The sequence below is a fragment of the Ceratotherium simum genome, chromosome 17 (genome assembly GCF_057802395.1).
Source record: "Ceratotherium simum simum isolate JZ-2026a chromosome 17, ASM5780239v1, whole genome shotgun sequence".
Lineage (NCBI taxonomy): Eukaryota > Metazoa > Chordata > Mammalia > Perissodactyla > Rhinocerotidae > Ceratotherium > Ceratotherium simum.
In genome coordinates, this window is record NC_141916.1 from 16917381 (window position 1) to 16986107 (window position 68727).

At 52.7% G+C, this 68727-nt stretch overlaps 4 protein-coding genes across 4 annotated transcripts; all 4 read left to right on the top strand.

The window, feature by feature from the left end:
- The first annotated feature begins 1496 nt into the window (after positions 1 to 1496).
- LOC101400788 (keratin, type II cytoskeletal 75) lies at positions 1497 to 10977 on the top strand. The gene is made up of 9 exons (XM_004429069.3): positions 1497 to 1994; positions 2548 to 2762; positions 3712 to 3772; positions 4124 to 4219; positions 4882 to 5046; positions 6950 to 7075; positions 7211 to 7431; positions 8660 to 8694; positions 10739 to 10977. Exons 1-9 carry the CDS (start codon positions 1497 to 1499, stop codon positions 10975 to 10977), a joined length of 1656 nt encoding a protein of 551 aa, XP_004429126.2.
- A 2177-nt stretch (positions 10978 to 13154) lies between these two features.
- On the top strand, positions 13155 to 26614 carry LOC101400251 (keratin, type II cytoskeletal 75). Its single transcript, XM_014786492.2, has 9 exons — positions 13155 to 13628; positions 15459 to 15667; positions 17784 to 17844; positions 18643 to 18738; positions 20807 to 20971; positions 21772 to 21897; positions 22645 to 22865; positions 23439 to 23473; positions 24806 to 26614. The coding sequence occupies exons 1-9, from the start codon at positions 13155 to 13157 to the stop codon at positions 24979 to 24981; spliced, it is 1563 nt and encodes a 520-aa protein (XP_014641978.2). The 3' UTR covers positions 24982 to 26614.
- Positions 26615 to 28534: 1920 nt separating this feature from the next.
- On the top strand, positions 28535 to 41722 carry KRT82 (keratin 82). The gene is made up of 9 exons (XM_014786498.2): positions 28535 to 29042; positions 30838 to 31046; positions 33665 to 33725; positions 34481 to 34576; positions 34951 to 35115; positions 37690 to 37815; positions 39344 to 39564; positions 39784 to 39815; positions 40368 to 41722. The coding sequence occupies exons 1-9, from the start codon at positions 28638 to 28640 to the stop codon at positions 40595 to 40597; spliced, it is 1545 nt and encodes a 514-aa protein (XP_014641984.1). The 5' UTR covers positions 28535 to 28637; the 3' UTR covers positions 40598 to 41722.
- An 8068-nt stretch (positions 41723 to 49790) lies between these two features.
- On the top strand, positions 49791 to 57356 carry KRT84 (keratin 84). Its single transcript, XM_014786489.2, has 9 exons — positions 49791 to 50312; positions 51518 to 51726; positions 52339 to 52399; positions 52890 to 52985; positions 53901 to 54065; positions 54227 to 54352; positions 54857 to 55077; positions 55546 to 55577; positions 57018 to 57356. Exons 1-9 carry the CDS (start codon positions 49791 to 49793, stop codon positions 57338 to 57340), a joined length of 1755 nt encoding a protein of 584 aa, XP_014641975.2. The 3' UTR covers positions 57341 to 57356.
- The last annotated feature ends 11371 nt before the right edge of the window (positions 57357 to 68727 follow it).

Below are 68727 nucleotides of genomic sequence, written 5' to 3' on the forward strand. Positions count from 1 at the left end.
CGCCATCCTTCAAAACCACTGCAAGGAGCAAGAAGTCAGCAAGATAAAAGAAGATCTAAGAATTTCTCTGTCTGGCTTCCCGCATGGTAGAGGCGGGAGATGAGATGCAGAAAAAGGAGACGAGGAGGCTTGTAGACTCCTTGTCAGTTGTAGACTGATGGGGGATATAGAGCACAGTCAACAAGACTAACAGGGAAAAGAAGAAAAAGTCCTCTACTCTGTGCAACCACTGGAGTTCTTTTGATGAAGGAGTAAACGGTGGGGATCCCTGGCCCTCAGCAGGAGGGGTGGCCAGTCTGGGAGACTTCTGGGGTACGGCAGCCTCCAACAGGGTGGTGAGGTAGTGCTTTATTGTATACCACCTTTCCATAAGTTACGTAACAGGCTTTAGTCCTGTCTTCCCAAGAGGACCATGAGCCCATTATTAAAGAAAAAGAACATGTATTGTGCTTCTTTCAAATCCTCACGGGACTTGTCACGGGGTGGACACACCACTGGCCCCTCATTCATACTCGCTTGATGGTATCAGGAGAGAAGACGCAACAAACATTTACTCGGCACTTGCGTGTCCCGGGCATTGCGAAAGTCGTTTTCCCACATGAATACTCATCAGCAACCCCACTTTAGAGACACCCAAATTGAGGCTCAGAGAAGTTTCAAGATTGGCCCCAGGTGTCACACGGCAGGGCTGGGATCCAGACGCAAATCTTCCCACTCGCACAGCTTCTCTCCACAGACAGCGGGCCTGTCATGAGAGTCACATGAGATTGGAGGAGACAGGACATACGTGCACACGCACCCACATGCACACACGCTCCTGCTCCAGAAAATCGTGTGTGACCTACAGCGTGGAGACGGAAGCTTAAGAGTCAAATAAAGGGGCAACAAAAAGTGGCTGGATTCCTAAGGGAGATGAGTGTAAAGCAGGATTTTCAAGATCTGGAGGGACAGCTTGCAGGGCAGAGGGGCTGGACAATCACTGCTGAGAACGTGCTCAGGAATAGGAAGCTCACCTAAGGAGCAGGAAGGACCAGGAAACAGTGAATCGTAGTCACTTATGTTGACACAAGATGTTTGCACAGGAGGGAATCGGTCCCAGGCCTAAGAAAGCGGTGTAGAAATGAGGCAGTGTTTTTGGATTCCATTATAAGATGCATGATTAGGACATGACTGAAAGCAATTTACGTGCTTCTCATTCGTCTGATGATCAAGTTGCGACTAGAAATGTGTTTCCACGTTGCGGGGGTGGGGGGCACGGGAGGGGATACCAGGGAACCAACCAGCGGCTTTTACACCATTTCCAGAGGGGAGGTGAGTGTGACCTCAGGGTTGGCGAATGCCTGGTGGATGCCATCAGAGGCCTCCATTAGCAATGCCCACCCCTCCCCGAGGCCCATAAAAGCCAAGGGGCCTGGGGCTCCCCAGACCTGTCTTCTCTATCCCCCTTCACACGCACCCACCTCAGGAGCTCTTCTCGCCAGCCTGTCTCAGCCGCCATGTCCAGGCAGTCCGCCATCACTTTCCAGACTGGCGGTCGCAGGGGCTTCAGCACGGCCTCAGCCACCACCGCAGCCACCGGACACTCCCGCTTCAGCTCCGTCTCTGTAACCCGCTCCACAGGAGGCAGCGGAGGGCTGGGAAGGATCAGTGGTGCTGGGGCCGGCTTTGGAAGCCGCAGCCTCTACAACCTGGGGGGGACCAAATGGGTCTCCATCAGTGGGTGTGGCAGCAACTTCCGAAGCGGCTTTGGTGGCAGGGCTAGCAGCGGGTTTGGAGTCAGCAGTGGTTTTGGCTACGGGGGTGGGCTCAGAGGGGGTTATGGGGGCTCTGGCTTCCCGGTCTGCCCCTCTGGGGGCATCCAGGAGGTCACCGTCAACCAGACTCTCCTGACTCCCCTCAACCTGCAAATCGACCCCACCGTCCAGCGGGTGCGGAAAGAGGAGCGGGAGCAGATCAAGACGCTCAACAACAAGTTCGCCTCCTTCATTGACAAGGTGAGCCGGGAGCTGCATCTCTTCCATTGGGTTGGGGTGGCATGAGCTCTGGGAGAGGCCCCGGCCCAGAGGGGGAGCCGTAATGCATCAGCATCCCTGTGCGAAAGCGCATCCACTCAACAAGTACCTCCCAGGCGGCTGAGATATTTTCCAGCTTGTTCCACAGGACCTTGTGGAAATTTCCCCTCACCCTCCTTGGGAGCCATGGGGGCTGGTTCAGTCAACACTGAGGGAAGAGTTAAGTTGTTCTCCACAGGAGTTTCCACTGAGCAAACTAACCTAACCCAGAGCAAACATTGTTGAGACACTCAACCCAACAGTAGAGGCTCCCCAGAGAGGCCTCCAAGACCCACCACTCTAGCTCTACAGAAGCCCCAGAGAATTCTGCGGTAGCTTCAAAGGCTTTCTCATTTTGAGTTAGAGATGTCAATTCTATAGCTGACAGATGGGTGTCAGGTGAAAAGTACATTTTTCTTCTCTCCCTTACTAATTGGAGTGTCTGGCTCTGTCTCCCCAGTTTCTCAAGATTTCATTCTCTTCTTCCCCCCTCCAGGTGCGCTTCCTGGAGCAGCAGAACAAGGTCCTGGAGACGAAGTGGAACCTCCTACAGGAGCAGGGCTCCAAGACAGTGAGGCAGAACCTGGAGCCCTTATTTGACGCCTACACCAATGACCTCCGCCGGCAGCTGGACAGCGCCACCTCCGAGAGGGGGAGGCTGGACGCTGAGCTGAGGACCATGCAGGACGTCGTGGAAGATTTCAAAGTCAGGTGAGTGGGAGACGGGCAAACACATAGTCAGGTCACACAGGGTCATTCCCGGGCTCCTTTTCACAAGGACCAGAGAGGTGCAAAGGAGCAAATGCAGAGTCATTGGGAGGTTCGGAACCTGCAGTCATTATCCCATAAGACAAAGACAGCGTGGTGTGGGTAACAAAGGGACCCTCAGCTCATGCCTCACCATTAACAAGAAGCCTGTTCTTATCTGTCTACATAACTGAAAAGGGATGTCTGTATCATCTAACAAAACATTGCTACTCTGGGAGGTATAATATTATTTCACAGTCAGCACGTTCTTTAACTCCTCTGGACATGGGCTGTGTCACTGAGACGGCTTGCATTTCCAGGACACACACTAGAGTATAAACATGGCAGTCTGACCCTCTTTGAGGAGGCAAGCTTTAACTGTACATCATCCGGGCTGCAGAGATGAGATACCCAATGGAAACCCCTTAGCTGGCTGACCCTTGGTTTCTGCATTTGAGCAACACCTAGTTGCAAAAAGTGCACTGCTCAATGGTCACACTGAGGTTCAGTGAAAACATATGAAAATCTACTGGGAACAGGGTCCTGAACAGATAGTTTACCCCACAGTTCCAGCAGGCACTTGAGGCAGTAAAATTTTTTAAAGATTGGAATTGTGCATCTCTGAGAAGATGGAGCTGCGTAAGTATTTCTATTCCCATAAGTTCCACGCTTACCTTCTAGTCTTACAAAAGAAAGAAGAAAAAATCTTTTGGCAGAAGAAATGATCCCCCTTTTATAGAGGGAGAAATAGAGGTTAAGTGAATCACCCAAAGACACACGCAGGTCAGGGAAGAGCTGGAAAGAGTCTGAGGTCTCTTAACTCTTGCTGTAGTCCAGTCCAGTCCTCCTCAGCCTGGGAAGAGTTCAGTTGAACGCTTGCTCAACAGCCCGCCCCCCTCCTCTGTGCTTACAGGTATGAGGATGAAATTAACAAGCGCACGGCTGCTGAGAATGAGTTTGTGGCCCTGAAGAAGGTGGGTGGAAACGTCTTTCAAAGGAGAAGGTTCCAAACTGAATCTTGGAGTGTTGGGTGACCCTGGGGCCACCCAAGAAATGTGACGTCAACCTTGAAAATATCTGGAGAGCTGAAACCTGCCAAAATGCTTGCTCTGTGTTTATGGCCCCACGGACCCTGCTTGGGTTTCTGTTAGTCCAGGAAACTCAAGCCCCAGTCCCCAGCAATCGTCCACTCCCAGCTCCAAACCCCAGATACAGAGTTTGCTGAAATTCAACCTAGAAGGGCCAGGGAGGAGTCTTCCCAGCTCCTTTTGGACTCGCTGCTTGGGGTCAGGGTCTCAGAGGAGCATTCTGTGCTGTCATTCCAGGACGTGGACGCCACCCACATGAACAAGGTGGAGCTGGAGGCCAAGGTCAACTCTCTGACTGACGAGATCAACTTCTTCCAGACGCTCTTTGAGACAGTAAGAGCCTGCAAATGTCCCTCCTAGGTCTGGAGCCTGGAAAGGAAAGGATGCTGCAGGAGGTGCCATCCTTGCGGTGCCTCACTCAGCATCATGTCCCAAATACTCCCAGCTGGGGCTTGGGGGGTCGAGGGGACCTGGAAGAACTGCTTGAAATCTTGCCACACTAAACCTACCCCAGCTCTGAGGCTTCTCCTCCACCCCATGGCCTAGCAAGGAGGTGATTCCCAAATTCCACGTCCCTGGGTAACATTCCCAAGGAATCAAGACCCACTTCTCCCTTGCCCCTCCCAGAAAAGTTCAAAAAGGCAAGCAGCTCCTCAGCTCGTTGGTCAGGGTGCTTCATGCCCTCTGAAGATGCCTCATTCTGGGCACTGCCACTCTGAAGGCAGAGACCTGGGTTTGTGGAAAGGGAGAGAGAGGGAGGGAGTGACGGAGTCATGCCATGCAGCGACACACGCCCATCACATTGATCTATGGCCCAGAAATTTCTCAGGGATTGGCATGAGACCCCCTAAATGCCTGGAAGTGCCCAGGGAAGAGTTGGAAGAATCCTTGCCAGGGATGCCAAAGGGATTCCTGACCTAGATGTGTAGTCAACTGCGTGATTTCAAGATCCCTTTTTTTATGCCTCGGTGACGCTGAGTTTACTGGCTCTGCAGGAGCTGTCCCAGATGCAGACCCGCATCTCAGACACGTCTGTTATCCTCTCCATGGACAACAACCGCAGACTGGACCTGGACAGCATCATCGCCGAGGTCAAGGCCCAGTATGAGGAGATCGCAAACCGCAGCCGGGCAGAGGCCGAGTCCTGGTACCAGACCAAGGTGAGTGTGGGCACTTCCCTGACAGGTTCCAGGGTTAGTGCTCTCTGAAGCCCCAAATCACCATTTAACTATTAGCTACAAGCCTCAGGAAACATGCGAGTATTTCCATTTCCTGTGACTTGGCAGAAGCGTCTTTGGTGCTATGAAAACTTAGCTTGAAATGCGTGTGGAAATCCAACCATACACACTAATAGGTGGTCAAGCGATGTAGGGTGCTCAGGACAGCCACAGTGCCCATGGCATTTACGATCTTGTTGGGGGTTGAGTGAGACTCCAAAACAACCAAGAAACAGTCACGAAGCTGCTTCTAAATGGCTTATCTATTCAATACATCTTTACGGAGCTCCTGCTGTATGCCAAGCAGGGTTACAGAGTTGTAAATAGATAACTGCAAACAGAGAACCCAAGGTCTGGGAGGCCATGAAGTAAATGAATCATCACGGAAGGGAAAAAGACAACATTACTAAAAAGCTTCCAAGAAGAGGTGGGTTTTCAGTCCATTTTGGAAGCAGCAGGGGACAAAAGATTGCCAAGGAGCGGGGAGGTGTTTAAGGCAGAGCAGGCAGCCCTCTGGGGCTGGAAGGCAGAAATGAGCACTTTGCCAAGCAAGAGAGTTTGTGTCAGGAAGAGGGAGGTTGGGATGACCATAGAGAGCACCTGTCCAAATGTGCAGATGGCCAGAAGGTTTTGTTCTGGAGCGGTGTGGTAGACTGGATAGTGCAACCCATGAGATCAGCTCCCTGCCAAATCCAGACCCCTTTTGGGGCAGCTGCTCCCCTTCAAGCCGGCTCCTAGCCCTTGCCCTGCTCCGTGCGCTGCCTTAGTCCCCACCACTGCAACGTGGCAGAAAGCAGGAAGGTGTCAGGTGCCGGGGGTGCACGATGCAGAGGCAGCCCCTTGACGGTGAGTGGGGGTGGGAGCCCTCAACCCCCAGGTGGAGTGACTAAAATTTATAGCGAATGATTCCTTTTGTTCCCTCTAACTGTGTGTATCTAGAAACAGAAGACCTGAGCTATTCTGCACTTTCAAAACCGGACAGATCCTCACTCATGCAGGGGCTCTGCTTCTGTTGGGAAAGGTGTGGGTTTACTCCAGTCTGCTGGAGGAGACAGGGCGCATTTATTTCTCCTAAATGAGTGTGTCCTGGGTGTGTGCCATTAGACAAAGAGCTACCTGAGGCGGAGGATTCTGTCACAAAATCTTCAGAGCTGTGCCCTCTTCAGCCTCGGCTCCATCCAGCACCGTTTTCCTTCATCTCCTCTCCATTTCCCCGGCCCTGGGGTCTGCAGGGCTACCAAAGTTCACGGTCACAATTGGTCTGGAGGTATGCCTGGTGACCAGGAACTCCTCAGGGACAGTGAGGAGTCACCTCTCACTCCTAGAACTCACCATGTCCTTCCTGCCCCAGGGCCTTCACACAGGCTGTTTCCTCTGTCTGGAATGTTCTCCCCACAAGCCAGTCACTGAGGTCTCTCCTTCCCACCCTTCAGAGCACAGCTCAAGCATCTCCATCTCTGGAAGGACCTCCCTGACCCTCCCCCTCCCTCCATATCTAGGTCAGATTCCCTTATTACACTCTCATGGGACCCTGTTCATTTCCTAAGAGGCGCTATCTCGGTTTGGAACTATAAATTCGATAATATGCTGATTTGATTAATGTCTATCTCCTTCCAATAAACTGTAAACAGGAGTCTGATTACGCTCTTTGTGATTTTCCCAGAGCTTAGTACATGCCTGGCAAGTAGATGTACTCAAGAACTGTCTCCGAATAAATGAGCAAGGGAATGTGTGAATGATCAGTGAGTGGAGGGGCCTGCTGTGGCACCGAGGGCCAGGCTGTGTGCACAGGGAATGCCCAGGCCAGGCATTTGATGAGGGACTGGGTCTCCTCTGGTTCTCTCAGTACGAGGAGCTGCAGGTCACGGCGGGCAGACATGGCGATGATCTCCGAAACACAAAACAAGAGATCTCCGAGATGAACCGGGTGATCCAGAGGCTGAGAGTCGAGATTGACAGCGTCAAGAAGCAGGTAAAGCTCTGGCAGGGCCAAGAGCTCCTCACACACTCATGTCTTCCGGGTCATTCTGCCATGCTTACGGGACCCAAGAAGCACCACACCTCCAAGGGCTGCCCGGAGGCTCAGGGCTTCCTCCTTCCCTTACAGGGCTCCAGCCTGCAGACAGCCATCGCCGACGCAGAGCAGCGCGGGGAACTGGCCCTCAAGGATGCACGGGCCAAGCTGGCTGAGCTGGAGGACGCCCTGCAGCAGGCCAAGCAGGACATGGCCCGGCTGCTGCGCGAGTACCAGGAGCTGATGAACGTCAAGCTGGCCCTGGACGTGGAGATCGCCACCTACAGGAAGCTGCTGGAGGGCGAGGAGTGCAGGTGAGGGCAGAGGCACTGACTCCATCGCAGCTGCCTGGGCACACCTAGGGATTCAGGTTGCTGCATCCACCTCCTCGCCTGGAAAAGGGAGCAAGATGCAGGTGGAACTGGGCTATGACAAAGAATACAGGTGCAATTTCTTTCCAGGCTAATAAATCATTATCAGATTCCCAAATTTGAGGTACAACTACTTTTAGCACCCCATGGAAGTCTAGGACCTGATCAGGTCTAAGTAATCAAATTCTATCAAACGAGATATTTGGTTACGTGGCGGGGCTGGAAATGTGGTATGAAAGGCTCTGGGTTGAAAATAAACAGTCCTAGACTAACCAGCTATGTCACCTTAGGAAAGTGAACATCTCCTCTCTGGCCCAAATAGGCATGAGCATAGTTTCTCTCTCACACGTTTTTAAGAGGGTTAAAATAAGGGAATACACACGAAGCTCTTAAAATAATGCAGGGTACCCAAGTGCTCATCAAATGTTAGCTATCATTCAGTTTAGTGGCCAAAGACATGGGCTTTGGACCCAAAAGAATCTGGTTTTAAAGCCAGCTTTGTTATCATGGGCAAGTTAATTAACCTCTCTGAGATTCAATTTACCCCAAAACTGAGATAATAATACCTACCTAATGGGGTTGGTGAGAGAATTAAGTGGCATAACGCAGGGAACAGGTCCTTAATAAATGTTAGCCCTTATTATGTTCTAGGTATGTGTCTATGAATGAATGCCATCTCTGTCCTCAAGATGCTAAAACAGAATTACTCTAGTTGCTACCACACGAATAGACTGATTATTGGTATTGTTATATTTGTGACTCAGACTGCTCTCCACACCTGTAATAACTCAGCACTGCCCAGTGCATGACAACATGTCCATTGTTGAGAGAGACCTCTTCTTGTTCTAGGACAAGCCCTGCCTTTCCAACTGACACCAGTGTATGATTAGCTTTAATTTTCTCAAGCTGTCTACCTAGTTTAAACCAAAAATATGTTTCTGAGCTTACAGGTTTTACTCCTGTGAACCTCAAACTCCACATTACTTCAGTCATTAGATTATTATTTTTAATACTACTAGTATTTAAATGATTTCAACCTCCACTACTTCTGCAATAAAAATAATAAAGCGTTTTTAAATGAATTTAAAACAGTTACAAAAATGTCATTTCAAATGCCTGCAAGCTGCTAGACACAACAGTAACCTTCCTTCTCCCCCCTCCTCCCAATCAGGCTGAATGGAGAAGGTGTTTCTCCAGTTAACATCTGTGAGTATGACATCCCCTCGTGCCATTTGGATTGTATGTGGTTGGGGGGATGAGGAGGTGGTGGGCAAGCCAGAGGGTGGAGGGCACGCATGGGGCATTGGAGGGGATCCCACCGGTAGGGTTCGTTTTGAGAAGGGTTGAGGTTTTGAATTCATTAAAAAGAGAGCCATATTAAGAGAGTGCCTTTAATGTCACAATTGTGACCTCTTCGCAAGAGAGAGAGAGCACCACAGAGGGGTCATGGGAGGTTTGCTGTAATCCTTCTGCCCGGGGTTTAGAAGACCTACGGGCCACACCTCCCACATCCCAGGATTCCACACCTTTCTTGCTGGGGCTGCAAGTCCGGTTCAGAGATGAGCGTTCAGTGTTGACAGAATTTATGAACACTCCTGGTCTGACGTCAGTGTTTGGAGGGAGCCTTCACAACAACGTCAGTGTTGTGTTGGCAACACAAGCGCATTGCCAACGGGCCAGCCCCGTCCTAGGACAGTCTGGGGAGAAGCCCACTGCTTGGTTAACTCCCAGAGTACAACTGCAGAAAGTCACCAAGGGCTTCCAAGGCAGCGAGGACGCCATAGACATGGCAGTTGGGGGCAGCTACTTGGAAACAGGCAAGGCGTCAGCAAGACAGCACAGCCCCGTGCCAGTAAGGGCAGAAGTCATCACTCAGAGCTCAGTGCTGGCATTGTGAGGCCAACAGAAATAGCTTTACAACTTATGCCCTACCAGTGAGTTTGGTTTTCTTGATGCAGGATTCATAATAGCGATTGATATATTAACCAATAATTCCAGAAGGCAGAGGCCTCTGAACCACCCAGGTGTCCTCCTTCCCTGATGCCCCTGTCTAGTGGCTCCAGAGACCCTCAAAGCTAATTTTGGGAATGGATGGCATAACCTCCAAAGTTTCCTCTCTCTTGAAAGCACCTGAAAGTCTATACTCGTTTCCCAGGGCTGCTGCAACAAAGAGCCACACACACACACAAAAAAAATGGGTGGCTCAACACAACAGAAACGTATTGTCTCACAGTTCTGGAGGATAGAAATCCAAAATCCAGGTGTCAGCAGGGCCATGCTCCCTCTGAAACCTGTAGGGGAGAATCCTTCCTTGCCTCTTCCTGGCTTCTGGTGGCAGCCGCCAGTCCTCAGGTCCCTTGCCTTCCATCACTGCAGTCTCTGCTCTGTGATCACACAGTCATTTCCCTGTGCATCTGTCTTCACACGGATGTCTGCCCTATTCCTATAAGGCGCTTGTCACACTGGATTAGGACTCACCCTAATGATTTTATCTTAACTTGATTGCATCTGCAAGATCCTATTTCCAAATAAGGTCGCACTCACAGGTGTTGGGGGTTAGGACTTCAACATACTTTTTGGAGGACACAAGTCATCTCATAACAGCGGCCATTTTTCATTTCAATCTTCCTTCTGAGAAGCCCATCTACGGTACTAGATGTTTAAGGTGACGGGTGGCTATAAAAGTTAGGAAACGAGCAGTTTAGGAGGAGAAAAGGGGCTGAGCCAGCTGGCCAATGGGTCAGCTGTCACTTGGTCTATCAAGAATATTCCAGCCTCCCTCTGGGATTCAGAGTGTGGAGGCTGGGGGACACCAAAGGAAGTGCATAGGTGCCCCCTTCAAGCTTCCAGAAGGAAGAGAGACACCAGAGCCAGGCCACGGAGGGAGATGAGATGGGGACAGAGCAGCAGGGGAGAGTGTGACAGGATCAAAGGGGAAGGCAGGTGGACTGGAATAGCTTCCCAGAGGAGAGAAGTCCCCAGTAAGTTCTGGAAGGAAAGCAGAGGCACCCAGTAGCAGGAGGAGGCAGGAAGCCGTTCCAGGCTGGGAGAATGCCCAGCGCTGCAGAGCAGGGAAAACCAGGCTGGGACATAGTGACCTCACTATGTGGGCGGGCAAATTGCAGAGGCAAACAGCTGCCTGACCAGACCAGCCCGTCCCCACCCCACGGACATCGGGGCACAGGCCCTGACACCCCAGGTGTCTTCTCTCCTGCCCTAGATTCTGACCATGTCTCCTCTCTTCTGGCAGCTGTGGTCACCTCCACCGTTTCCAGTGGCTACGGCGGTGGCAGCGGCATTGGAGGTGGAAGCCTGGGTCTCGGTGGGGGCAGCGGCTACTCCTTCACCACCAGCGGTGGGCACAGCCTGGGGACGGGCCTGAGGGGCTCCGGCTTCAGTGCTGCTAGCAATCGGGGCCTCGGGGGCAGTGGCTCCAGCATCAAGTTTGTCTCCACCACGTCCTCCAGCCGGAAGAGCTACAAGCGCTGAGTACAGCCACCTGCTCCCTCACCCCTGCCCTGAAGCCAGCTCTGCCCGCTGACCTGGCCTGTCTGCATTGCCCCTGGACACCTGGGTCCATCTCTTTCTTCTCCCTCCACAAGGCCCACCCGTGCTGCTGTGAAGCCTGGCATCCTAGCTAAACCCCATTCCCTGGCCTAAACCAGCCTCTGCCCTCCTGACAGCTCCCGATACCCTCTCTGTGCCAAAGCCCACACTCTCTCAAGATTCACATTCAGCCCGTCTTGTGGAGACTCTCCCCTCAGCTCCTCCTTCCTCCTCCCTCCCTCCAGATGCAGAGATGGGTAGTCTGTGTCTCCCAGGCCATCTCAAGGCCAGGTTGTCAGCCCGTCTGTCTCACGGTGCTTATAAGCTTTCTGCTGGGAGTGAGGCTCCTCTCTCCCCTCCCTGGAATGTGTCTATTAAACGCATGTGTAATGTGTTTGGTGTCCAGCCCTCTGTTTGGAATGGTGATGGAGCACAGAGCAATTCTCCTCCAGGCCTCCTCCCAGCCCAGGGCCCCACACAAGGAGAGCTCAGAGCACATCAGACCTCTCCCCATCCCGTCCCTCAGAGCTAAGAAGGCTGGATTGGGAGATGGGAGAGACGGGAGTGCAGACCGCCAGCCATACTCCCCCCCAGAGATTCTGCCCGCTTCCCCCTACCTCTCTTTAGGATGCCTTCTTTGAGAAGCCCAAGCCCCTGGGCAGAAGCTCTGCCCCCCCGCGCCCCCCACTCCCCCACTCTGTATGTCATGCAGGGCGATGCCGTCCCCTCCCAAAATCAGACCATGTTCCCAGGACACTGACTCAGGGTGGGCGGCCCAGCCCTCCACCAGCAAAGGGGCCGATTGTTCCCTGACAGCTTCAAACTTGCAGACCTGAGCGGAGAAATAACAGGCCAGGAGAGGAGTTAAAAGTCAGCCCTGGGGGCAATGCTTTCACCAAGCAGAGGAGCCATTTAGGCCCGTAATTGCAGGCAGCAGAGAGACACCCAGGAAGTTCCCACATTCCTGGACACCTCCTGTCAGGCCTGAGCCCCCGAGCGTCTCCCATGTGGGCTTGAAGGGAGTGGGTTCAGTTCTCAGGACCACGTTCAGAACTGGTGGGAGCCATGAACCGGGGATCTGAACCACAATTGTCCAAGGTGAAGGAGCAGGAAGTTAAGTGGCAGGGAAGGGACAGGCCATGAACCAGGACAAGAGAAGATGAGGGTAAAGCCAGGAGCTAAAACTTGGAAGGGTTGGGAGGGAGAGGATGGCAAGAAGGAGAGAGATGACACTGAGGACAACTATTAAATGTCCCTGGTCCCCAGGGACGAGAGGAATAGAGGGGACAGGAATTTGGAGTGACATCTTGGGTCTGCCACCCTTGGACAAGCCTCTTGTCCTCCATCATGTGAGGGGCAGAGATCTGAAGGGGTGACCTGTGGTCAGACCATGGGGCTCCACCGTCAGCCCGGCACTTACTGCAAGGGACCTCCACCAGGTTTTATCTACCCTGTGCCTCGACAGCTTCTTGTGCAAAACAAGAATAATAATAATAACCACCCTTGGTGCTGCACACAGATTAAATGAGAAGACAGGTATAAAGCAGTTGCCTGTAGTAGTTGCTCAGTAAATGTTGGCAATTGTCATTACACATGTCATCGCCCCCACACATGAAGTTATTATGAGAATCAACTGATATAATGCCTGCAACTGACCTGCCACATGGTCTGGCACGGACTGGACCTCAATAAAGAGGGTTTCTTTTCTTTGTTAGTGACCATGCCAGGGAGAGCATAATCAAGTGCTTGGGTTCAGAGCCCAAGATGTGGGAATCAAGAAGAGAGGAGCAGATGGGAAGCAGTGGGAGTGTCTGCAGTGTGAGGCTGAGAACCTAGGTGGGCGGGGGGCTCAGGACCCAGGCCTGCCCCAGGCCCGAATCCCCAGGCCTGGTCCTGCCCTGGGTAGGGTGTTCCCCATCATGATTAGCGGGGCAGGAAGATGGGCCGTGGCCAGACATGCCATTGGGATGAACTCAACAGAGTGGCCTTTGATCTTCTCCGGACAAGCCCAGTTCTTGAAAGGGATAAAAGTCCAGGAGAGTTTGGGAGAGCTAGACTGCAAAGGCTCCTCATCCCTTTGACATCTTCGCTCCTCTGAGTCTCTGGCACCAGCTCCTACCATGACCCAACGGTCCTCTGTCACCATCAAGTCAGGGGGCACTCGAAACTTCAGTGCTTCCTCAGCAAGCCTCCTCCCGGGTTGCCGTCCCAGCTTTAGCTCTTTCTCCGTGTCCCAGGGCGGGAAGAGCTTTGGGGGCGGCTTTGGAGGCGGCTTCGGCACCAGGAGCCTCCACAGCCTTGGGGGTAGCAAGAGAATCTCCGTCAGTGGGAGCTACCGCTCCAGCCGGGCCGGCTTTGGAGGTGCTGGCTATGGGCTAGGGGGTATGGGGTACAGAGCGGGGGGAGGCTGCAGTGCGTTCGGATTTGGAGGTGGGATGATGTCTGGTGCTGGGGGCATCCAGGAGGTCACCATCAACCAGAGCCTCCTGACCCCCCTCCACTTGGAGATCGACCCCTCCCTCCAGCGGGTGCGGAAGGAGGAGCGGGAGCAGATCAAGACCCTCAACAACAAGTTCGCCTCCTTCATCGACAAGGTGAGAGGCAAGTGGGGTCCCCACCAGGAGAGCAGCTGGTGCCCAGGGGGATCTCTGCTTTCCGTGCTTTTCTGAGGTCAACTGTGACTTGCCCAGGACCTGCGATCCTGGGGACGTGGAAGACTGCTAATGGGGGGGGGGGGGCGGGTTCCCACCTTGCTGAGGTGGGAGCAGAAAAATGTCCATCTCCAGCTGTCTGACCCATTGCAAGGACATTGCTATTTTGATGGATACTGATTGTGCACTGGGCTTAAAATTAGACAGTGAAAGGGATCAGTGTGGAGGGAAGGGGATAAAGGAATGAGAGGTCACAAGTTCAGTTAATAGGAATAGGCTGGGGTCACTTTTTCCCTACCCAGTTAATAGGGGCAAGTCTTCCCGTGGCAACTTCCCTAGTGAGTTGGGTGTCTGGGAAGCTGGGTGGTTGGCAAGGGGTGGGCTCAAAGTGATTCACACTTTTCTTTTATTGAGAGGAAAGCTGTGACTTCAGCCCTGAGTCCCCCAAGCTGTGTGGCTTGGAGTCCTAGGGATTTCCCCAGTTCTGGAGAAAGAAGATTCTATTTTGTACCACCACCGGTGCACACCTGAGCTGGTTGATTTTGGCTGGGAAGAACCAATTCAAGGATCTGGACCACTCAGCCTCCATACCTGGGATCTGGAGGAAAGATGCTACCCTAAGAGGCCACCAGCCAGGGTTCCATCTTTGGCTCTACCGCTAGGAGAATCCCTAACTGCTCGGGCCTCGGTTGGGTTGGACAGATGGACTCTAGGGTCCCTTTGCAGGTCTGACAGGCTACAAAATGCCTCATCACATGGACCCAACTCCTTGAATCTGTAAACCTAACCAAAGACTGCCGAGGCAGTGGTTCTTCAACTTTATCCCCCATGTCACCCAACTTGGTCTGGTGTTTGCACTAACAGATGTGAGATTTCCAGGAGCCTGGCTCTGAGGAGAAGGACATGGGCCCTGCTTTTCCTTGGTTCATCTGGAGGGGATGTGGGGAATGAGGGGATGTGTCTAAAGAGGGACTTGGAGCCAGGACTGCCTTCCTCTGACAACCGAAGAGAAGCTGGGGTGGGGGGTGTTCGTTAAGACCCTCTGTAGGCACTCTGCCATCCCCAAAGTCCTGGAGGCTCTGTTCCTTCATTCTCTGTTCTCTGAGGCTGTGTCATCCAGCTACTCCCAACGGCAGGACTTTGTTAGGGAGAAAGGTTTTGCATATTCCCAAGGCTGCTTCCCAGACTGAGGGGCAGATGAGTGCAATTCAAGGAAAGTAGCACATGACCACAAAGGACCTGAGAGAGCAGAGAAAAGAAGGGGCTTGCTCAAGACCACACAGCTAGTGAGGGACATGGCTGGGATTGTGCCCAGGTCCCCTCAGTGTGAATCCAGAGTGACCTACCAGGCATTCCTGGAGTGTGTGGGCAACTGAGTCCGGATTCTAGATCTAGAGAAATCATGTTGGAAAGAAAATACCCTTTTAATGGGAATCAAAATCTCACTTGGTAATGTGATAGCAGAATGTTCTTTTCTTCAGCTGCCACGCATCAGCATAGTTAGGTGTATACGGATGGTTTCCAGCCTCTGTGTCCCTCCTTGCTTCTCCCACCTCCAGATCAAGCCATCGCCTATCTCCCAAGCCCATTGCACCAATATTTGCTTGGCTCTCTACATTCTAGGCTCCCTCCAGGCCGAGGAGGAGGAGCCTGCCAGCTGGACTCTGAGGCCTTGCAGCGCCCCCTGCACTACTGGGTGGTCCTATAGCCCAGAGCCCTCCGGGAGGCTGCTGCACAGAAGCCCTCACGGTCTCTCACCTCTGGCTGGGGCAGGTGCGGTTCCTGGAGCAGCAGAACAAGGTCCTGGAGACCAAATGGAGCCTCCTGCAGGAGCATAAAACCACCAGGGCCAACATCGAGCCCATGTTCGAGGCCTACATCAGCAACCTGAAGCGGCAGCTGGAAGGGCTGGGCGGAGAGCGGGGGAGGCTGGAGACGGAGCTGAAGAGCATGCAGGACGTGGTGGAGGACTTCAAGAACAAGTGAGTGGACACCCAGCCAGCTCCCTGGAGGGCCTGCCCTGAGGCTCCTGGAGAGGCTTTGCTCTCCGGAAGTGCCCGGTCCAGTGAGGCAATAGGCACACACTTAGGGCACAGAAGTGGAATCAGAAAAAGCACTGGGACCCTGCGGTCAAGAATGTGGAGGCTTTGGGGTGGGGCTGCGTTCTAGGTGCTGATAACCCCCGTGGGCACAAAAAGCATACACGACGAACTGGTAAACTCTGCAGATGAGGAAAGTAAGGTCTGAGACAGGAACCCACTCATCCAAGGTTACACAGCGGCAATATGTGAGTTAGGATAGAATCTCACTCTCACATTTGTTCAGCTCAGTCTCGTTGCTGATCTACACAATGTTCACGTACCCACCCCGACCTTGGCCAAGGGGCTGGGGAACAGACGAAAAAGAGACATATTTGCTGCCTTCTCCCTCGAACCACACACACAACACACACACCACTAATCATACGATTATGCTTGTGCCTATAGACATGAGTAACTTCTTATTTTTATTGTTCTAATTTATTTCTCATTGTCTTGGTCCAAACAAAATAAGCGACTTGATAAGGAGTGTTGGTTACTGTGCATATAATATAGTGAGAGTTCAGGTCTTAGAGCTGCACTAACAGGTAGTCTCTAGCCACATACGGCTATTTAAATTTAAACTGATTAAAATTAAATGAAATTTAAAATTCAGCTCCTCAGTCACACTAGCCACCTTTCAAGTGCTCAGTCGCCACGTGTGGCTAATGGATCCCCTAGTGGACGCAGAAATAGAGCATTTCCATCATCACAGAAAGTTCTAGACTAGAGTCAGTGGCTTTAGAATCCTGGCTCAACCACTTACTAGCTGAATGACCTAAAGAAAACTAACCTCTTTAAGCCCCAGTCCTTTGTCTGTTAGAGGGGATATGAATAGTAACCACCTCATAGAGGGGTTAGGAATGTTAAACCAAAACTTGCATATAAAATACTTGGTAGGGTGTCCAGCACCAGGCAAGCAGTAAATTATTAATGTGTCAGCTATTTTTATTTTATTGATAATTAGGTATATGTGTGTAGTGATGCAGACACAGACAGAAGAAGCAAGCGCAGATGGGTAATTTATAATATACATGCAAACGTGGAGTAACAGAGTTTCAGTCCAAGAAAGCTTCCTGGAAGAGGTGATGAAAGCTCAAAGTTGAGAAAGAAAGAGGCACAGGGAGGACTACGGGGGGTCTGTTGCAGAGTGTGCTCCTGGTGAACGGACAGTGATGTTCCTGTGGCAGGCGTGTAAGAGGCCTGTGCATGTGATGCTCACCCTCTGGCAGAGGGACCGTGAGCTGGGGACACAGGAGATGACGACAGTTGCACGGGATCAGGTGAAGAAAAGATGGTCAGATTTAATAGAAAGGCAACATGAAGAAACAGTAAGGAAAACCACATCAGTTTTCCCAGAGAACATGGGAGAACTTCCCAGGGCTGAAGATGCAGTGGCAGGAAAGAGACTTTCTCAGATCCTACTGGACAATAGAGCAATGTGAAGGCAGGAGGGATTCTGGCTGTGCACATCATGTGGGGCAGTACATGGTGGTTTTAAAAGAACAATGACAGGCCATTTCACAGGTGGAGCAGAGCATTTGAGGTTAAGGGACCGCCCGGGTCACCCAGCTGGTAGGTGCGAAGCCTGAACCACAGCTGTCCCGAGCAGCTGAGGGGTGGGGATGCGTGGACACGCAGGAGGGTTGGGTGGGAAACGGGTCACCTGGAGCAGAAGTGAAACTTCCTTCCCAGGATGGGTGAGCAGGGGCACCTCCATGTGCTGCTGGGAGAGCGGGGGGCGTGGGGTTTCTAAGGACCTTCGCACTCTAAGGAGCACAGCTGTGAGAAAAGCAGCCTCAGAAAGAATGAGGGGTGGATCTGCGCCATTGTTGTTTGGGGTTTGGTACTTGTCTGATTGATTTGGGATTGGGGGGCGGGCACAGGTATAACAGGAGAGCTGTTTTCCAAGTCTGCTCTGGAGACCCACCATTGCCTGCCCACCTACAGCCCCCGCTGTCTGATCTGACTCCCAGAACCCTGTTCCTCACACCAGTCCCCTTCTTGATCCCTCTCGCAGGTACGAAGAAGAAATCAACAGGCGCACGGCAGCTGAGAACGAGTTTGTGGTGCTCAAGAAGGTGAGGGGACGGGGCAAGGATGCTCCCTCCTGACTCCTAGGCCCAGGTAGCCCCTTCCGGGAGCGAGAGATGCCACTTCAGCCAGTGGCCTTGCATACAGGCTTTATTTAATTTCTGCAACCAACCTTGGAGGCAAGTTTTACCTTAGAAGTGAGAAAACTCAGGCTCAGGGAGGTTAAGCAAGTTGCCCGAGGTTACCCAGATAATCAGGAGGGAGTCAGGATCCACGACCCTGAGGTCTGAGCTGGAAATCACAACACCAGCCCCCACGCCACCTGGAGTCCAGCACGGCGAGAGGGAAGCAAAACAGGCCTCTTGTGGAGCTTGTCTCAGGAGGACAGAGGAGGGCAGGACAGAAATCAGCTCCATAGGCTGTGGACCTTCCTGCTTAGTGGGGGCCGGCCAAGGGACAGGGAGAATCAACCCTGGAGCTAAGCTGGAGGAGGAAGGATGGAGCAGCGCTGTGTGACGGGGAGGTGGGGCAGAGTGTGAGGAGGAGGGGAGTCCACAGCTGGGAGAGGCCAGAGGCAGCGGAGGCCCAAGCGCCCAGGCTGGGGTTGTCCTCATCACGTGGAGAGGACAGAGGAGATCTTTCCACCTGGCACCAGCTGGTGAGCAGGTGGTGTTCCCTGAGAGCCCTAGTCCTCACACATGTGGACCCCCTGCAAGTGCCATCCCAGAGCCTAGAACAGAGAAATGCTCTCATCCCCGAAAGCTTAAGTTCCCGCACCTCCCACAAACAGAGGGGCTGGTTAACCGGGAAGAAGGGGACTCAGTGACAGCTTGTTCTGTGCCCAGGACGTGGATGCCGCCTACATGAACAAGGTGGAGCTGGAGGCCAAGGTGGACGCCCTAATGGACGAGATCAACTTCCTGAGAACTTTCTATGAAGCGGTAAGCAGTGCCAAGTGCTCCCCCTCAGGAGGGCTGCAGGCAGGGGGCCTCGGCTGGGCACAGAGGCTGTGGCTCCTTCCCTGGTCTCCCCTCTGCTCCTTGCCCCATCCCTGAGTTGGAATTCACGGAGCAGATGCTGCTTCCCCTGCCAAAGGGCAAAATGAGGGTCCCTAGGGCAGCTGGTGGGTCAGGCAAGGGGAGAGACTCAACCTTGACCACCTAGACCAGGCATGCTCTGTTGGCCAGACAGAAGAACTGCCTGAATTATGAAGTATAATTGTTGAATTATGCATGGTTTCCATAGAACTATCTGAGCAACCTGGCTCACCCAGCCCAGCTCAAATTTACCTGCCACTCTCCCTGGAGCAGCTGCAGGATGATGCAATTATGCAAATCGAGGCAATTAGCGAGCCCTCAGGTCCTTGTAGAAGCACACAACACAAATGCCCGGCTCTCCGAAGACACGCTTTGTTGTGTGCCTTTGTACACCAGACACTGCTCTCCGTGCTGCAGGAGCAGCGCTGAGCGAATGCAGTCAAGCCCCTAAGATCTTCGAGCTTCCATGACAGTGGGGGATACAGCCCACATAGAGAGATTCAAATAACTACATCATTTCAGGCGCAGTAGGGGCGATGGAGAAAAATTACAACGGGGGCCAGATGGTGGGTTAGATGTGAAGAGGAACCTGAGGGAAGTGAGGATCCAGGAATCCAGGAGGAGGCCGCGGTGGCTGGAGTAGAGTGAGTGGTGGAGATGGGATCAGATGTTGAGACTGGGGCCTAGGATGCACTGTGCATCTCCAGGTGGGCCTGGTAAGGACGGGTGACATGCCCAGGGCGTTACATATGTTTGGCACCCAACAGAAACTGGTGGTGTTCCGGGAGCAGGAGGATGGGCTTTGTGTCTTCAAACAGGTTCAATGACCATCCCGCAGCCCACCTCGGGGGGAAGGCATCGTTTCCTCTGCTTATTCACTTCAATGGTGACAACCAGTGCAGTGCTGGCTCCTAATTCCGAACAGCAAATCTATGGGCTGAGACCCCCAAGCTAGGTCAACTACCAGGAAAAACTATTTGGGGAAAAACAAATTGCAGTACAACAACAACAAAATAATTTCCGGAAGCAGGAAATGCATGAACCAATTGCAAATAAAGAAAGGAAAATGATATTTTTACTTAGATGTGTGCTTTGGACCAGTGATTCTCAAATTTTACGGCTCATCAGAATCTTCTAGAGGTCTTGTTAGAACATCAGTTCTGATTTAGTAAGTCTGGGTGGGGCCCAAAACGTTGCATTTCAATCAAGTTCCCGGGTGATGCTGATGCTGCTGGTCTGAGCATCACATTTTGGGAACCATCGTCTTAGGTGATTCTGAAGAGCGATCATTAACAAATTAATGGTGGGTTTTCCGTCTCCACAACCATCTTATAGCGACATGAATTTATTTGATCCTCACAGAAAGCATATGACTTTAGCGCTATGACTAGCCCCCCGAGACTCAGCAATGCTGTTGAACCTGCTTGGCAGATCCAAGACTTGAATTTTTCAGTCTGGTGCCCTTTCTGCTGTTTCCAGCTAATTTCCATTTCCCACGCCCGAGGAGCGGGGCGGAGCGCAGTTGGGAAACAGGACTGGGACGCAGCAGAGCTTTCTGGCTCCTTCTGACTTACTTTTCTTTCATAAGATGACTTCTCTATTTGGTGTGAAAGTCTGTGTTTTCTCAGAACACGAGACATCACGGCTCTGACAGGTCACGGCGGGTGCATTCCCTCCACCATGGGAGTGAGCTCTGGAGAATTCTGATAGAGTCACCTGTGCTGCTGCTCCCTCTGTGCAGATGAGGTGACGATAAAGAACGGGCGTAAACTCAGTGACCTCTCTGACATCCTTCCCAGCCCTTTCAGACCTAAGCAGAATGCTCCACCCCAGCAGTGCAAGTGAGGCCCTCCACGCCAGGGTCTGTTCCGGAGGCCTGGTCACAGTCTCCTAACACACATGCACACACACATGTACACACATGCACACACACACGCCCTACTTCAGCTCTCCTCTCTGGGCCCCACCACAGGAGCTGGCTCAGCTTCAGGCCCAGATCTCCGAGACCTCCGTGGTCCTCTCCATGGACAACAACCGCAAGCTGGACCTGGACAGCATCATCGCCGAGGTCAAGGCCCAGTACGAGGACATCGCCAACCGCAGCCGGGCCGAGGCTGAGTCCTGGTACCAGATCAAGGTGGGGTGTCATGGTCAAGTTCATGAAACAATCGTAGAGAACTGGAATTTCAAAGGCAAAGTAGATAAGAGCCTTGTCCTCTCAGACGTCCCAGTCTGATGGGTTCTAAGGGATCTGAGTTCAGCTTCGGGCTCACCCTGTTCTGAGCTCTCTTTGGGGAATAACCAGAGGAAGGCGGGAGGTGGCCAATCCTTCTGCCATTGGAGAGGACGGACACACCTCCAATGTCCTGTAGAGGAGACACGAGGGACAGCTGGACAGTCCCAGCCATCAGTGCCAGCAGGAGCGAGAGAGAGAGAACGTGGGAACAAGAGGAAGGGTTAGCCTCCTGGATCCAGAGAAGACAGGTGGAACCGGCTGGGGGCTGGGGGCTGGGGGCAAAGGCTCCACATGGGGCACACGGTGAGATTTTCCAGGTTAGAGCAGATACTCTGAGCTGCGGAGTCACTGGGGATATGAGATGTGGTGCCACAGAAAACAAATACGAAAGAGCTTTAAAACCAGAGAGTGACAGGCACCCCGGCGTAACGCTGAGTTTGTGACGGTGAGCTTCCTGGTCTCGAGGATGAGAGAACAAAGACCAGATCCAGGAAGAAGAGTCTCGGCTGTGGGTGGAGCCTGAGGATAGGGAGACAGAGAGGCGGAGCCAAGAGACAAGGAGGAGGGATTTGATGCACAGTAGTGCGGCCAACGGAAGGGCTCCTCAAGCAGCGCTATGGAAAGCTGTCGGGCCCCCGGAAGCCGCCACCTTCTCTTCTCTGGCCTGACCATGCCTGCCTCCCGCTCCTCCTTCCCCCCAGTACGAGGAGCTGCAGCGGTCTGCTGGTCGGCACGGGGACGATCTCCGCACCACCAAGATGGAGATCTCCGAGCTGAACCGGATGATGCAGAGGCTGCGCTCTGAGATCGACAACCTGAAGAAGCAGGTAGGGCTGAGCTCCCGGTGCCTCCCATCCACACCCCCGCCCCCGGCAGACCTGGCCTGGGCCTAACTCAGCCCTTGCAGAGAGAGGCCTCTTCAGGTGAGTGACCATCCCGGAGTGTAAACGCGCCGTCTCCCACCTCACCAAGGCGGTGCGGACCTTCTTTCTGAGACCCATCCAGCATCAGTTCCTCTAGAAAAGGTTCTGGCCTTGGGAGGCGTACATGGCACAACTGTGAACGGCTTTGCTTACCCACTATCCAGAGAAGTTCAGCATTGAAAAAGACCCCCAAAATCCTTTTCCCCCACCTGGCTACATCTCAGATTATCCAAGGGGAACAGAGATTAATTTTATTTTATTTTTGTGTGTGGGAGGGGAAGATTAGCCCTGAGCTAACATCCAATGCCAATCCTCTTTTTGCTGAGGAAGATTGGCCCTGGGCTAACTTCCATGCCCATCTTTCTCTACTTGATATGGGACGCTGCCACAGCAGGGCTTGACTAGTGGTGCATCGGTCCGCGCTGGGGATCCGGGCCTGTGAATCCCAAGCCCCGGAAGCGGAGCGCGCGCGCTTAACCACTGCGCCACCTGGACGGCCCCGAGATTAATCTTATTTTTGAAGATGATGAAGCTCCAACCTCCTTTGCATGAGATCCATTTCAGGAAATTCTTCCACATTTTTAACCTGAAGCCCACATCTTACTGCCTTCCCCGTGGACGATTTCACAAACTCCCGTGTCCTCCCGGCAGTGTGCCACGCTCCAGGCCGCCATCGCAGATGCTGAGCAGCATGGGGAGCTGGCCCTCAAGGACGCCAAGCACAAACTGACCGAGCTGGAGGACGCCCTGCAGAAGGCCAAGCAGGACATGGCGCGGCAGCTGCGCGAGTACCAGGAGCTCATGAACGTCAAGCTGGCCCTGGACATCGAGATCGCCACCTACCGCAAGCTGCTGGAGGGCGAGGAGTGCCGGTGAGCACCTTCTCCTCCTAGCATGGCTCAGTCGGTCGCCTCCAGAGCACTACAGCAATGCCACAGAGGCGGAGCCCCACAGTGTCAGGCCCCAGGTGGAAACTCCAAGGGCAGAAACCGTGTTAAAACGCAGCTGCTCCCTAGAGGCGTCCAGTGGTCGCAGACACTCCCGTAGCTCCTGTTGGACCCAGGGCAGGGGGCAGGAGGAGAGGTGTCAGGGAGAGGCAGCCCATGACCACCTGGAAGATCATAAGCAAGGCCTTTCTGCCAAGACCCTATGACAAAGGAGGCCACACTCGGGATGAGCCTTAGTGGCTCCTGTTTACCCAGAGATGCCTGTCATCTGATTATCCCTGTCCACCTAGTGAGCACGGTCCCTCTCCCCATTTCTCTATATATCTTGACCTGATCTCTCTGCTAGATGTCCCCTCGCGGATTCACATTAGCTTCCTAAAGCTAACGAGATGAATGAAAACCTTGTTAAGCACAGAGCCCGCACACAGCACTCTGTGCTGGTAACTTCAAATACTTCTCAGCAAATGAAATGTCTCTTTCTCTCCCCACCTGCCACAGACTCACTGGAGAAGGTGTCGGACCCGTGAACATCTGTGAGTAAATGTCTTGGGATAATAGAAAAGCGGGAGACAAAGTGGAAGCTAATAGCATTACTAACAAGGATGATAATGAACAAACCGGGCAGGGAGGTCCTTAGGACCTTCTCAGGTCCCCACAGGACCACTCTCTTCCTTGGCCCTTCTTCCCAGTGGGGTCAAGAGAGATGAGTGGTGATCCCTCACTCCCAGGGCTGGTCCCAGTGGGGTCACATGACCACAGAAATGACTCCACCCTGGCCCCAGAGGACCCCAGTTCAGGCACAGGACTACCAGCAGGGCAGTGGGTCCCCAGCCTGAATGCCTGATTTCTCAGCTAGTTCTGGCAGGAATCTAAACTCACATAACTAACAGGAGGCTATTAAACAGTTTAAAGGTGAAGACTCGTATATAGAATTGATGCAAATTAGTTGAACAAGTAGAGCAGCAACTGACCTGGCTTGGCCTCAGCTCACAGGAGGGAGGCGGGGAGGGATCATCTCACAGAATGACCCAGCACAGCTCAGGTGGCGTCTGTGGGGCCCTGAGTCCTGGGCACGGGAAGTAGAGTCCCCTTGGGCCCCATGTGGGTCAGATCACATTAGCAAGGCTGGAAAACCAGGGTAGAGGGGAGCTTGAAACCAATTAATAAAACGAACAAGAATGCCTCCCCTGGAGAAATGGACACTGAGAGGGGAGGTCAAAGGGGCATCTCCAAACGTTTGACAGGCTGTGGAGAGCTGCAGCCTGAGGTCGTGAGCTCCCTGTCACTGAAAGTATTTGAGCAGAAGCTAAGTGATTGCCTCTCAGTGATGCAGTAGAGGCGATTCCAGTCCTGGGGGAGGATCATCTGGACGGCCTTTGTGCCTCTACCAGTATGGGAGTCTATGATCCCCACAGAGATATGAGGCCTCATGTTCCATCCAATATGAGAGCCCCTGGTATAGATGTGGAATGAACACAGCAGAAGGGCCTAAAGCCTTGGTTTCTGGCAGGTGTGACCCAGGACATGTCACTTGCTGTCTTTGCATGTCCATTTTTTCCCCTATAAAATGGGGGCAATCGTAGTTATGGTGTCCTCTTGGGCCTGTTGAGATCCATGTGGTCCCAGCTGTGAAAGTGCTTTGAAAGTTGTGATGTCCTGTGCGCGCGATGCCCACGCTGAGGCCATGTGTGATGGGGATGGCGAGTCCCTGCCACCCTCTCTGACTCTGGCCCCCGGGGACCGAGGAGATGCCTGTTCCCCGGGGAAGCACCATGGAAGGGAGCAGCCCGGGCAGGAGATCTGGGGAGGGTGGGTCTTGGGACACTGGAGGAGCCTGCAGTGTGCCCTGTGCCTTCTCTCCACAGCCGTGGTCTCCTCCTCCGGGGGCTCAGGCTACAGTGGGGGCGGCTACAGCAGTGGCTTCAGCTACGGCGGCAGCAGTGGGGGCTTCAGCTCCACCAGCGGCCGCAGCGTGGGCGGCACCTCCAGCGTGCGCATCATCTCCAAGACTTCATCCACCAAGAAGAGTTACAGGAGCTAACGGGCCCCGCCTGCCTCCGCTGCCTCCCCGCAAGCCCCAATTCCCAGCCCTAAGGCCTGCCGCTTTGCTGACACCCCATGCACAAATCAGTAGCAGGAGGCACGGGAGCGGGTAGGTGGCCTGTGAGTTCTAAGGTCACCTTGTCCATCCATCTGCCTCCAGACAGGTCCCCACAAAGGTACCCCACTCGTTCCTCATCCCAGGCTCTCCAGGGTCCACCGGCATCCATTCCAACTAATGCTGACTCAGCTGCTCTGTGCCAAGGCGTGGGTAGGACTGTGCCCTTCCAGAGCAAGGGTCTTCCTCCTCCTGTCCGACTCCGATCCACTGCAACCACAGTGCTTCACAGGGGGCGCTTAGAATTGACCTGGTGCCCCTAAAGAAGTTGATGCAGTCTAGGCCACAGTCCCCACGTGTGTGGTTTCCCGCTGCAGACAGAACACTTTCCTGCAGGCCCCTCAGGCCAGGGAATCTTGCAAGCCCTGCCCACATATTGCCTCCTTACCAACCTCCTTGTGCCCGCCCAGGCCCCCAGCCGCTTCCCCTGACAACTCCCACCAGCAGAATATTTGAGTGAGAAATCAGCACCCTTCAAAATATTACCAACTCGATTGTTCAAACTAGAAGGGAATAATTTTATCAAGAACCCAAAGTTCTCCACGGCCTGGGGCTATATTAGATGATAGTTCATAGCCAAATTCCTTCCAAATCTGCCTCTTTTATGCCAATATTAGAATTACCATCCCAAACTGAAATCCTGATGAGGAGGAGGGGGAGGCAGGCCCACGTGAGGGTGTGGGGAAGGCAGCTCAGCACCAGACGCCTGCAATAGACGCACCAGGAAAAGAACCCCAATTAGCCTGTGTTAGGACTGCCCTGGGAGAGTCCTCCTGCAAAATAACCCTCTAGGCTCAGGACTTGCTCTCTTTCCTCTGTGCCAGCCACATCTCCCTTCTGGAAAGTTTTCTCTCCTCTCTACCTTCTCGTCCACCCTCCCTCCTTCTTCTCTTCATCCTCCACCACCCCGTCTCCTCTCTTAATCCCTCTCCTCACCTTTATCTCTCCCTTTTCTTCCTCTCCCACTCATCCGTTTGGCAATATTATTTCCTGCTCTCTCTCCTGACTTTTCTTTCTCCATCTCCCTGTCTCTAAAATGTCTACAATGTGGATTTGCCCGTCCCCAGCCCTAGCCAGAACCGAAACTCTTGAAGGCAGTCCACCAGACTCCCTGCCCCACGGGGAAGGCTCAAGAGAGCCAACTCGGAAGAGGGGGCGCTGTCCATTCCTCGCGCTGAGGGGGCGCGTTACTCAGCCCCTTGAAGGAAGCAGAGGTGGGAGGGTGTTGGACTAGAGAGTGGGTTAGGCAGGAGATCTTTTGGAGGCTGGCCTTCACGGGGTGGTTTCCCTACTTAGTTTGAAGGATTGTAAACCCTCAAGACACCTGCCAGGCATTCAAGACCAGAATGCATTCCCAAGGCAAGTAGAGACTGGCTGCTGTGCTTCAGACAGGAAGTTCACTGCTCCAGAAAAATGTCACTACCCCTCTGATCCTTTCAAACCCTTCTGAACTGCCCGCTCCCTGTGCCTGCCTGTTTCCTGACATAGCTTCAATAAAATGTCACCGAGCTCTCTAGGTCTTGACTGAGTCTGTGTCCCGTTTCACACTCAGAGGGCAACCTTGGAACTGGTGTTCTCTGGAGCAAGTGCTTTCTGCCCACAACGAATCCACTGAACCATCCTACCTCTGCTCCCGAGCGCTGGTCTTGGGCTGCGGGGAGCCCGACACAGTCACCGAGACTGTCACCAGCCTGGATGTGGCAGAGGAGGCTCTCCTGTGTCCACACTGCTCCTGTGAACCCTGCCTCACGGTTCTGCCCGATGTCTCATTTGTTCCCTCTGGCGGAGTCTGCTCTCTGGTCTGGCTTCTTTGGGTCACCGTCACCATTAACACATCTCCTGGGCCCACCTCTGTGACGCTTACTACAGGGCAGAGTAAGAATCCCCTTCCCCTGACACCTTCCAGCAGGACCCCACCCCACCCCATCTCTGCCTCCCCCACTGCCCATGGTCTCATGTTACACCCCTCACCTCTCCAAGCCCCGATCTTCCCTCCCAGCACTCTAGGACCCAAAGTCAAGACTGTGTAAAAGGGGACAATATGAAATGTCACAAGTAGACTGAGAATTTCCAAGCACAAGAAACTTCTGAGTTCCAGTCTCCTAATCTACAGTGGGGAAGCCAAGGAACAGAGTTGACATAATGCATTTGGTAGCAGACCCCCAAATCCTAATCCAGCTTCTCTCCACCAGAGCAGCAGAGCTCGGTGGCATCAGAAAGAATGAGATTGGATCCCAGCCTATCACGGACAAGCTGTGTGGCTTGGGGAGTTACAGCCACTCGCTTATCTGTAAAATAGAAACTACATCATGGTGTCGTCATAAGAATTAAATGAGATAATGGGTGGAGACCTCACGGTGGTCCCAGCACATAGTAAGCAGCCAGTAAATGTTACTATTATTATTGTTGACTTGATTTTGACCTGGAACAAAGTCACAGTATGAAAGGGAAAGACCAGGCAGCCACAGCAGTGGTTACACTGATGAGATTGATGGAAACGGGGCTGGAGGAGAAGGGGGTGGTTTCAAGCATCTCCAAAGAGATACGACCTGGGTGCTGGGGAGAAAGCCTGTATCCTGCACCTACCTGAACAATTCCAGAGGGCAGTGATGGTCCCCAGAGATGTCCTTGGGCGAAAGCAGGCTCTGTCAACCTCAGGGAAGCTCGGGATGAGTGGCAAGAAAGGAGAACAGCGACATGGAACCCCGACCTGATGGCTGACATCCATGCATGTTTTGGGGTCCCCAAGAATCTTGGGGAGAGTATCCCTTCCTCCCCCCTCCTCAAGCACAGGGCATCTCCTCTTGAGTCCCCTGCAGCCTTTTTTGGACTAAATGGGCCCTGGAAACAAGAGGCTATGTCTGGAGCCTTCTATCTCAGGAGCCCTAGAGGGACAGGGGGTGGCCGAGCCAGAGCCGGGATGCTGCCTGGCCTGAGGAGGGGCAGGTTCCAGCCTGCTTCAGGAGGCCTCTCCCACCCCAAAAGCCTTCCTGCCCAGGAGCTGCTAGGATCACCCAGGAGCCCATGGAGGGCCCTTGGGTCTGGAGCATCTGCAGAAAAATACAAAACAGCTTTGGGGAAATACACAGAGCATCTTCAAGCATATCTAATTTGACTCTAGTCCCAGAGCAGTGGGGTATATAATTCATGTCCCCCCCAACACACCCCATGAAATGGCATAAAGTCCCAGCTCTCCCTTTCCTTGAGGCTGAGCCACTGAGTATGGCCAAACATCTGCCTAGTTGGCCCCTGTCATCACTCCCATAAACAAGGAAGGAGGACAAATGGGACTTTTATAGGGCCCACCAGCACTGGCCATTGGCTCCTTCTCTTTGCTCTTTGCTACCCTAATTATCCACCTTGGTACTTAGCAGCTGCCAATATCCCAAGCTCGTAAACGTGACTTAATGGTGATTTGGGGGTTGACCTAGCTCAGCCCTCCATCCCCCTACCAGATATAAGGGTGGAAGCCAAGCTGCCTCGATAACTCAGCCTCCCGTGCTCCCCACCAGGCCCAGTCTCTCTGCCTCTCTCCGGCCATGTCGTGCCGCTCCTTCCAGCAGGCTTCCAGCTGTGGCAGTCGGAGCTTCAGCTCCAGCTCGGCCATCCTCCCGCGGGTGGTCACCCACTACCCAGCGAGCAAGGGGCCATGCCGGCCCGGGGGCAGTGCGGGCTTCCATGCCCTGGGCTGCCTCGGCTCTCGGAGCCTGTGCAATGTGGGCTTTGGGAGGCCTCGGGTCGCCTCCAGGTGCGGCCTGCCTGGCTTCGGGTACCGACTGGGGGCCGCCTGTGGGCCTTCTGCCTGCATTGCCCCTGTCACCATCAACGAGAGCCTGTTGGTCCCGCTGGAGCTGGAGATTGACCCGACCGTTCAGAGGGTGAAGAGGGACGAGAAGGAGCAGATCAAGTGCCTCAACAACCGGTTTGCATCCTTCATCAACAAGGTAATAGGGAGGGCCCAGTGGGCCAGGGTGGGGGGATGCAGAGAACACCTTGTGTCTGGTCCAGGGGAGCAGGAAGAGACTGCCAAGAGAGAAGCCACGTTGATCCATCGGCCTCTCCCAAACTCCGCGACCACTATCGTTGAAAGCTGGTTAGATCAGGCTCAGCATTAAACATTTCTGCTTGCTAGTTCTTTGTTTAATATGTCGTCTCTCTCTGGATGTTTTCTGATAAAATCCCCAAGGTCGCCTGAGGTCAGACTACAAGAAGAACTTCCGAAGCAATGATAGATACTGAAAGGAACAACAGAAGCCCTTCCTGATGATGCTTCAACAAAAGAGCCGTCTTCTGAGGGCCTGAGCTGGGGCGAGACCCTTGGGCCCGGGGGCGAGGATGGGCACTGTGACCCCAAAATTTGCCCTCAGCTTAGGCCTGGGATGAGGAGAAAGTGGAGCAGTCAGAGCTAAGGACACAAAGCAGCCATGAGCAAAGTCTTAGATGTGTCAGCCCCAGAGCCACGGCTCTGAGAGGCTTCAGGGAAGGGTGATACGCAGGCTGTGGAAGGCGCTGAACTGGCCTGTCACCCTCAGCTGCCCCTGGGCCTGTCCCCACACCCCAGGGAGGCTCTTGGGGTCCGGATACATGCCACGGGCTGAGCCGGTATTTCTGGTGACCCCAAGGTCTAAGGCAAAGAGTCCTGGGCTGGAAGTCAGGAGACCTGGGCCCTGGTGCTGGCTCCACCCCAACTGTGCAAACCACTCACCCCCCTCCCTCGGCGACCCTGCTGCCCGTGGGGAAGAGGTGATGCTGGTGGGAGAATTAAAGGAGGTCATATATGCAAAAGTGCTCCAAAAAGGAATTTGTTTTAGTAAATGTGAACTGTTACACTTCTAGTCTTATTTTGAAAGCTCATTAAGTACTGGTTGTAAACTCATTCTAACGACGTGGGCCTGACCATCAGCCACGTCACACCACCTTCAGTGAGGCTGGGGGCCTCCTGGGGATGCAGCCGTTGACCGGAAGTAGGGCAACATTACTTCCTCCGCAATTTTCTTGAGACAGTGTGCAATATGGGAAATCCCAGGGCGAGGACTGGAGACCCTGTTCCCTCTGCCAGTGACCAGCTGGAGGACCATGGTCAACTCGCCTAGCTTCTCCTAATCTGGGTTCCCAGGCCACGCAAATGGAGAAGGTGGGCCAGCAGCTGTCCACATTACTGTGACAGGGATGCTTTTTGAAGGCAGCCTTGCAGGATTCGGTGGAGGAGGTGAAAAGAGCTCAGAGGGTGGGGACAGAGCCTTTGATCTGCCCTTCTTCTCCCCTGAGTACCCCTGGGCCTGACTCCCCAGTATAACATCTCCAGCTTACGCTAGTATGAAGATTTACAAAGTGCTTCCTGCACACCATCCCAAGGAGGAGCGTTAGGAAGCAAAGTGAGGCTCAAAAGGATGGGCTGGCTCAGCTATGGTTACAAGGCTGGTGGGAGGCAGGCAGGCAGGGCTGGAAGGTGGACCTGCCCAGGCTCTTGGGACAGCACACTCTTTCCACTCTAACATGTGGACCCCCTGGGTGGAAGGTGGGGTCCTATAAGCTCTCCCAGGCAGGGGAGACACAGAGACATATCCTCAGGTGCCAGTCTACGCAGAGACCCTAATCCTTGCAACCTTTAGCACCTGGCGGCAGTATATTGCGAGACACAGCACCAACTGATTCCACTGCCCCCACCACCACTTAGTCTCTCCCAGCCATGGTCCCCAGGGTCCCTGCTGCCCCGTGACATCCCGTTCTCGGCTGCAGGTCCGGTTCCTGGAGCAGAAGAACAAGCTGCTGGAGACCAAGTGGAATTTCCTGCAGCAGCAGAGGTGCTGCCAGAGCAACATCGAGCCCATCTTCGAGGCCTACATCTGCACCCTCCGGAGGCAGCTGGACTGCGTGGCCGGGGACCGGGCCAGGCTGGAGTCAGAGCTCTGCAGCCTCCAGGACGCACTGGAGGGCTACAAGCAGAAGTGAGTCTCTTGGTTCTCATCTTACCAGGGACCTAGAGCAAGCTATGCAAACCATCTGGGCCTCAGTTTCCCTGTCTATAAAATGGAAAGCCTGAAACTTAGTTCCTTAGGTGGTAAAACAATTAGGTGGGATAATACAGGCAGAGCATCTGGCACGTCTGGCACGCAGGAGAAGCTCTAAAATTGTCATTTGTCTTCATCTCTCCTCCCACAACCTTGCCTAAGCAGGGCCCTCATCCTCTCTTTCCGTGCAAAACAAGATCTTTCCACAGCATTTCCGGCGTTCTAGGGCTCTGCCCCAACCACCTGTTCTGTCTTCTCTCCATCCATCCCTCTGCAGACCCTGCACTACTTCTACTCCCCAAACAGACCCCCAAACCCTCTTCCCTCCAAGCTTTTGCTCACACTGTCCCTTCTTCCCCACGAGCCCGTCTCAGTATCTCTTTCCACATCCAGGCGAATATATCCCACCTTTTCTCTCAGCCCTGACTTCTGGCTTCCGCCATCCCTCCTGTCACCGCAGAAAGTCATCTTCCCTCCCCTCACCATCAGGCGCTCTGTCTCCCAGCCCCTTCCGGGTTCTTTGTGGTTCAGGTTCTGTAGCTGCTAGACTTGCACTCACTGAGGGCTCCGGGGCCTGACTCATAGGGGAGAAGGTGGTTGATAAGCAAATGTTAATGAAGAGCTTGCAGGCTGGTAGATCCAGTGCTTGCAAGAGGCTGAGGCCCAGACAAATTGCCTCATGGTCCTGGGTGTGTCTCTCCAACCCAGGGTCCCATGGAGCGGATGTTGGTGGGGGAGGGTTGAGAGAGACACATTTCCATGACAAGACACAGTGTGAATATGCTGAGAGCAACGGTTCATAAGGGATGTGGGCCAGTGGAGGGGAGTGGGGGTGGGGTGGGGGTGGGGGGAGGGGGAGGGGGTCACTCACGCTGCACCTGTCAACCATGTGCCTACTCAGTGCCAGACGCCCGGCTGGGCTGGCTCCTTCCCTCCAGATGCCTCCATGCCTGCACACCAACAGCCACAATGTGGTGCAGGGCAGAAGGGGAAAGGAATTCCATGAGAGTGAGCAAGCAGAAGGGGCCCAGGAAGGCTTCCTGGGGGAGGTGTCATTTGCTCAGGGCTTTGAAAGATATGTTTCATTCCAGTTGCTTCTCATAAAAGAGGAGTCCAGGGGGCCAGCCAGGTGGCATAGTGGTTAAGTTCACGTGCTCCACTTTGGTGGCCTGGGGTTCATAGGTTCAGATCCCAGGCACAGACCTATGCACCACTCATCAAGCCACGCTGTGACTACATCCCATATACAAAATAGAGGAGGACTGGCACGGATATTAGCTCAGGGCTAATCTTCCTCAAGCCAAAAATAGGAAGATTGGCAACTGATGTTAGCTCAGGGCCAGTGTTCCTTACCACAAAAAAAAGAGGAGTCCAGGGTAGACCCTGGAAAAGGGGAAGGGACAGGAACAGGTGACAAGGAAGGCTAGCGTGTGCCAAGTGAGAGGGGACCACCAAGGCCGACTGTGACAGGCAAGATGCGGCAAGGCCGTGGGAGGGGTGGAGGCCAGCCGTCTCAGCAGGAGACGGACACAAGATGATCAGGAGACGTGGTTTGCAGCTCAAGATGAGGACTTGGATTTTAAAAGTGGGGCAATAGGAAAAGGAGGAGATCAAACAGTATCTTAACAATAATAGCCGATGACTACATATCACTCCCCATGCCAGGGCCTGGCCCGGCTTTGCAGATGCTAACTCATGTGATATGTAACTCACAACAGCTCTGTGAGGCAGGGCCAGTGTGACCCTCATTCTGCAGATTATGAAGCTGAGACACAGAGAGGCCAAGTCACCTACCCAAAGTCACGCGACTAGCCCGTGACAGAGCCGGGATTCAAACCCAGGTGTGGGCTCCAGCGTCAGTGCCCACGCTGCGGCAGAGTTCTGGAAAAGGAAGGCTGGGCATCCGGAAGCACAGTGAAGCCTTTAATGGATCAGTGGCGCTCATCAAACTGAATCATTCTACTGGACTGAACGCCCTGACCCTGATTCCATTGCCTTGGGGGGCAGCGAGTGGGCGAGGAGCTCCCTGGGAGCCTCGAGGAGATAGTCAGGCTGTCGCTGTGGGTCTGTTAAAGCAGGTAATTGCTACCTCTGCAAGTGAGCTGCAGGTGGAGGCCGGCTCAGAGCTCTCCTGGTGAGGAGGGGCACAGGCTCAGCTGGGATTTCAGTGATGACAGACAACTCTCGGGACAACTCAGAAAAGATAGCTGAGCCAGCGACAGACAGACAGCTTTTCACTGCCTTCCCAGAGGAAAGGACCAGACGAAGTGGGCTTCCTTAGCAGCGAGACAGAATGAAGGCAGCCTTCAGAAGGACATCCCCCAGGATGATTCATCACAGGAACAGGCTACTGGGGAGCGGGGAGTCATGGCTAATGAGAGGCTATGATAATGATTATGTGTCTTGAATGGCTGGAGGAGCTAGAGAGTCCAGGGACCTGGCTGGACCTGGGGGCCCCTTAGGGCATTCAGTCAGGGAGAGGCAGATTAGCCCCCAAAGACCCCTTCCAGCCCCACAAGCCCGCTGAAACATTTGTTTGCTGCCCTTTCCACCAGATACGAAGAGGAGCTCTCCCTGCGGCCCTGCGCTGAGAATGAGTTTGTTGCCTTGAAGAAGGTGAGGGAGGACTGCACGGGAAGGGGTAGGGGAGGGAGGACGGCACAGGGAGGGGAAAGTGAGGGAGGCTGGCACGGGGAGAGTAAGGTGTGGGAGGCTGGCATGGGGAGGGCGAAGCCCCCTGAGCTGCCCCCAGCCGGCCTCCGGACACTCAGGCCAAATGTGCCTGCAGCACCCCGTCCCACAAAATGGTCTCTCCCCTTCAGACCCAGGTGCCGCCCCAGTGACCCTGGGAAAGAGGAAGGCCAGCCTCCCCCTACCCCTGACAAAAGGGCAATGACTGACCTGGCCTCCACCTCCCAACTCGTGTGGGCCAAACCTGGTTAAGGGTCATGTCTACACCTGCCCAGGAGCTGGAGACACGGCTAATGCCAAATCAAAAACAAAACAAAAACTCTGACTCAAACCCCAAAAGGTGAAACAATGTGACGATTCCTCAGACAGATAGCGAGGTATCTGGGGCGCGAGCTCCACACAGCGAGCTCTGAGGAGCTGCATTCAAGGCTGCTTCAAACCCCACTCCCTTCAGATCCTTCCCAGCAGGATGCAGGGCAGGCATGGGGTCCTCGGGCTGGGGACACTCCCTCCACCCTCAGCTTTCTCACTCCTTCACTTCCACGTGGGCCTGAGTGAGGAGAGGTGGGTCCCACACCAGCCACCGGCCACCAGCCTGCCCATGAGGTGGCCCAGCAGGGAGCAGATGGCCCGTGCACATCCCCCGCCCCAGGTTATGGCAGTCACTGCTCTGGCCACAGGACGTGGACACGGCCTTCCTGACGAAGGCTGACCTGGAGACCAACGTGGAGGCTCTGGTCCAGGAGATCGACTTCCTGAAAAGCCTGTATGAGGAGGTACGTGCAGCCAGGCCGCCCACAGGTGGTCTGTCAGGGGCCAGTCCTGTGGGGTGATGGGTGGGGAAGCTCCTGCCCAGTGGGCACGTTTCAGGGCAAGCTGACTTAAAAGTGAGCCCGTGAAGAAATCAACGTGGGACAGCAGTTCTCGGGCAGGGAGGCTCACCGAGGTCGGACCGCCCAGACCTTTGCTCTGGGGTCTCTGTGTGACTAGAGGGTGGGGACATGAAGCAGGTTGGTGATGGAAGGCCGGGGACAGCTATGTAAATCCGGTGCAACGCTGCTATGGGAGGGTCAGAGCCGGCTCTCCCCTGTCCTCCCCTCTTTATCCTCAGAGAGCTCACCCGTTCTCGCCTGCCCCCCCGCCCCCCCAGGAGATCTGCCTGCTCCAGTCTCAGATCTCGGAGACCTCGGTCGTTGTGAAGATGGACAACAGCCGGGAGCTGGACGTGGATGGCATCATCGCCGAGATCAAGGCCCAGTATGATGAAATCGCCAGCCGCAGCAAAGCGGAAGCAGAGGCCTGGTACCAGTGCCGGGTGAGGCCCGGGCGGGGCCGGGGGACCCCAGAGCCACTGTGCCCCAGGAAGTGGGTGAGGAGATAATGAGAGAGCTCTGCCATGCCACAGCAACAGGGAACCACATGAACCCCAGCCCCTGTTGTCTCTGCCAGGTCCCAGGCTAGGTCCCTGCGGAGCATGTGGAAGGGGACCCCACAGACAGCCCAGGAGTGTCATCAGGGTGCCAGGTGCCCGAGCTTCGTTCACCACAGACTCCCCGGAAGTGCTCCTCTAAGCAGCACTCAAGGAACACTAATTGGCAATGCTGGCAAAGAGGGCTCTGGCTTTGAGGCATGGGAGGAGGCTAATGGCACAGAGTGGTTGTTAATGGTGGAGCAGAAACGGTGATTAAGGTGGCCCCAGACTTCGGTAATTAAGCGCTTATTGGGAGAGCAGTGGGTGCCCCCAGGGCAATTCGATTTTACAACATTATCATCCCAGCCTCACCTGCCCTGTCTGTGAAAGGCACCATGCATTCACTCATTCACTCATTCATTCATTCATTCATTCAACAACTGTTTATTGAGCACCCATCATGTGCCAAGCACCATTCTAGATGCTGAAGATCCAGCAGAGAACAGAGCAGACAACAATCCCAGCCCTCGTATCACTTTCATTCTAGAGCAGGGGCAGGGGAGGGACAGACAACAGACAAGACAAGTGAGTCCACGTATGCTGGGTGACGCGTGCTATGGAGAAAATAAATCGGGGTGAAGCACAGGGACAGTGCAGGACTACGGTTTTAAATAGGATAGCAGGGAAGGATGTGGCACCAGGAGGACACTGAGTCAGACCAGCCCGTCCTCAAAGAGGTTACCATCCAGGGGGAGAGAAACATGTAACCAACCAAAGAGAAACAAAATAGCGTGAGGCGCTGGCTGAGGCGGAGCACAGGCTCAGGGAGCACGGTGTCTGGAAAGGCAGAGACACTGGCATTGGATCTGGATCTCGAAGGCCAAGTAAGATTTCAATAGGCAGAGCACGGGGGAAGGGGCAGCAGGGGCCAGGAGGCAGAAGCATGAAGGTGAGGTGCCCAGTGTGAAGCACTATGAAGGAGCCCAGGCTGGAGGAGTGGCATCGGGTCAGATAACAGCAGATCTGCAAAGCTCTGCTGAGTACTTTGGACTTTTTCTGAAAGCAATAGGTCCCACTGCCCAGGGAGCACCCCAAGCGATGCTCTGCCCATTTTCTGGAGACCCATGGTGAGCAAAGGCATCAGACCCTGGCCGGGAGTCAGCTCCCAGTGACTCAATCTGTGGTCCATCGACGGCCGAGTTTCCCCACGGCTGGCCCCTCCTCTGGTTGCTGTCCTGAGCTACCCATCAGTTAGGTGGGCTCAGGGAAAACAACCTCAGAATCCATCCTCCTAAGTCAGAACCAGCAAGACAACTCTATTATTCAAGGATTGTATTTAGCTGTGAGGAGCATGATCAAAAGAAAAAATAATAGTTAAAACATATTCAGTTTTTACTTTTTTCTCAAATAACTTGAAGTATAGAAATAGAGTGTCCACAGATAACACTGGCGGTTCTGTGTCACCTCAGGGGCACAAGCTTCTTCTAGCTTTCTATTCTGCAATCCTTAACAGATTGCTTTAATCCTGATGGTTGCCTCATGTCCCACAGTGGCTGCCATACCACCAATCTCACATGCTTGGGAAGAAGAATAGAAGGCAAAAGAAACATGCCAACTGAGTTATCCTGCACTTTAAAGAGGTGTCTTGGAAGCCCTACCCAGCAGCAGCCACAGATCTCATTGATGAGAAGGCTGAAAAATGTTCTCTTATCTGGGCTCATTGCCACCCCAAACAAAAGCCGAGTTCTGTTTGAAGAAGAGGACGGTGAACATTGATTAGGCAACTACAGGCTTTCCCACAATAACCAGATAACAAAGAGCCAAAGAGAGTGATTTGTGCTTATCTCTTGTTTTGCATTTTCTCTACAAAATGCTCCCATCCATAATGTGCAGGAAATCTAAAGTGGGCTGATTGTTTTAAATCTATAAATGTAATCTATAACGCTATTCAGAAATTGGATTCAGAGTGCAAAGCTTTTATAAAAAAGTGTTAAACCAACATAGGAAGTAACATCACATTTTGTTTTCAATTGTTTTGAAGGAGAATATACAAATGTACTCACTGTGGTGGACAGACGCAGTCTGTCTGTCCTTGGTCTGTTAGGCATCCCAGGCTGAGCACAGACACCCCTTCTGAGGTCCAGAGGGACATCTAAGGGAGGGAGCCCTCGGGAGACCTTCAGGCTCTGGGGCAGAGAGAAAAGGACGAGATACAGGACAGCTAAACAGAGAGGAGGGGAGCTTGGAGCTCAGAGGAGAATTTAACAAGCCTGAAGGTTCGGGTCTGGGAGGTGAAAAGGGCATAAGGAGGCACCCATAAAAGGACTCCAAAATGGACCAGAAATGGAAAGGGGGTGGGGACAGAACAAGTGTAAGAATCCAGAGAGCACGTGAGCTGGGAAGTCCCCGGATGAGGGGGGAGGTAGCAGGTGCCACAGCGTGGGCACCTGGGTTCTGATCTCTCTGTCGGTCCCGCAGTATGAGGAGCTGAGGCTGACAGCTGGGAACCACTGTGACAATCTCCGGAACCGCAAGAACGAGATCCTGGAAATGAACAAGCTGATCCAGCGGCTGCAGCAGGAAACTGAGAATGTCAAAACCCAGGTGAGGCCAGGGAGACCTGGCTCCACTGTCTGGTCATGGGGCGGCCACCCTCCATGGGAGCGCTGTTGAAGAGGGAATAAACTTGAGCTGCCTCGCTTAAGAGGGAGCAAGCCCTGTCTGCAAACGAGCTGACCAACAGCAGGAGGGGCCACCTCGGGAAATGAGGAGGCCGCAACAGAGGCTGGGCGACCTACTGTCAGAGATGACACAGCAAGAATGCTTCACTAGATGGGAGCATAGAAAAGAGGGTCTCCATGGTCCCTTCCAACCTGAAGACTCTGTAATTCTGTGATCCTGAAATTCAGGGTGACTCTGAGGAGTCCACAAAATCAGACCCACTTTCTTCTCCTAGGCTAGTGAAGACCAGCCAGACACTTACAATCTATTAGGCCCAAAGAAATTGCTCAGCAAATCTAAAACGAAACTCTCAGATCTCCTTGAGGTGTTGTAGACAGGAGAACTGTCCCGATTCTCTGGAGGAACCAGATGTCACAGTCTTAGGATGAAACCTCTGACAGATTTGATCTGGCATCTAACCATGACTGTAGGAAAAGCCCACCCTTCCTCCTGTGTCTCTCCTTTACTCTGACACTGCTGCCACACCCACAACTCTTCTGACACCAGATGGGTGAGATTTTCCCACATCGATCAATTCTGCCACACCAGCTGGGTGTCCTACAATTTAACTCAATTCTGACATTTATCTACCTGGAGATACTGTCAGATGCCACAGGATAGGGGCTCAGTCCCACAAGACTGCCCTCATTTCAGATGCCAATTCCAAGTCCAGGCTGTCACCTGTGCTTCTGACTGATGGGCTATAAATCAGAAGTTCCCACAAGCCCCTCCTCAGGTTTGATTAATTTGCTAGGGTGGCTCACAGAACTCAGGAAAATAGTTTACTATTTACCAGTTTATTATAAAAAGGTATGATAAAGGATACAGATGAACATCCAGATGGAAGAGATGCACAGGGCAAGGTACGTGGGAAGGGGTGCAGAGCTTCCACGCCCTCTCCAGGGCACCACTCTCCCAGCACCCCCACCTGTTCACCAACCTGGAAGCTCTCTGAACCCCGTATTATTGGAATTTTCTGGAGGCATCCTCACATAGGCATGATCAATTAATAACTCCATTTCCAGTCCTTCTCTCCCCTCTCTGAAAATTCCAAGTTTCCAATCATGGCTTGGTCTTTCTGGTGACCAGCCCCCATCCAGGAGCCCATCCAGAGTCACCTCATTAGAACAAAAGACACTGACTGCTGTTATCCAGGAAATTCCAAGGGATTTAGGAGCCCTGGGTCAGGGACGGGATCAAAGACCAAGTATTAGTACAAGAGATGCTCCTAGTGTGTTTATCACTTAGGAAATTATACGGGTTTTAGGAGCCCTGTGCCAGGAACCAGGGGCAGAGACCAATATATATATTTTCTATTATCTTACAAGGACCACGTTCTCTCTGTTCTTCTGAGAGTCAGCCTAGGGCTCCAGGGGCCCCCAATAATGTTTTTCTGTGCCCTCTCCCACAGCGCTGCAAGCTGGAGGCCGCCGTGGCCGAGGCCGAGCAGCAGGGCGAGGCGGCCCTCAGTGACGCCCGCAGCAAGCTGGCCGGGCTGGAGGAGGCCCTGCAGAAGGCCAAGCAGGACATGGCCCTGCTGCTGAGGGAGTACCAGGAGGTGCTGAACTCCAAGCTGGGCCTGGACATCGAGATCGCCACCTACAGGCGCCTGCTGGAGGGCGAGGAGCACAGGTGAGTCAAGCACGGCCCAGGTGTGGATATTCACCTGCCCTCTGACTGCTGCTGCTGTTGCCCATCTCGCAGTCGCAGAAAATCTAAAACAGCGTGCAGTCTGCAGGCCCTTCTCGCTAACGCGGTCCGTGGTGCGGGCGAGGGCGGGTACCGCGCATGTGGCAGCCTTGTTCTCTTAGATGCAGTCACCTTGTGTCTTCTTTCTCCTCTCATCCCCAGGCTGTGCGAAGGCATTGGGCCCGTGAATATCTGTGAGTAGATGAGCCCTCCCCAAGGGCTCTGGGGGCTTGGGGGCTGATCAACCCAACACAAACCACACCACCCCTGCCCAGACCTCAGCATGCCTCCCCCATCCCAGGGAGGAGTTGCCCCCGGGAGCTCCTGGTTGGATGGAGGAGCTCTCCCCAGGATGTCCAAGTCTTTGGGAGTCAGAATTAGGAGCAGATATGCAGCATGGTCCCAGTGCTCAGGGCCCAGAAGCTGCAAGGAAGCATCCTGGCAAGGGGATGCTTTTCTGGAGAAAGAGGATTTGCAGCAGCCTCAGACAAGTAGAAACTGAGAAAGGGTGAAGCAGATAGCAGGCCTGGCGTTGCTGAGGCTCTGAGGAAAGAGGAGAGACATTAGGAAACTTCTAAGCACTTTATGTGGCTGGCCGGGAGACATGGAAGCTGGTAGCTAGGATGGAGAGTGTCCTTAGAGGTGAGTGGTGGCAGGTGGAGGTCGTGTCCTGGCTGAGACATTTCAGGGCGAGGCCCTTAGAGCCACACAGTGCAGAGCACTGAGCATCTTTCCTGTTCCCACAGCCGTGAGCAGCTCCAAAGGCGCCGTCCTGTACGAGCCATGTGTGGTCAGCACGCCCTTGCTGAGGACCGAGTTCTGCACAGGGGGCACCAGTGTCCTTAAGAGCAGTGGGGGCTGCAGCATTGTGGGCGCCGGGGAATTCTACATCCCCTGCGAGCCCCAGGGGCTCCTGGGCTGTGGGGGCAGGCGGAACTCCAGCGTGAAGCTAGGGGCTGGGGGCGGCTCCTCCTGACACAAGTGTTAGCACAGCCCCCGAGGCTGGAAGCCCAGGGATAGGGCTCCAGCCCCCAGCCTGGATGGTGTCCCCCCATCAGGGCTGAAGACAAGGATATTCCAAACGCCCACCTTCCTGTACTGACCCCAGGTGTCCCTGGGGTTCTCACTGGGAGCTGCCCCTCGGGCCCATCCATATCTTCAAGAGTCACCTTTCACTTGGCTGTGTGCAGACCCTGAGCTGGGCCCTGGGGCTGGGGGTGGGAGGATACAAAGAAGAATGCATCGCCCATGTCCCCTGGACTGCTGACAGTCAGGTTCTAGTGTGGCCAAGAGAAAGGTGATAGCCCCCAACCACTTCTCTTCTGGATGAGAAGGGCAAGTGGGCCCATCACATTTCTGCTTGGTGGATTATCCCATGGAAGTTTCCCCACAAAGCCAGCCTTTCCTGGACCCCTGGGGTTTCCACTTTCCTTACCTCTGGCTCTCACGCCCCTAAGAAAAGTGAACTTCTTTTAACACCCACCTAAAACACGCCCTATTGGAAATATCAAGAGGAGACATTCCAAAATCCCATTCTGAATTCCAAAGCCGAAAGTTGGGGTTTCAGGATCACTCAGGACTTGTCAATGTTCTTCCCAGTTGACACACAGCATCAAGAGGGGGTGTTTGGTGATAGATTCACCTGCTTAAGTGTGTTGAACTCACACTATGAAAATACATCTTTCTCCTGAGCTCACATTGGCAGCTGGTAGTGGGGAAATGGGTAGAACGGAGGCGGAGGACATTGACTGTTTACTGGACAGAGGGACACTCAGGAGCTGACAGTACTTGCTCAGTGGGATCAAGCCCCCACCGCCCCGTCTGTACACAGCCTCCCGATCCTGCTCCCTCTCCCTTTAGTTCCTCTGGCTTTGGGTCTGTTGTGAACGTGTTTTCCTGGCTACAGTGATGTAGGGCTGCCCCAGCGGACTCGGAGGCTCTGGCTCAGGGGCTGTGAGGGAGGAGGAGGTGCTGGGCTGACCCCACCTCCCCAGAGGCCCCGCCCCTAGCGCTGCAGCCTGCAGAAGCCCCGCTCAGCCAAGGTCCACCATCTCTGCCATGAGCCTCTGGGCTTGTCTGTTCCCAATAAAGTGACTGTTGACAGGCTACAGGAGTCAGGATTATTCACCCTGCTCTGTGGGGTGCGATAAGGCTGGGGGGCACCGATGAGCAGCCTTTGGGCGCTGGGGGCTGGGGGCTTGAGAGTGGAAATGAAGGTTATTACATAAATGGGAAAACTACATATGAATGATTTGCAAGTGGCCTGTGGAATAAATAAATTTGGTTCCATACAAATCACACTTAACCTGCGCATCACACCCTAGTAGTTTCCTAATCACTTGCCGTATTAAAAACCACGGGCCTATTGCACACAGGCATCCTCACCACATGCTCCCCTGCATCTGTCCTAGAGAAAGTCCGTGGGCCCCCATCATGTCTATACTCAGCAGCCTCCAAGCCCTGGGCTCTGCCCCCCCATCCCGGACCGTTCTCAGTGTAGAACAGGTGCCGCCTGGGGAAAGCAGTGAAGATGGGCACAGCCCAGCTAGCGACGAGAACCCTGTAGTCTCCTCTCCCTCTTAGGGAGCCCCAAGACCTGGAGATGAGACTTGGTAGCAGCAGCTCCAGGCTCTGCGGGGTCCCGATCCTCTCCCTGTTGCCTCACTGATCTCCCGTGACAATCCCCCCTCCACAGACTCCACCTTGGGGCTCCCCTCTCCTGAGCACTGGGGCGCGGCTCCTGTTCTCCCACAGCCCCACACGGAGCACCTATTCTGTGCCAAGCCCTGCATTAGAAGCTAGTGATACAGAAGTGAGTAAGACACCCTCTTATCCCTGGAGGGCTCTCGGCCTCACAGAGGAGTCATAAATAATGAGAACCAGAGAGTATGGGAACAAGAAAAAGCCGCTAATGATTATGCCCAGAAAGGGAGTCAGAGAGAGGTTCTCAGAGAAGATTGTAAGGGAGGAGTCTGATGGAAGTCTAGGGTTGCAGATTTGTGGGCAGCATATTCAGAAGAACCCACCCATTCACTTTTTCATTCACTCAATACATATTTATCAAGTACCTGCCATGGGGCAGGCCACCCAGGGGCTGGCGACACAGTGACGGACAAGACAACCCCTTCAGGGTGACTTACCCAGTAGACACAGTACCTGGAGCCCCTGGTAGGGCCTGTGAAAAGGTGCAGCCACTTTGGAAGTCTGGCAGTTCCTCAAAATACCGAACATAGAGTTACCATAAGACCTAACCATTCCACTCCTGGGTCTACACCCAAGAGAAATGAAAACTCATGACCACACAAAAACTTGTGCATGCATGCTCATTGCAGCACTATTCACAGTAGCCAAAAGGTCAAAACAACCCAAATGTCCATCGATGCACGACTGGATAATCAAAATGCAGTATATCCACACAACGGAACATGGTTCTGCCATAGAAAGGAAGGGAGCACTGCCATACGCTACAACGTGGATGAACCTTGAGAACATTATGGCAAGTAAAAGAAGCCAGACATAAAAACCCATATTCTATGATTCCCTTCATAGAAAGTCCAGAACAGGGAAATCTATGGGACAGAAAGCAGATCAGTGGTTGCTTAGGGCTGGAGGGGAAGCCAGGGTGGGGGAGAGGAATGGGGTGATAGCTAAAGGTATCTTTTTGAGGGGATGAAAATGTTCTAAAATTGACTGTGGTGATGGTTGCACATATCTGGGAATGTACTAAAACCACTGAATTGTACATTTTAAATGAGTGAATTATATAGTATGTGAATTATAGCTCAATAAAGCTGTTTAAAAAAAATGGGGCCCTGGCTCCAGTCCACACCTCATGGGGCTGATAGCCTTGCAGGGAATACAGACCTGGAACAGGAAATTACAGACACCGGGACTGTTGTGAAGGGGGACATAACCGAGGGTCCCACCCTAGTCACAGGCCTTGGGAAGGTGCCCAGGAGGAGGGGCAGGCCAGCTGCGTCCTGAAGGACAGCAGGACTTAGGGGAAGGAAGCAGGTGGGGTCCAGGCTGAGGGATCAGTCGCTGTGAGCCAGCGCACCCAGGGCCGGCCTGGGGGGCATCTGTGATTCCAGGTCTGCATGTCCACACACGGGGCAGGAAGGGGTGGAACAATGAGGCCTCACAGCCTCATTCCCACTTGAAGCCCTGTCACTCTGGCCCTGGCCCTGGAGCCAGCTAAACTCCCTGCTGATTAATAACTCAGAGTTCTGACAACTACTGGGATGCTCTGGCCCCGCGTCGGCAAAAACAGAGAGATTCCATAGACCGCCCACCTCCCCCCCACAGATGACGACCTGAGCCCAGGAACCGCCCACTGGATAAAGGAGGAGGGGGAGGGAAGATTCCCCCACCCTCACTGGGAGCTGGGCTCCAGCCTGGCCACCAGCCCTTCAGAACTTCACTTTCCGGCGTGTCCGGGCCTGGGGAGGGGGCAGCTGTCTGGAACCGTCCACTAGGCATGACTCATCCCAACAATGCGGGCGCCCCAGCTCCATCCTGGACATGAGCTTGGGGGCCGGGGCACGCCCCCTCCAGGGCTTCCATCTGGGGATGCCCCTCAGTGCTGGGCAACAGTGCCCCCATTCTCCCTCCCTCCCCAGGGAGGAGGTGACTTGACGCTGGCGGGACAAAAGCGCCTCCTGGTGGTGGCCTGGTTCACACTCTGCTCACCAAACACCTCCTGAGCTCCTCCCGGGGCCAGCCCCACGCCCCGCGCCTGGTGCTGGGGTCCCGGGAGGGTCAGGCCCGGCCCCCTGCCCTTGGGGAGTAAGGGAGACCGTCTGCCTGAAGCCGGAGCCTCACTGCCTTCCATTTCCTCGGGAATCCAAATCCTGCCCCGTCTAGAGCGCCCCCGCGAGGACAGATGGGGAACAGCAGGGAGTCCGGGGGAGGGCGGGAGGACCAGAACCGAGCGCCACGTGGTTCTTCCCTGTCCCACTGCCCTCTCCCTCAGGTCCCCTCTGCCTCTGCCCCCAGAGGCCCTTGTCTCGCCAAGATCCCTTCCTCATCCCAGTCCCATCAGTGACCCCCGGCGCATCCACCACCGCCACTCGCCCCTGGGGGCTTGGATTGGGGGAAATGGCTTCAGAAACAGCACTGTGGGCAGAGGAGGGGGAACTTAGCATCACTGAGTCTGACAGAGGAGGGGGCTGCGCCCCAGCAACGTCCCAGCGCCCAAACGCCACACCAGGCCACATCAGCACCAGTAAAAGTGTGTTGAAGCAAACTGACCTTATGTGTTAGGAGCAACATTTTCACCCTGGACAGGTGACGGCTGTGTGGGCAATGTGAGGAATTTAGATTAAACCTGAAAAAAATCATCCTGCCTGGAGGGGTGCGGCTGGGCCCAAACAAGACGGTGCTTTATCTCTCCTGGGAGGTGCTTAGACGCCTTCCTAGCATCACTAGCTGGAGAGGGCAGAGGATGGAGGGCCTACGCAGGGGTGGACTCAGCGTCTCCCCACCGGCCCCCTCCTTCTGCCAGGGGAGTCCTGAGCTTCCCTTCCCACAGGGACAGGTCTCAGCATGAACACCTCCCCGTGAGCACCTCTCTCAGCACAAACTTGTCCCCGAGCAAGGCGGAAACACTCTGAAGAAGGCACCTTTTAGCAAAGCCTTCTCTCAGCACCTGGGATTTCTCATCACCCTCTTTCCCTCCCACGTGTGCGCGCATGCACGCGCACACACACACACACACACACTCACAGCCACAGCTTTGTGCCCAGGGTTCCCAGACCCTGCTCAGCCACCCAGCACAGGCACCCGCCCCACCCCCTCTCCCCCAACCCCTCGTCAGCAATTTTCCCTCCTCTCCACTCCGCAGATAGCATCCCCATGAGCCAGCAACCTCCTGCAGTGGGTGCAGCCAGCAGTTCTAGGGCTGACGTCCAGGCCCCTGACAACAGGAAAAAGAAACTGTCAGGACAGCAAAACCTCCACCCAGCGTTTCCAAGGCAACTCCTCCCCCCTCCCTACCCGCCACCCCAAAAAAGTGATGAAGGGTTGTCTTATGCATCATGTGGCGAAATAATGCCTCAGAACTGTAAACTGCTGATGGTGGCAGCTCGTCCCAGAGGTTTTGCTTGACTGGTCCCCATTACCCCCACCCCACCCAGCCTGGTCAGTGTTGGAGGAAGCTGAGACACGGGACAGCCCCGGGAATGGCTGACGGGTAAGGGACGCCACAACTGCTGGCTCAGGAGGGAGCTGGGGTGCCTGGTGGGAACAGGGCCAACTGCTTAGATGTGAAGGGAAGATTGTGCAAAAGAGAGGGGAAGGGGCAGAGAGAAAGAGGGAGGGAGGGAGGAAGGAGAGCAAAGGAAGAAATGGATGACAATAAGCACCAGGCCCACGCAGTGTACACCCCAAGCATTTTCGCAGTTAGTCCTCGCTGTACAGACGTGTGTCACTTAATGACAGGACACATTCTGAGAAATGCATCGCTAGGCGATTTCATTTTTGTGCAAACATCATAGAGCATACTTACACAACCCTGGATGGTGTAGCCTACTACCTAGGCTATACGGTACTAATCCTGTGGGACCACTGTTGTATATGCGGTCCCTCAGCACATTGACCGAAACGTCGTGATGCAGCGCATGGCTGTACCACGAAGTAGATATCATTCCATTTTACAGATGAGGAAGCTGAGGCTTACAGAAGTTAAACAACTCCCCCAGGTCACTGTGTACTGTGAATGGGAGTGTTTGCAGACTAACGTTGTTTAGAGTGGCTGTTGCATGATGATAATGAAAAGCAGACTGACTTTTAGTTGGTTGTATTATTGATTTTAAATTCTCTCAGACAAGCCTCCTTATCACCTACACCCAGAGCAGAACTCTGCCACCACCCTGCCGTAGGTGTACCACCGTCCAAGGTCACACTGCTGGCAGGTGGCAAAACTGGGATTGAACCCAGTCCACGTGACTCCAAGGGCTGTCCTTGGCCTGGCACACTCGACTTGCTGGTGTCTCCTATGCCGTCCCTCCTGCTCCCCTACCCCTTCACCTCCACAGGGGCCCCCGGCCCCCTTCCTAGTCTCCTGGATCCCCTTGCCTGGCCTCCGGAGAGATGGATGCCCTTTCCTCCAGCAGCCAGACTCGCACCCCAAGAGGAGGGAGCTGAAGGGCAAATGGGGTTTGTCCCCTGTGAGCACTTGAGTCTCTGCACCACAGACATCCTCAGGACCATTCCTCTCCATTTTGGAGACTGGACTCTCCTCTTCCTGAAAGATCTGTAAAACCTAAGGCCCGAATTCCTCTTCCTTTTCCTCCCTGCTCCTTTCTCCCATTTTCCCTCCTGCTGTTAATCTTTGCGGTGTATTCATTCATTCAATAAAACTGCATAGCCCACCTACCACGTGGCCCCACTCTACTAAGCATTGGGAACACTGGAAGAACAAAACATGCAACCGTGCCTGCCTCCTGGAGCTTCCGTCCCAGCCAGGAGGACAGACGGTAAACAAGCACACCCAGGCAGGAGAGGCCCTCCTAAGGAGAGGAGGAAGTGGGGGGGGGGGGGCTACACGGGGGAGGGGCTTTAAATAGGGGGTTACCTATGAACAAAGACCTGGAAGACATGAGAGACCCAGCCATGTAGTTATTTGAGAAAAAAGAGTTCCCAGCAGAGAAAACAGCAGGAGCGAAAGCGTCTGAGGCAGGAGTTCTCTTGCCTGTTTGATGGATAGCCAGGAGGCCAGGGCAGCTGGGACAGGGTGGCAGTGGGATGGATAGAGGTGAAGGGGGAGGGCAGACTGTGTCGAGTCCTGTGTGGCATTTACTCTGAATGGGATGGGAAACTACTGGAAGAGTTTGGGCATATAAATGACATGATCTAACGTTTTTAGAGGATCCTTCTGACTGTGGTGTTAAGAAAAGACTGAAGGGGCAGAGGAGGAAGCAGGGAAACTGGCTGGGAAGACACTTCAATAGACCCTGTGAGAAGTGATGGGCTTGGGCCAACATGGTAGCAGCAGAGAAGTAGTAGGAGTGCAGATACCTTTTGAAGGTAGGATTTGCCAGTGGAGTGAATGTGGGATATGGACAAACAGAGGAATAAAGGATGATTCCCAGATTTTTGGCCTGAGCTACTGCAGGGGTAGTGGCAAGTGGAACATATTTAGTAGGAACAATTAGGAGAACAGTTTTGGATCTATTAAGGTTGAGATGCCTATTTGATATACAAATAGAGATGCTGATCAAAATATACATGTGGAGTGCAGAAGGAATATCCAGGATAGAAATATGCCTTGGCAGTCATCAGTGGCTAGATAGTATTTAAAGTCATGAGGTTGTACGATGTCACCAAGGGAATGAGTGTAGATAAAGATGTGAACAGGCTGAGCCCAAGGATGCTGCAGCGTGGAGAGGTTGGGGATATGAGGAGGCTAAGAAGACCGAAAAGAAGCAGCCAATAATATGGCAAGAAAATCAGGAGAGCGTGTCTAGAAACCAAAAGAAGAAAGTGTTCCAAGGAAAAGGAAATGATCAACTATGTCAAATAGTGCTGATAAGTTAAATGAGGGCTGAGAACAGACCACTGAATGTAGCCACATGGAGGTCATTGGTAATCTTCACAAGAAGTCTTCTCTTAATATTATTTTTCTACTTCTTCTCCCTTTAACATACACCTGATAGCTGGGTCTATGAAAAATAGTAGTAAACCAGGAACAGAGGGAAATTTCCTCAACTTGATAAGTAATATCTACCAAAAAGCCTACAACTAACATCATACTTAATGGTGAGAAACCTGAAGCTTTCTCAATAAATCAGGAATAAGCAAAGACGTCCTTTCTCACCACTGCTTTTTAACATCCTACTGGAAGTTCTGGCCAATGCAATAAGACAAGAAAAGGAAATAAAAGTTATAGGGATTGGGAACGAAGAAAATAGTGAAGACTTGAGCTGGATAGCTCTGGTCAAAAGCACACATCCCCTTCCAAGTAGAATCCCAAGCATCCAGTCAAATGTAAGTTCCCCAGACACAGGACAGGTCGGGCAAGCTGTGTCACACACTAGAATAGAAAAGGTGAACAGCAGTCTGTCTCTGGTCCTGAAATACCTGCAATATTGATAACAATGATAACAGTATCCAGTTGCTTAGAACTTTTCATTTTCTATCCCAATGCTTGTTGCTTTTTGTCTCTCATCTTAACCAAAGATTCATCAACAATTCAAGGAACCTGCATAGACAGGACTATACATCAACCCTAATGTGTATTTAGGGGACTCAAAATCACGTGGCTAACTTTCCACACAGATACATGGCCAAATTATTGGCATACTTTGGCCTCAAATTATACCACAAAAGTGTTAACTAGCGGAAGTCCTTAAGATTAATCTTACCCCACCACCATGAGGATAGAGACTGTCTTTTTATCTCTGTACATTCAGCACCAAGCATGCTACCTGGGACAGAGTAGGCACTTGATAATTGGTGAATGAATGAATGAATCTCCTTTGAGTGTCTCAAATCAAACATGTATCTACACTAACCCAAATGAGCTTTACTGAATGTAAACAGCCAAACCAGATCATGGAGGATAGATAAAACACTGCAAAAGCTTTTGGGACTCTTTAGTCCATCTTCAGAGACACATTACACTGTATTCTCATCATATTATTTCTTACTCGGAGCTGTGCAGGCCCAGTCCCTCTCCTGCACACTCTTTTTCTATTTAGGGGGTTCTATCTGTAGACGTATCCCTTGGAAGCCTCTTGCGAGAGCTGTTACCACCCTAACTTTCTGGTGGTTAGCCACACTTGCAGTGAAAAAATCTATTGGCTTTATGGCCAAAGCAAATTAATGTCCCCATAATGGCAATTGTGGTGGACTTGCGGGAAAAAAATAGGACCATAATATTTATGAGTTTATGTGTTTTTAATGTTTATAGCTTTGATGTTACAGCCCTGATCCTGAGGAGCATAGGTGTGTCTGAGATTAGCTCATTGTCGAGGTTATAGGCATGAAGAGTTTCTGCTAACTCCCCAAGCTCATAAATGCTGCCAAATAGCATTTTTTGTTTTTATGGGGCCCATCCTCAGATGCCCACACACATAAAAGGGGTGAGAGGGATCCACTAGCCTCAGAGGACTTCCAGCTCCAGCTCGCCTGTCTGCGATCACTCCTTTGCTCTCATCCAGGAAGCCATCATGTCTTGCCGCTCCTACCGTGTCAGCTCTGGTCACCGTGTGGGCAACTTCAGCTCTTGCTCAGCAGGGATCCCCCGAAACCTGAACCGCTTCCGGGCCAGCTCTGTCTCCTGCAGGAGCGGGCCCAGCTTCCGGGGCATTGGCGGCTTTGGTAGTCGGAGCGTCATCACCTTTGGATCATGCTCACCCCGGATAGCGGCTGTAGGCCCTCGTCCCATCCGCTGTGGAGTTGGCTTTGGTGCTGGCAGTGGGATGGCCTTTGGCTTTGGTGATGGGATTGGTGCTGGTCTGGGGTTTGGGGCCGGCAGTTGCCTTGGCTATGGCTTCGGCGGCCCTGGCTTTGGCTACAGAGTTGGAGGAATTGGAGTCCCAGCAGCTCCATCTATCACACCCGTGACTGTTAACCAGAGCCTGCTGACCCCCCTCAACCTGGAGATTGACCCCAATGCCCAGAGGGTGAAGAGGGATGAGAAGGAGCAAATCAAGACCCTCAACAACAAATTTGCCTCCTTCATCGACAAGGTACCTCTGACAGCTCAATCTCTGGATCTGGGGTGATGAGAGCTAAAATGCATGGGGGTGTTCTTTCCTTTAAGAAGAACTGGCTCAGGCCTAGGGCATTGACCTTGACCCCAGATCCTTCAGGTGTCAACCAAGGGCACTACGGTATGATTTCTGGGTCACTCTGCTGCAGAGCAAGGACAAGCCTGAGGAAAGGCTGTGCGGTGGGATAGACTAAGACAGTGGCTGTGTCTTTTGGGAGAAAGAGGAACATCCTGCCAAGTCTGAGGGCATCTGGACAATCTAAGACCTGCGGCCTAGTCACTTAGAAATATCTCCCAAACAGGCTAGAAACATTAGGACATCGGCCAGGTGTTGTCTGGGATATGTTTAAAAGGTTTTATCCTTTGAGATCTTCATGCTTTTCTCGAGGTTTTCATAGTTTCTGAGGTTGGATGGCCACATCTGTTCAGGCTTTGGAAAGTGGTGAATGGAGCTGAGTGATTTTTGTACAAAACAAGCAAAGAATTCATACCTCCCAAAGATGCAGCCAAGTTGCCTAGATTGAGGGAAAGAGTTGGGAACCGCCACAGGTAGTCACTGATCTTAGGCTGATGAGAGGAACGGTGATGTGGAACAGACATCCCACAAACCATGTCTCCATGACACAGGGATGTGCTGATTGTGTCTGAGAATAGAAATTAACCTCTATTGAGCTTCAGTTTCCTCGTCTCTAAAATGAGGGTTGGAGCAAATGATCTGTAAGTTCCCCTGCAGGTCTACAAGTCTCAAGTTATAGAATATCTGGGATGGGGGGTGTGACTTATGAGCTGAGAATTCCCACCTCCTAATGCTACATCCCACACTATATGGACTTTACTCTGTTCCTCATTCCTGCCGGGGATAGTTGACATCAGTTTTTGCATATAGGCAAACCCCAGCTCAGGCAGAATTAATCTCTCCAACTTCCCAGTGAACTGGCTTACACCTTTCTCAGAAGGTGGAAGGGGAAATGGTATGGAAGTGCTTTGGTTCAAAAGACTTTGTTTGTAGCTAAGCCTGGCTGGGTGTGAGGAGGAGTCGCAGACCTGTTCTTCCAGCTTCTACTGGAGAGAACATGTCAACACATGGCTGAGAGTCCTCTCTAGCCAACTCAAGTACAGGTCAAGATGTAGACGATCCTATCATGCAGTTCAATTGCCATTTCTTTGCCCCTGTGGATTTAGGTGCGGTTCCTGGAACAGCAGAATAAGCTCCTAGAGACCAAGTGGAGCTTCCTCCAGGAGCAGAAAGGTGCCAGAAGCAACCTGGAGCCCCTCTTTGAGAACTACATCACCAACCTGCAGAGGCAGCTGGATATAGCGAACAGTGAACGGGCCCGGTTAGAGGCTGAGAGGAACCAACTGCAGGATGTCCTTGAGGGTTTCAAGAAGAAGTGAGTGGCATCAGGCTGCACTGACCAAGGACGGGCATGAGCTGGTCCCCAAAGCAGCAGCCAAGCTCAGATGAGAGCTGCTGGAAGGATCAGGGTTGAATGCTGGTTTCAGTACCCAGCCTGGAGACAGGGGTGGAGGCAGTGATGTGTAAAGGAGGAGAAGGAGGGCCGCTGGGGGTCCTGAGGAAAAAAGAGACTTGGAATTGGGCATCATTTGTCCCTAATCCTGCCTATGGGAATGGGTGAGGGGACCTCAGAAAAAGGAACCCTTTGATTTTGAGAACACTGCCCAGGTTCAACCATAAGCTGAGTCCCTCTTCCTCTATGGTCAAGTGCAGTGACCCTAGTCTTCTCCAGCAGAGAAGCATAGCAATGGTCCAGATTTACAGACCCCACATCCAGTTGGAGAAAGTAAAAGGGGTCTGGAGAAACTGAGAGCCACTGGCTCATGAAGATCTTAAAAATGGGACAGAGCGGATGATAGCATGTAGGTGGCAACAGGGAGCCATGCTTCTGGATGGAGCAGAGGTCGAAAGAGGTTCACTGGGAATTTGGGAGTAATTGGCTCCCAGCTTAGAGCAAGAACTCACCTTCTTCATCCTTATCATCCAGGTATGAAGAGGAGGTAGTATTCCGGGCCAACGCTGAGAATGAGTTCGTGGCTCTGAAGAAGGTAAGGGAGAGCAACAGAGCCAGGCAAACGTCTCCTCCAGGCAGGCAAATGTTCTCAAGACACCCCAGGAAATGGCCCGGGAAGCCCTGTGAGTCTGGGATTACTGACACAGAGTGGCACCCCTAAGATCACAACAGGTTCCCTTCGAAGTTCTGATTTGGCCTCAGATTATTTAGGATCAGGTCTTTGTGAAGCAGAGGTCTGCAGACATGACATTTTAAGAGTCTTGGATTATCCAGATTCTCTTTGGCTCTAAATAAGCATCGGGGAATGTCCAGCCGCCCCTGGAGGAGTTTTCATGTTGTAGGGGGAAAAGAACAAGAGTCACTAAGCTACATTTCCACCCACAGCCTTTACTACCCATCCCAAAGCCTGGCCTGGCCCCGTGGGGAATGGCCTGATCTTCCCACCCACCTCCAGACCCTGCCATCGTGGGCAGGTTAAGTGATGCACGGGTAATGAGCACTTCATCCTTCTCTCTTCTGTGCAGGATGTGGATGCAGCTTTCTTAAATAAGGCTGAACTAGAGGCCAACGTGGACACCCTAACACAGGAAATTGACTTCTTGAAAACCCTCTACGCGGCGGTAAGTGTTCATCCTCTCTGAGCCATCCAAGGAGACCAGTGCTTGGCCTGGACTCCCTGGGGGCTTCATCTGGACTGGCCTATTTGGTATCACACATCTTTCCTCCCACTCAAATCTATATCCTCTATATGTCGGTGTATCTACAAGTGGAGAAGGTAGGGTAAGCAGGCTTCTCAGCAGCCCGACTCAGGTCCATGAATAAAACTCCTTGGTCTATGATTGGGCTCCTTCTTGGCCAATCCAAAGACAGGGGTTTTGGAATGTCACTTCCTATCTACTAATCAGAAGACTCTGGAAAACTGATTTGCTAGGAGATGTAAGAAAAATTGTGTTTGACCTAATTAGCCAAATGAACTAACTATCTTTTGCTTCATAAGTGGTCCATTTGGTCTAATACAGACCCAGCCAGAGCTGAATGTCTGGCTCTGAGTAGAAAGACTAAAGAAAGCTTCTCTGGAGCCCTCACCTTGTAGGCCAGTGCCAAGCCCCCCAGTTCTATTAAAGACTTGGGACACTGGAATTCCTAGGCCACCATGTCCTAAAGTATTGTCAGCTCTCAATGATCCATGACCAGCACAGCCACTTTGTGCGTAATCCGAAGAGGAGTTTAAGCCCTAGCATGGCTCTCATCCCCTCCACCAAGGCCCCAGGCCCCCATGGCTTTAATAGTCACCTAAGCAAGTTCGGGTGTTAAAGGGATGTCTCTGAGTGTATAAGAAGAGTTTATAGGCAAATGGATATGGTTCTCGGTCATCTCTTTCTTTGCCCTTGGTTTGGATGGTCTGCTTTATTGGTTTGCTCTGAACAAATGAGCAATGCTCTCTGGTCCTGACACCACATCCTGGGGACCGTGCACAGAGTCCCGGCCACTGATGGGACTCTGAGCCCCTCTCTCTTGCTGATCCTCCGACACAGGAAATCCAGTTGCTGCAATCACACATCTCAGAGACATCGGTCATCGTGAAGATGGACAACAGCCGGGACCTGGACCTTGATGGGATCATTGCCGAAGTCAGGGCCCAGTATGAAGAAGTCGCCAAGCGAAGTCGGGCTGATGCTGAGGCTTGGTACCAGACCAAGGTGGGCAAGGGGGCTGAGGAAGGGGTGTAGGCAGCCCTCGGTAAGACTCAGGGCTAGGTAGGACCGAGTGGACCCAGCGGAGGTCTGAGGCCCCCAACTCAGTTGGGGCTGTGGTCTTGACCCAACTTTTGAACCCTTGGAACATCCCCTCTCCCCCCTAGTATGAGGAGATGCGGGTGACAGCTGGCCAGCACTGTGACAACCTGCGCAACACACGGGAGGAGATCAATGAGCTGACCCGCCTGATCCAGAGGCTGAAGGCAGAGATCGAGCACGCCAAGGCTCAGGTGGGCAAGGAGAGGAGAGAAAGCCCCAGATGGAGGAGAGGCAGGGCCCCAAGCTTTGGGGAGCCCCAAGTGTGAAGAAGTGGGGGAGACTACCAAGACCCAGAATCATAAGAATGGAGGGATTAGTCCAGGAAGACATCCTGGAGGAGCAAAATGTGAAAGGGAAGGAGAGTCTCCCATATAGAAAGAAAGGCTGGGCCCAACTTAGAGGGGGAGGTGAGGCAGAAAGAATAGCTTTACTCTCTGGACCCGTGGATCTTAGAGCAGCAGAATCAGGAAGTGCAAAATCAGTGGGGATGGAAACTGAAGAAAAGCAATGCTGCACCCCCTGGTGACATCAAACTACAGGATTATCATCCCTGGGGAAGCAGCTACCCTGGGCTCCATCCCTGGCTTGGCACCAGGCTGTGTTCCCACCAACAGGGGGCAGTGTTTCTAGCCCCACCTGGGGTTCCCCTAGTCCCTGCCAGAGCCCACCTGCAAACTGCCCCCTCTCCCCTGCAGCGGGCCAGGCTGGAGGCCGCCGTGGCCGAGGCCGAGCAGCAGGGCGAGGCCGCCCTCAACGACGCCAAATGCAAGCTGGCGGATCTGGAGGCCGCCCTGCAGCAGGCCAAGCAGGACATGGCGCGGCAGCTGCGCGAGTACCAGGAGCTCATGAACGCCAAGCTGGGCCTGGACATCGAGATCGCCACCTACAGGCGCCTGCTGGAGGGCGAGGAGATCCGGTGAGTGCCCTCAGTGCAGCAGGAGGGAGTGAGGTCAGACTCAGGCATCTAGAAAGACTCAGTGGGGGGAGGGGCCCAGGTGACAAATTTCTCTAGAGGCAACAGTCCCTCTTCTGCAAACATTAGTCGGGTTGTCCTTGGCAGGGGATTAGAAGAATGCTCTAGATCTGTGCCTCCTAAGTGCAAGTTTGTAGACAGGCTGCCCTAGAATCATAACGAGCTTTGCTTGATTGGTTAGCTTATTAAAAATAATAATAATAACACATTTCCTAAAATATTTTGATTCAATATTTTTGGGGTAGGGTCTAGGAACATGCAGTTTTTCAAAGCTCCCCCGATGTTTGTATGGCCAGGGGTGAGAACCACTGGTCCACACTGTCCACGCAGCCAAGAAAGCCCTTCTGGGAGCAAGTAGGTTTCCAGAGAAGAACCCTGCTTGTGAATTGACTTGTTTCTTTCTCTCTCCAGGATCTGCGAAGGTGTCGGACCAGTAAACATATGTAAGAAACTTAAGTCCTTTCCTCTTTACGTTTCTCTCCTGGGGCCCTTCCAATTTCCTTTAAACTTAGGCCCACATTGGGGTCAGGAGCCCACGGCTGGGCTGGCCGTGACAGTCAGGGGAGCAGGGACTACCCGGCCCTTGGACAGGGAGCATCCCTTTAGCTAAGGTCTGAGATCTCCACAGAGCCTCCTTCCCCAGGGCTAAGTAATGGCAAGGGTTTGCAGGGCCTACTAGGTGGAAGAGGGTTCCAGAAGAGAGGCAGCCTTTTCTCTTTGACTGGCCTTGTCCTTCAAGGGCAAAGGCCAGGGAAGGAATGGAAAGGCCTTTGGCATGGAGTTCCCCCACCCGTACCCTGTGAGATGGCAGAGGATGAGACAACCCTGAGCAGCAGTCCCCCTGCCGCTGCTGCCACCACACAAAGCACGGGTTGTGCCCAAAGCTTGCTGCACTGGGCACTGTGGGGTGGGGACAAAGAAGGCGAGCCCCGGCCCCTGCTCTCCAGAATTATAATCTTCTTGAGAAGATGAGTCCTATCCACTGTCAGCCTAGTCCTCAAAGCCCTGGGTGTGTGGGGAGGAATAGGCACTGGTGTCCCCCTTTTGCACACTCAGAGAAAATACGTGAACTGCCAGAAGTCACAAAGCTAGTCAGTGGCACAGCCAGAAGTCAAACCTAGATTTCTGACACCAAAGCACAAATATACACAGGTGTGTGGTGGAACTGAGGGCTAAGCCGAGTGGGTGAGATGGTCAGAGCTACACGTGCTCCGATGACAGTGCCGCAGAGCTGGGGAGGCAGCAGGGAGCGGCTTTCTGCAGGAGGTCAAGCTCGAGTGGAGGTCACAGGTGGCAGGAAGGCTTCTGGGAAGAAGAGAGGGAAGAAGAGGGGTTCCCTCCTCGGGCAAAGGCAGGTCTAAGCAAAGTTTAGTGGGATTAGGGTCCCGGGACATAGAGGTGTGCCCAGTGCCGACCAGAGGGCTACAGATCAGAGCCATCAGTGGATCGGAGTGGAACTGACAAGAACTCTTGTTGGAGGGCCAATGTGGGGAACTCCAAGGGACTTGATGTAATTGGGAGGGAAGCCCATGGCTTTACCGAGGCTACTGCTCCAGTTGTCTGGAAAGTCTAGCTCACTCCTCCCTCACACAACCCAGCCTGACTTTGGCCCTATAGAAATGACAGTCAGCTGATGGCTATACGCAAACACAGGGGGAATTGGCTGAATTCTCCCATTTTAATCTGAGTGCTTGACTTTAGTGGAGGCACAGTCTTTGAATGACCCAGACAAGAGAAGAGAAAGTGGGTATTGACTATGTAGACAATAGGGACCACTTTGTCCCAGGTCACTTCCCCTGCTGCCATCAGTCCTGCCTCCCCTCCCCCACAGCGGGGTCCATGGGGGACACGGCAGCCTCGCTGACGGTTTCTTCCTCCCGCAGCTGTGAGCAGCTCCCGGGGCGGCGTGGTGTGCGGACCTGAGAGCCTGGTCACCAGCTCCACCCTCTCCCGCAGTGGGGTCACCTTCTCGGGCAGCAGCAGCATCCGGCCCAGCGGCGCCTGCGGCTCGAGCCTGGGCGGGGTCGTCGTGGCGGGCGGGGACCCGCTGTGCGCTGGCTCCCGGGGGGGCTCGGTGCTCGTGGGCGAGGCCTGCATCCCCAGCGTCCCCTGCCCGCTGCCCACCGAGGGCTTCAGCAGCTGCAGTGGGGGCCGCAGCTCCAGCCTCCGCTTCGTGTCCACCACCACCCGCCGAACCAAGTACTGAGACGCAAGCCCTAGCCAGCAACCGCCCAGAGAAGAACCAGCTTAATGTCTCCTGCTTCTGTCCCGGAGGCGCCTGGACTCTGGGCCCAAGGGGTCTCCAGCTACCCTTCTCCTGCCAGGAAGCCGACACTCAGCTCTCCTTCCCTCACTCCTGGGGCTGCTCTGCCTGGCCCGTGTCCTCTGGGGGGATTTTTTTCACCACCTAAGCGCTCCATCCGCAGCCCCAGCCAGATTGGCTTCTCCCTGACTCCCAATTTGCTTCCTTTGGATCACTCCTAACCATCCAGCTAACAGCCTCAAGAAATGCAGATTCAACACAATTACAAAAATCAGGGCGCCAGGGAGAAAAGGAACAGTTCAAAGCCAAAAAGAAGATTTGGGCACCACCACCACCCATGGCTTTGGATTAATTTGGAGAATGTAGAGTTGACTGTCCACACTTCAGGCGCCCTTCGCCCACCATCCTTTGCTTCCTTCCTCTTCCTTTCCCTGGCAGGAGAAGGTTCTTTCCTTCTCTTCCTGACCCAGAAGGATCCACAGTCCTTGGTAGCCCAAGGGATCCCTAAGTCCCCCAAGATGGTTCTTCTCCGAGTGGCGTACGTCCTGGCTGCTTCGCTTCCTGGGTTGTTGGCTTAGCTCTGGATGTGAGTCCACGAGGCGGGTGGCACGCAGGTGGAGAGGTGGGCTCTGCAGCACTCCCGCTCCCCTGCCCCTGTTGTGTGTGGGGGAGGCCCAGCCTGTCTGCTACAGGAGGGTTTCTGTCTGCACATTCCAGGAAGGCTTGGGGTAGGTGGGGTGCCTGTTTGTACTGCTCTTTGTGTTCCTGGGTATTCAATAAACTTGCCAAGCTAACATCATGAGAACTCTGGCCTCTCCATCTGGATCACACTGCGGGTGGGAGAGATTGCCTCGTAAACTCCACCAGACCATCCACTGGGGACTTGTGAGGGGCAGAGGCAAGTGTCCTGGGCACAGGGGAGGCACTGAGGAAAGAGGACTCAGGGCCCTGTGGAGGGGCTCACAGTTCAGCAAGGGAAAGGAGACATGTGGCAGAGACTGAAAACAAGGGCCAAGCAGCCTACTCCTCTCCAGACATTGCCCTCCACTCCAAAGGTACCCTCCTCCTGACCAAGGCGAACCCTTCCACCCGTTCCCCAGGTCCCACCTCACCCCCACTTCCACTGGGATCATTGCAGGGACCTCCTCATCTTTCTGTCCCCACTCTTGTCGCCATCTAACTCATTCACCATGACGCTGCTAGAGAGGCCTTTCTCGCATGGAGGACTAATCATGGCTCTCCTCTGCTAGAGACCTCAGTGGCTCCCCATTGCCTTCCAGAAATAGCCCAAACTTCTTACTATGGCATACAAGCCCTGGGTGATCTGCCCATGAACTTCCGCCCTCTGCCGCCCCCCTCTATGCACCCCACTTTCAGCCTCTCATCCTTTATTTGTTCATCCAACAAACACTTGATAAGTGCTCACTACAGTAGCCAGGCACAACGCTGGGAAACAGCAGTGAGCAAGACTGGGTCCTTGCCCTCAAAGAGCTTAGAGTCCAGCCCGATGGAAGGGCAGGTAAACAAGCAATTATGACTTGATATGCTAAGTGCTGTGTTAAGAGTAGAATCAATGCAACTGTGCACAGAGGGGAGGCCCAACCCAGACGTGGGCATCATTAAAAGCTTCCTGGAGGATGTGATGTCACCGCAGAGATGTGAAGAGTGATGAATTAGCCACACTAAGAAAAAGGAAGTATCTCAAGCAGAGGCAACAGCGTGTGCAGAAACCAAGAGGCCAGAGAGAGCGTGCCCAGTGTGGGGACCTGCCTGGAGTCAAGGACGGCTACAGCACAGAGTGCTAGAAACAGTACAGGCGGGGCAGGAGTCAGGCAGGTGCAGTCACGGCCAGCTCCCTGGGCAGAGCCCCCTAGGGCACACATCTCACAGCAGAGAGTGTTCGCTGCTCTGTCTCACCTTGAGAGTCCTCCTTCCTAGAAAGCAGGAAGCGCATCTTCCATCTTTATAGATTCTCCCTTGCCCAGACCTCAGCTAGCAACCTGAGAACGCACAGGTTGCTCTGCTCACAGCCTAAGGCCTGCCCGACCCTGGACTCACCAGCCACCTGCCCTCCTGCTTCCAGAGGCTCCTGACTTCCCAGCTCACCTCCTGTGTGTGAAGTCACACACACCCCCGGGTGGCAGCCACATCAAGGCTGCCCCCATCTGGCCTTGGTGCCTCTCCTCAGCCAGACCCACATCTACCTGTGCCAGTTATCAATTTATTGCCTTAGCTCCAAATTCACCCTTATTGCCTACTCTGTGAAAATGGATCTGATCCCTGTACATATTTTCTTTTGCCTGTTGGCACGACGTGAAGCCTTGTCAGTTGGCATTTCCATAGACATTGGAGTGAGCTTGTGGGCGTAGGGGACTCTCCTTCAGAGTGCTTGCTCTGCAGTTTCTCTGTGCCTGATTCCTGCAGCTCAGGTGGCTTCTGTGGTATCAGGCCCCTGCCGTGCACGGCAGCAGCAGCACCCAGCAGCTGGTAGCTTCCCCAGCACCCCTCTTGGGCAGTTTCGTAGTGGAGCGCTTCCAGCAAGACGCGTCCTGGTGAAAAGCTTTCCCCAGCACCCTAGAGAGTGGACTTCTGGTCAGTTCTGGATGGAAGACTTCCAGCAAGTTCCTTTGGTGTGGCACCACAGTGACATCTCTGGAATCCAGTGAGCAGTGGCTGTGCCCTCTCCAAGGAGGTCTGGACCTCAGCTGCGGCTTTTCCTCGGGACCTTGATCCCAGCCCTAGGGGTAGTGGCTGTTCCTCTTCATTTCTATACTCTAGAGTTCTCTGTACTTCTCACTAGCCAGTCCCTCATGACTCCAGCCCCCAATATTGTCTATATTAAACTTTCCCTGTTCAAGTGACTGTGTGGTCTGTCCCCTGATGGGACCCTGACTGACACATACCCCTTGGATGGCATTGCTCCCAACCTCTCGGGCCAGACAAGCCAAAGCTGGGACTCCCCAGGCTCCAGTCATCAGGTTTCTCCTCCTCTCTCTATGTCCTCCCCTCTAAGTGTTCTCTCCCAGCTAGTCCTGTGCCCTTAGATGCCGTCCCTATTCCAGTGACGCCTGAGTTTACACCTCCAGCCCAGACCGTCCACCAGCTACGAGCTGGTGTATACAGCTTGCTCATAGACGTCTCCATGTGTGTATCTAATGGACATCTTAGACTAAACATGTCCCAAAACAAACTCATCTTCCTTCTTCCCCCTCCATGCTGCTCCCTCCACATTAATGGCAACTCCATTCAGTTGCCTAAGCCAAAAAAACCCTTGGAGTCATCTTTAACCCCTCTCTTTCTCTCACATCCCCATATTCAATTCATCAGCAAATCTTGTCTGCTTAGCCTTCGGATAATATCCAGAATCCAACTGCTTCTCACCACCTCCATGGTTGCCACTGAGGCCAGACTGCCGTCACTCCTGCCTGGACTAGTGCAGTAGCCTCTCATAAACAGCCAAGGTGGTCCTGTTAAAACCAAGTTGACTTCCAGTTCCATCCATGATGGAGTAAGCCTATTAAAGCCTGTCTCTCCCACTGATTACAACTAAAAACTCTGGATAAAATCTAAAAGCAACGATTGGAGGACTCTGAAAAGTAAACAAAAGCAGGTAGATTGTGGCAAGAAGACAAAGCATGAAGAAGTGCCCCATGTCTTTTTTTCCCTCTGCTCACATGGCTTTGAGCTGAGGGACGGCTGCAGCTGTGGAGCTGTGAAGTATTAGCATAACCGGCTAAAACTCCAAAAGAAAGCCCATCTTTCTAACCAGAGGAAGCCAGAAAAGGGGCCCCTGTGGGCCAGAAAATATAGAGGGAGAATCCTCATGTTTCTCTTTTCTCTCATGCCATTGCCCTAAAAGCAGGTCCCAGGCATGGAGCTGTGCAGCAGCAATGATATGGGTAGCAAAAACTCCAAGAGAAATTTGATCTCTCTGGCTGGAGGAACCAGGAAATTAGAGCCTATAAAGGGGTGGGGGGAGTGAGAGAGGAAAGCTGGAGAAGGGGATGCCTCTGTGTATAAATCCACACAGGTCCTGGGCTCTCCCTTGAGCTGCACGTGCATGAGAGACCCAAAGCAACATGCCAACGACTTTGAGAACTGAAGTAGGATTTAAACCACTGCCCAAGTTGCAGACAAATTCCTAAGTGGGATATACACAGAAGAGACACAAATCAGAACAGACACAACTCAGCAAGCAAAAGCTTGGAAAACTGAACTAAATCTGGAACCATTGTCCACAGAAGGAGAACTTTCAGTCTGAACCTAACTAGGCTGATTTCCCACTGAAACAAAACAAAACAAACCTGAGGGGGCCAGCCCAGTGGTGTAGTGGTTAAGTTCACGCACTCCACTTTAGTGGCCTGGGGTTCACAGGTTTGGATCCCGGGCTCGGACCAACACACCACTCTTCAAGCCATGCTGCGGTGGCATTCCACATACAAAATAGAGAAAGATTGGCACAGACGTTAGCTCAGCAACAATCTTCCTCACCAAAAAAAAAAAAAAAAAACTGAAAATTCTCCAGAGGATTTTAGCAGGACCAGGAGTCTATACATCATAATATTTAAAATTCCCAGGACATGATCTAAAATTATTTCAACATTCAAGGAACCAGGAAAATCTGACCAATTCTCAAAGGGAAAGAAAACCAACAGATGCCAATCCTGAGTTGATACAGATGTCAGAATTATCACACAGAGACTTTAAAGTGCTATTACAATTATGTTCCATAAGATAAAGGTAAACACATTTGAAGTGAATGAAAGAGTGGAAGTTCCCAGCAGAAAATAGAAACTATAAAAACAGGACCAAATGGAAATTTTAGAACTGAAAAATACTATATTTGAAATTTAAAGAACCATTGATAGGCTCCATAGCAAAAAGTAGAGGATGAAAGAAAGAGTCAATGACTTGAAGATAAGTTAGTAAAAATTATCCAATCTGAAGAATAAAGAGAAAAGAAGATTGGAAAAAATATTTTTGAAGCTGGAGAAAAATGACACATTACGTGTAGAGAACGACAATTCAAATTATCACCAATTTCTCATCAGAAACCAGGAAAGACACAAGACGGTGGAGGAACATCTTTAAAGTGCTGTCAACCCAGAATTCTAATCCAGTAAAAATATCCTTCAGAAGTGAAGGCAAAAAAAAGAGAGAGAGAGACAAAAATTAGCAATATTAGGAATGAAAGAGGGAATGTCTCTACAGACACAACAGATATTAAAAGGATGTAAAGGAATATTATAAACAACTTTATGCCCATAAATTTGGGAACTTAGATGAAGTGGCTAGATTCCTTGAAAGACACAAACTACAAAGCTCATTCAAGAAGAAATAGATCACCTGCATGCAGGGCTGGCCTCATGGGCGTATGTCCTGTGCAATCACACAGGGTCCTACACGTTAGACAATCCCCAAGCATGGTTTAATAACCGTTGTCATCACCTTGAAATTCTTAATAATTTTTTTTTTTTTTTAAGATTTTATTTATTTATTTTTTCCCCCAAAGCCCCAGCGGATAGTTGTATGTCATAGCTGCACATCCTTCTAGTTGCTGTATGTGGGACACGGCCTCAGCATGGCCGGAGAAGCGGTGCGTCGGTGCACGCCCGGGATCCGAACCCGGGCCGCCAGCAGCGGAGCGCGTGCACTTAACCGCTAAGCCACCGGGCCGGCCCCTAATTCTTAATAATTTTTAACAAAGGGCCCTGCATTTCCGGTTTACACTGAGCCCCATAAATTGTATAGCCAGTCCTACATGAATAGCTCTATGTCTACCAAAGGAATTGAACGTGTACTTTTAAATCTTCCAACAAAGAAAACTTCAGGCCCAAATACCTTCACTGGTGCATTCTACCAAACATTTAAGGAAGAATTCAACCAGAAAATGCAAGAGGAGGGAAAATTTCCCAGCTCCTTTTATGAGACCAGCATTACCCTGATACCAAAACCAGGCAAAGACACCATAAGAAAAGAAAACTATAAACCAATATCCCTCATGAATATAAACGTAAAAATCTTCAACAAAATATTAGCAAGTTGAATACAGCAAAAAATAAAAGGATAAGGTATCGTGACTGAGTAGGGTTTACCCGAGCAATGCAAGGCTGGTCCAACTTTTACAAAATCTATTAATGTAATTCATGGTAGCAACAGACTAAAGAGGAAAAAATCATATGATTATCTCAACAGATGCAAAAAAAAAAAGCATTTGATGAAATTCAATACCTATTCCTGATAAAAACTCTCAGCAAACTAGGAATAGATGGGAACATCCTTAACTTAAAAAAATGGCATCTATGAAAATAAACAAACAAAAAAACCCTACAGCTAACAGCACGCTCAATTCAGTGAAAGACTGAATGCTTTCTTCCCTAAGACTGGGCACTAGATAAGGATGTCTTAGCCACAGTTATACAAGCTGGCCTAGCCAGTGAACTAAAGCAAGAAGAAATAAAAGCCATATAGGTTGGAAAGGAAGGAATAAAACTGTTTCTATTTTCAGAAGACATTATTTTCTACATAGAAAATCTCAAGGAATCTTTTTTTAAAAACCTACTAGAACTAATACATAAGTTGAGCAAGGTTACAGGATACGGGGTCAATATACAAAACCAACTGTTTTTCCAGATACTCGCAATGAACAATTAGAAATCAAAAAATTTCTTAAGTATCATTTACAGTAGCACCCAAAAAATGAAATACTTAGATATAAGCCTTTAAAAAGTGTATGTGAAAGATCTGTATCCTGAAAACTACAAAACAATAATGAAAGAAATGAAAAAAAGGCTTAAAGAAATGGAGATATACACTATGTTCAGGAATTGGAAGACTCAATATTAAGACATCGATTGTCTCCCAAAGATGACATAGGGGTCAAACCCATGGACTCTGGTGTGGGCAGAGCCCAGTTCAATTCCCAGGTCCCCTACTCACTAGCTGTGTGACCCAAGGTCATAACAGGCAGCAAACCACTTCACATGGATTGAATTGAGCAGCATTCCACGTGCTTTTCATGCTTTAACTCACGTGCTTCTTTCCCTAACCTTGTGCAGTAGGTACTTTTCTTATTTCCCATTTGACAGATGACAAAACTGAGGCCCAGAGAGGTTAAGTAAGTGATGGAAGCAGAGGCATTCTGACTCCAGAACCCACATTCCTCACCACTATGCTGTTCTGCCTGCCACTAAATCTCAGTGAGCCTCTTGCCTCATATGTAAAATGGGAAAATATCTCCTACTTCAAAAAGTTGTTGTGGAGATTACACGCAATGGCATAACCAAAGTGCTTAGCGCACAGCCTGGCACACAGGGGGTGCATCATAAATGATTGCTGTTGTTTTGATGGTGGTGACAGTGGTGGTTCTAGTTTTATGACTTATGGACAATAGCTGTGTACGGCAGCTCAGCCCTTCTAGCACCAAACGCGGGTGGAATGCAGAGTGTCAGCAGACTGTTTCCAGCACCTGCCTCCAGAGCTCTGGAGCCCTGAGCCCCAGGCAGGCAGCTCCACCTGCTCCGGGGACGCTGAGCCTCTGCTGGTCCAGCTGTGGGGCTTTGCTGCCCTCTGCTGGCCACCAACTTTCGAGGAAGCACTGCATGGCAGATTTTCCAAGTATTTCGGTGGTATGATATTATTGGGGAGAGAGGAGCTTAAAATCTTTTAAAACAACTTTTTTCCTCCAAAATTGTGTTTAGGACACAAACATTACAACAATGAATAGCAGCTTTAGAAAGAAATCCACCCCTCTCTCACCAGCCCAACACAGCACTGTTTCTGCCGTTCTGGGTATCTACTGGTCTTTGTTCCCACAGACGCTCAGGGAACCACAGCCCTGAAGCAGGAAAATCCAGGAGGGCTGGGGGTCGGTGGTTTTCAAATCCGGTGTGCTCTGGGGTGCAAGGGCCAGGCCTTCCCACAAGGTGGCACTTTCTGAAACATCAAATATCTGTAGTAGTCAAGATATCCATTCATGTATACGTTCAATCAGTCAGCAAATGTTTATGGGGCACTTACCACATTCCCAACACTGTTCTAGGTCCTTGGGAACCATCAAGGAGCAAAACACAAAATCTCTCTCCCATGGAGTTTATTTTGCGGTGAGAGGAGAGACTGACAATAATCACTAAATAGGATAAATAAATCAATTGTAGAGTGTGCTAGCAGGTGTTAGGTGCCATGGAAAAAAGAAATACATCAGAGCAAGGTAAGCTGGATGGAGAATGCCCTGGGAGTGGAGAGCGGATTGTTGTTTTTAAAAGAAAGGTCAGGGAGCCTCTTTGAGAGAGGGTATTTGAGCAGAGCCCCCCAGGTGGCCATGAGCAAGCCACATGGCTGAGGGAAGAGCATTCTGGACAGAGGGGACAGCCTGTGCAAAGGCCCTGAGTCAGGAGCATGCCAGGTGTGTCTGAGGAGCAGGAGGCCAGCGTGGTTGCTGAGAGCAAGGGGATGAGGTGAGAGAGGTGACAGCGAGGACAGGCAGTACAGGCCCTTTTGGCCATCACTAGGACTTTGTCTTTTACTCTGAGTGAAATAGAGAATCATGGAGGCGTTTGAGCAGAACAGTGAGATGATCCAACATAATGTTTTAAGGGAATCCCTCCACTGTGTTCAGAACAGAGTGGAGGGGCCAGGGCAAGCAGGGAGACCAGTGTGTCAATCTCATCTGTTTTTATAATAATATATAGACAGTTCTGTGCCCCAGAAGCAAGATCTTGAGGGACCTCCTTAGCCATGGCATCTAGCACTTCCCATCCTGGCAGTGCTGGGAAATCTGTTCACGAGAGTCATCTGGGAGACCGGACCCCACAGAGGCCCTGTGTACCTGCCCGGCACAGGGCCATAGGGGTCTGGCTCAAAGGACCATTCCCACTCGCATCGGGTAGCCGATAGCATCAGGTGTCAGCTTTAGATAGCAGTTTTCCTCCTAAGATTTAGGGAAATGGTTCTAGAAAATAAAAACTTTCAAAATCATTAATACTGGCCAATTCTGAAATTAGAGGCTCTGTGTTTACTCAGCATCTGCTCTGAACAGGGTAGCCACGGGAAACAGCAAAGCCACCAGGGACAGACACCTGCAAGAAGGAGTGGGGATGGGGTTCTGGAGGAGACTGCAGAGTTTCTTGAATCCTGGTGGGGACGCCTGTGAGAGGGAGGGAGGGGCAGCCCAGGGAGCAGCCCAGCCCCAGATGCGCTGGGGAGGGTCCAGGGTTCATCTGGCTCCTCCCTGTGGCTCAGACCTCCCTCCTCTCATATAGTGTCTGAGTCACGCCCAAGTTTGATAAAAGCCAAAGAAAGTGTCACAGGGTTAGAAGACCCTTCAAGAACTGTGTCCCAGCACCGGGAAGCGGCGTAGACTTGGATACATAATAAAGTGTGGAGAAGACCAGCAGAGATGATGGGAGATGCCTGACTTGAATGAGCTGTGTGGGCAGCACCAAGGCCCTGCTCAGGACAGGCCTTGTCTGTGGGGAGCCCATCAGGGTGAATTCTGGAGAACCAGCCGCCAGGAAGGACAGTGAGACAGTCCATGAGAGCCTAGGCAGATGCAAACACAGAACTGCAAGGGGCCACAGGCAGCTCTACGGACGGAGAGGGCAGGACGGGAAGGTATCAGCACTCCCTTCTCTTTGAACAAATCCTGAAAGCCTTCCTAGAGGCAGGGGGAGTTGAGCACAGTAGAGAGAGCAGAAGGGAGGGGAGGTCACGAGCCCCTGGGGTGGGGAAGAGCAAGTCTGCCCCCAACAAGCATCCAGCTTCAGTAATACGCAGGAGGGGGACGGACCACCCAGAGTGGGCGTGAGTGTGAGTGATGAGGCCTCCGGGGCAACCCCAGGAGATGGACTCCAAGAAAGGAGCAGAGTCAGACGGAGTCGTGGAAGCTGCCTGAGCATCTAGGAGGGGGTAAGGAACATTTCTCACCCAATTAGCTCTTGAAGGCTTCCTGGAAGAAGTGACCTCTTGGGAGCATTTTAAATTACAAGAGGTATATGGGTTCTTTTTTTTTTTTTTTTTTGTGAGGAAGATCAGCCCTGAGCTAACATCCCTGCTAATCCTCCTCTTTTTGCTGAGGAAGACCGGCTCTGAGCTAACATCTATTGCCAATCCTCCTCCTTTTTTTTTCCCCAAAGCCCCAGTAGATAGTGGTACGTCATAGTTGCACATTCTTCTAGTTGCTGTACGTGGGACACGGCCTCAGCATGGCCGGAGAAGCGGTGCGTCTGTGCGCACCCGGGATCCCAACCCGGGCCACCAGTAGTGGAGCGCGCGCACTTAACTGCTAAGCCACAGGGCCGGCCCGGGATATGGGTTCTTGAGTGGACATTCCCAACACGGGGTGTGGCCTTCAAAAGATGTGGAGGCAGGAGGGGACAGGACCAAAGGGGGTGATGAATGACAGCACCAGGACAAGAGGGTGTGGAAGGAGATAATTAGAGGCACCTGGGGAGCCCTAGAAAGGGCATTTTGTGAGCTGCCCACTCACACAGGGAGAAGGAGAAATCACAGCCTCCCTCTGACTAGTTCACAAGGCTTCCTAGAAGAGGTGGCTGGTCGTTCTGGGAGATTCCAGGCAAAAGTGTGGCCGAGGAGAAGGCTTGGAGGAGAGAGAAGGGTTCAGGGAAACAATCAGGCACAGGTGGGCAGTAAATGAGGCGGAGGCCAGTGAAGGGAGGTCCAGCTCCCACCCCAGTGCCCGGACAAGGATGTGGTCACACTGGGCAGAGTGCTTGGGTGATGGGTAGAGACGGGTACAGGGCTATGGGTTCTCTGTCCCTCCCTTGGGTAGAACCAGACTGCCAAGGCCCAGGTGCCGTGGCTCTACCCAGACCCTCCAGGGAGCTGTGCCAGACTGGCCTGGTCTGTGAGTTTCTCATTTGCCCTGGTTGACCTGGGAACAGCCCATGAGGACTCAGTCTCCCTCTCCAGCCAGCCCCTCCAATCCAAGCGCCATCTGGACAGCCGTCCTGAGCGGCCCCCACCAGCCCTGGGCCCAGCTGCATCTGCAGAGATGCAAATTCACCCAGAGCCCATGAGCACATCCCTGTGCCGGGCTGGAACTGTCCTCACTCGCTGCACCCACCCATGTGCTCACACTCTTGTTCTGGATAGTTCTGCTGGTCCTGGATGGGCATCTTATTTCTGAAAGCCGTGGGGCTTCTCCCAGGTCTCCTGAATCCCCTGGATCCACTTCCTCATCCTCAGTCCCAGGCTCAATTCAGGGTGGAGGATTGGGAGGGTGTGTGTGTGTATGTATGTGTGTGTGTGTTGGGGGCATGAGGAAGCAGCTGACACAGAGCCATCCTATAGGAAAAAGCCTCCACTCACTC

Bases quoted from the DNA above. Each gene is read 5' to 3' on its own strand.
- KRT82 (XM_014786498.2), top strand. From the start codon at position 28,638: ATGTCGTGCCGCTCCTTCCAGCAGGCTTCCAGCTGTGGCAGTCGGAGC. The intron at 33,726-34,480 runs GTGAGGGAGGAC...CTCTGGCCACAG, and splicing joins AGTTTGTTGCCTTGAAGAAG to GACGTGGACACGGCCTTCCT. The intron at 39,816-40,367 runs GTGAGTAGATGA...CTGTTCCCACAG, and splicing joins CATTGGGCCCGTGAATATCT to CCGTGAGCAGCTCCAAAGGC.
- LOC101400788 (XM_004429069.3), top strand. From the start codon at position 1,497: ATGTCCAGGCAGTCCGCCATCACTTTCCAGACTGGCGGTCGCAGGGGC. The intron at 3,773-4,123 runs GTGGGTGGAAAC...CTGTCATTCCAG, and splicing joins AGTTTGTGGCCCTGAAGAAG to GACGTGGACGCCACCCACAT. The intron at 4,220-4,881 runs GTAAGAGCCTGC...CTGGCTCTGCAG, and splicing joins TCCAGACGCTCTTTGAGACA to GAGCTGTCCCAGATGCAGAC.
- KRT84 (XM_014786489.2), top strand. From the start codon at position 49,791: ATGTCTTGCCGCTCCTACCGTGTCAGCTCTGGTCACCGTGTGGGCAAC. The intron at 52,400-52,889 runs GTAAGGGAGAGC...TCTTCTGTGCAG, and splicing joins AGTTCGTGGCTCTGAAGAAG to GATGTGGATGCAGCTTTCTT. The intron at 55,578-57,017 runs GTAAGAAACTTA...TTCCTCCCGCAG, and splicing joins TGTCGGACCAGTAAACATAT to CTGTGAGCAGCTCCCGGGGC.
- LOC101400251 (XM_014786492.2), top strand. From the start codon at position 13,155: ATGACCCAACGGTCCTCTGTCACCATCAAGTCAGGGGGCACTCGAAAC. The intron at 17,845-18,642 runs GTGAGGGGACGG...TTCTGTGCCCAG, and splicing joins AGTTTGTGGTGCTCAAGAAG to GACGTGGATGCCGCCTACAT. The intron at 18,739-20,806 runs GTAAGCAGTGCC...GCCCCACCACAG, and splicing joins TGAGAACTTTCTATGAAGCG to GAGCTGGCTCAGCTTCAGGC.